Consider the following 62,592-nt stretch of genomic DNA (forward strand, 5'->3'; position numbering starts at 1 on the left):
AAATCTCCTTCGGTGTGACGTTTTACACTAATTTATTGTTAATATCTTTTGATTTTTAAACACATATTAAATAAATTTATTATATTCACACAATAATTTACAATATGTACAACAAATAAACACATTAAAAAATTTCGGCATGTTGTTAATTCCCCAAGAGGAAAAGAAACCTGCTAATTCTTATATATTTCACACAAATTTTAAACTAATTCTTATGGATTTTCACACTTCTGGTTCTCGTACATTGCTGGCTTGTTAGTGCTGCACTGCACGTCCTTCGATCCAACACTAGGGAAAAGACGGAAACATTGAACAAAGGGTTTTTAACGTTAATTTATGCTAAGAATCGGACAGAGGCCAGGTTAGCCAATCCATGAACTCACTAATTAAAAACTCTTTTCACTTCTTTTTAGGATCGTATGCCAAGGACAGGTAGTTTAGACTTTAGATGTACAATCCTTTTGCCCCAAAAAAATGAGAAAAAAGAAAAAGAATACAACCCTCGATGCGTGTCATATGTTATGTTAGTTTGATGCAGACGAGGTTTCAAAGGCATGGTATATGTTGTCGGCAGATTGTTGCTTTGGAATTTTACCATTTTTCATAAATTGTTAATCTTAACATTTTACCATTTAATTTAATATGGTTGAAAAGGAGGAGAAAACATTCCTCGAGATAGGTATAAAAAAATATTATCTTGAAAGTCTGAAGTTTTGATAATTACTGCTTATTTTTAGGGCCACCACTATTCACAATTACAGCTTATTTTTCAGCCCAGCCCAGCCTAGCCCAGCCCAATCACCAGAATAGGGAATGAGCCCATAGAATACAGAATTACTATTACTATTACTATTAAAATGAAAAAAAGGAAAAAGAAAAGGCTGAAACGGGAAATTGGATTTTTTTTTTCAGGGTAATGATATTTAATTTGAATTATCAATAATGGTTGGGTTAAGAAATTCAATCCAATTTAAGTTTGATTTTGAATTAATTTTTTTTTTAATTTTCATTGTACCTTCACTCTCATTTCAGCCGGAAGTTTCGATCCCCTGTCGGTACAGAAAGGAAAAAAGGTATTGAAAACGTTTGGACCGTCAAAAGAACCGGGTCTGGTTTTGGAAACCACTTGAACCGGATGGTATCGACCCAGTTGCCGGTTCCAACACTGTCGTCGTGAACCGATCTTTCTTCCCCTATCTATATAACACAGGGAACAATTCATTCTGTGAAAGGGAATCGTCTGCTCTTTCACAATCGCACCTGATCGCAAGTCCAAAAGAATCAATTTGTCCAATTCCTCCACGATTGCCCACCCTCCACCAGGTTTCATCCCTTCTCTTTCCGTAATACACACATGCATACATACAGATGGCTATATTTGCTGTGGTTCCATGCAATTGCACTGTATCGATAAGTTCAATGTAGTCCCAGATTCTTGTTTCATCGTGATGTATTAGCGTCTCTTTCGCTTTATCTCTTCAATTCGGTACGTAATGGTTTTGGGTTTGTTATGAAATTTGTTATGGCGTAAGAAGTAGCTGTCTTGCTTTTGTGGTGATTTATAGGTTTTAGAAATACGGAAGATGAAAGTGCATTTGTGGCTTAGTGCGCTGGGTTTCTAGTATTTTAGAATTGTGGGTATCGCGTCTTTTGTGCATTTTTATTCTTTTCAATATCCTGGGTATTGTATATTACAATTGGTTTCACGAACTTTCTTTTTCTCTTCCAGTTAATTCTAGTAACGTAGCAATAAGTATGAATAACGTAAGAACTTTAGTTGGGAACGCAATGGTAGTTTAATGCACGAAGTTCAGCAGAAGAAGGGAAAAAGGGGGGAAAAACCTCTTGGTCATGTTTGGTACTTTGGTTTTATTCTGTTCTCACTGGTTGAATTTTATTATGTTCACAATATTTCGTGTTTTTGACATCAGGAATGGTAGTTTGATGCAAAATGTTCAACGGAAGGAGAGAGAGAGGGGGGGGGGGGGGGGGGGGGTGTTTGTGAACCTCTTGGTCATGTTTGGTTGTATTCTGTTCTCATTGGTATATTGCTTAGGAGTGTTTACTATTAGTTTATATATGTGAGAAAATAATTATGAGAGAAAAATCTAAGAGATTAGTCTCTCTTAGCTTGTTATTTATAATAGGCATAACGGGTCTTAAACACTTACGGGCTTAACCTATGGGCTTAATCTAATTATAAATAATTACAAATAAAACACACACATACAATAATTACAATATTTACAATTATACTAATAATTCTAACACTTCCTCTCAAGCTGAAGCATGGATATTATATGCACCAAGTTTGTTACAAATATATTTCACTCAAGGACCCTTTAGAGACTTGGTGAAGACATCTACAAGTTGATCATTGGAGTTAACACACTCTGTAACAATAACACATTCAACCAGCTTTTCTCTAATAAAGTGACGGTCGATTTCAATATGCTTAGTCTGTTCATAGAACACTAGATTGAAAGCAATGTGTAAGACAGCCTGATTATCACAAACAAGCTTCATAGGGGACACTTCACAAAACTTGAGTTCCTGCAAAAGTTGTTTCTGCCAGATGAGCTCACAAATTGCATTAGCCATAGCTCGATATTCTGTCTCTGCACTAGATCTAGCTACTACATTCTGTTTCTTACTTTTTCCAGAAATCAGATTTCCCCCCACAAGAACACAATACCCAGAGATTAACCGACGATCAGAAGGAGATCCGGCCCAATCTTCATCTGCATAATAACAAATATCCGTGTGTCCTTTATCCTCATAGAGTAGCTCTTTACCTGATGCTCTTTTGATATACCTCAGAATCTGGATAACAACATCCTAGTAAGAATCACATGGAGAACTGAGGAACTAACTACACTCACAGCAAAAACAATGTCGGGACGAGTGACTGTGAGATAATTTAACTTGCCTACCAGTTTCCTATACCTTCCAGGATCTGAATAAAGCTCCCCCTGTCCCGGCAAGAGTCAGACATTCGGATCCATTGGGGTGTCAACTAGTTTGTAGTTCACCATACTAGTTTCTTCTAAGATGTCAAGGGCATACTTCCTCTGAGAAATTGAGATACCATCTCCTGATTGAGCAATTTTAATGCTCAAGAAATATTGAAGTCCGCCTAGGTCTTTGATCTGAAAGTGTTGATATAGATGTTCCTTCAACTTCTGTATTTCAACCTAATCACTCCTTGTGATAACAATGTCATCTACATAGACAACAAGATAGATACAAAAGGAAGAAGAATGACGATAGAAAATTGAATGATCAACTTCACTTCGAGTGAGACCAAAACCTTGAACCACAGTGTTGAACCTGCCAAACCATGCCCATGGAGATTGTTTCAGACCATAGAGAGACTTTTTAAGTTTGCAGACTACACTGAACTCCCCCTGAGCAACAAAACCAGGTGATTTCTCTCTATATATACCTCTTCCTGCAAATCACCATGAAGAAAGGCATTTTTAATATCGAGCTGATAGAGTGGCCAATGACGCGTGGCAGCCAGAGAGAGAAAAAGGCGAACATAGGCTATTTTCATAACATGAGAGAAGATATCACTGTAATCTAGCCCATAGATCTGTGTAAAGCCTTTGGCAACCAAGCGGGCCTTGAGATGTTCCACCTATCCATGAGGACCCATTTTGGGAGTGAATACCCACTGGCAACCAATGGGGGTCTTTCCTAGTGGTAAAGGCACCAAATCCCAAGTATCATTCGAATGTAAGGCATCAATCTCATCCAATATAGCCTGACGCCAACTAGGATGGGATAGGGCTTCACCTGTGGTTTTAGGAATAGAAACATAGGAAAGACTCGAAACAAAGACACTATAAGAAGGAGACAAACGGTCATAGTATAAAAAGCTATAAATAGGATGGGGATTATGAGTAGATCGTATATCCTTGCGAAGAGCAACAGAGAGATTGTTGGGCTTAGGATCCGGGGCAGAAGGGACCACAGACGGAGAGTCCTGGGCTGGAGGAATGCTGGCGCCGGTAGTGGGATGAGGACGACGGTGATATGTAAGAAGTGGAGTCGTGGAAGGTGAACCAGAAAATGGTAGGGTAGGCGCCATAAAGGAGGAGGCAGACGGACCCGATGAGGACAACGAAAGAAAAGAAAAAGGAACAGGAAAAACCTGGTGAAGACTCTATGAATCAGTTTGAGCAATCGAAAAGAAAGACTATTGTTCAAAGAATGCGACATGAGTAGACATAAGATAGTGATTTAGCTTAGGAGAGTAACACTTATAGCCTTTCTGTAACCGGGAATAGTCAAGGAAGATATGCTCGAGAGATTTTGTAGCAAGTTTATCCTGTCCAGGTGAAAAAGAATGCACAAAACAGATACATTCAAAAACACGAAGAGGAATAGAATAAAGCGACTGTGTAGGGAACAAAAGGGAATGAGGAATTTGATCCTGTAACGTTGAAGATGGCATGCGATTGATTAGATAATATGCAATTAAAACAATATCTCCTCAAAATTTGGTGGGAAGATTAGCATGTAAAAGGAGCGTTCGTGTAGTTTCAATAAGATGTCGATTTTTATGCTTAACAACGCCATTTTGTTGAGGTGTGTAAGAACAAGAGAATTGATGCATGATGCCATTAGCAATCATAAAGGTAGTAAATTGAGAAGAAAAATACTTAGGGGCATTATCACTACGTAAGGCATGTATAGAAACTCCAAACTATGTTTTTATTTTAGCAGTAAATGTCTGAAATATAGAAAACAACTCGGATTGACTCTTCATAAGAAACAACTAGGTGCAACGAGAAAAGTCATCAATAAAAGTAACGAAATATGAAAGACCAAAAGTAGAATTGATGCGACTGGGCCCCCAAACATCAGAGTGCACAAGGGAAAAGGGAGCCTCAGCCCTATTATTGACCTGACAAGAAAAAGAATTATGACAACAATTTCTCCAGTTTGGACAACAAACTAGGAACTAATTTCTCCAGTTTGGAGAGGTTGGGATGACTGAGATGATAGTGGAGAAGATCTAGGGAAGCGGCACTAGTGTAAGTTACAGGTGAACTAGGCACAACAAGATGATAGTGACCTTGTGACTCACACCCGACGCCAATCGTTTGCCCCGTACCCTAGTCCTGAACACAAACAGAGGTAGGAGTAAAGATAATAGAACAATTAAGGGTTTTGGTGAATTGGCTAACTGAAATCAAATTAAAAGGACTATCAGGAACATATAAAACATAATTTAATGAGAAAGATGAGGTAGGTGTGATTTGGCCGATCCCATTAACTACAGTTTTGGTACCATCAGCTAGGGTGACAGTAGGCAAGGTATCAAAATAGGTAAGTGAGGAGAAAAGAAGTTCATTGCCACACATATGGTCAATGGTGCCAGAATCTATAATCCAAGGGCCAACAGATGAGTCTTGAACAACACAAGCAACGAGATTACCAAGAGGAGATTGTTGGGTGGCCTGGAACTTCAGGAAGACATCATACTCAACTACAAACATAGGTACCAATTGCGAACTTGGTGGAGATTGAGTAGGACTAGGATTGCTATGAAATACATGAGCTGCACTGATAGATGATGGATGTGGAGCAGCTGGCCGACCATGTTTCTTCCAACATTTGTCCTCAAGATGATCCAGTTTCTTACAAAAGGCACATTGTGGATGTGAGCGACTATTATTGTGTCCTCTATTTCCTCCTAAGGTGGAAGCTGTGACACAATAGCTAAAAATTCAGTTGGAAGAACAACATGAGAAAAAGATGACATATCATGCGCACCTGTCATATTCAACAACCTTTTAAAAGAGTCCTTCATGGTAGGACTAGCGGAGAAAGTAATAACCATAAAAAACTTTTCTCGTTGAGCAATTTGTTCGGTGCTGGTCATAGTAAGAGGAAGAGTAGGATCAAATTCTTGCATGAGAGCCCGAACCTGTCCTAGATAAGATTCCATGGTCGACTCTTGCTTGAGATTCTTGATATTAGAGACCATAGTGTACAAATGTTAGATGTTGTTTGTAACACTTTTCAACTTCCTTCCACACATCAACACAAGTTTCAAATGGGTGAAAGAGCTGCATGATGGATAGATTAATAGACTGCCATAGGAGGTTTTACATAACTGGCCATGGATTTGTTCCTATCTAGCCCGGCTAGTTTCTGACACACTTTCAACCTTTGTGGTAAGATGATCTGCTTGGCCTTGCCCTTTGAACCACATTTTGACAGAGGTTATCCATGAGAGATAATTGACAGACCCTATCAACTTGACAATGGTAATATTGATTGTCCCAATATTGGAGATAGTAAAGAATTGAGAGGTAGCATGGGCAATAGATGCTGAAGCGGGAGTAGCATCAGCATAAATAACGTCACTGAGATCAGACATAGCGAGGACTTTAACACCGGAAACAGCTTGAGGGGTTGTTGGAGATCAGATTTGGAGAAGCTGGAGAGAAGTGATTGGCGGACGCGTTACACGTGTCGACGCGTGGAGGTGGAGGTAGCACATAGCGGCAAAGCATGGGTGGTCCGTTGGCAGCGGGTCTTCAATGATTGGTCGATCTGATGGCAGTGAACCCTAAGGTGGAGGCGGTGTTAGCAAGTGGTGGCCGGACAATGGTGTTCTGGGATGGGCAGTGACAGCGATGGTTAGGGTTTGAATGTTGTTGGAAAAATATACACAACGACGGCTAGGGTTTTTTTCTCACCGGTGGCTCTATACCATGTGAGAAAATAATTATGAGAGAAAAACCTATGAGATTAGTCCCTCTTAGTTTGTTATTTATAATAGGCATAACGGAACTTAAACATCTACGGGTTTAACCTATGGGCTTAATCTAATTATTACAAATAAAACACACACATACAATAATTACAATATATATAATGATACTAATAATTCTAACAAAACATAATCTTTTGGAATTGTGTAGGAGACTGTTGACATAATTTAGTTTAATAGGAATTCTTGTGCCTAGAAATATTTTTTTACCCTGGTAGTATTTTATCAGTGCATGTACCGAACGGTTGTGAGATTGGTGCCTTGTTGTGGAAGATAAAATATCTAGGAAGAAAATGAAAAGTGAGAGAAGCTATCATTACCGCTGCCAGAGATGAAAAAAACATGTGTGATGATTTGTGGACATAGATCCAAATTGCATATTGTCAGGAATGGTTGGTGCTTTCCTTAATGGACAATGAGTAATCAAAAACCTCTTAACTGAAGAAAAGGAAATAAAGTATGGGTAGTGACTAATGGCATTGTTAGTCGCTTAAGATGCGTAAAGTGCTTTGATCTATAGACAATCACCTTATCCAACATTTATGGTGAGCCATTCCTATAGTGTGTAATGGGCACAAGTATAAGCATTGTGTATTAAGGTGGATTCCTCAAATTAGATGCTTTTGAGGTAAACTTGCAAAATAGATTTAAATGGTTAACTATTCCATAGATCCTCCTCTTCTTGGGTAGGTTTGAGGCTCTTATTTTCTGAAGTGTTTCTTATATTGATTACTCATATGCTCATTTTGTCTTAGCTAGAGAGGTAAGGTTGAGCTTGGTGAGGTTGGAATCATTGTCTTGTACTCTTCCTTTTGTTCCCCCTCAAACTTCAGCTAGGTTCTGTACCTAAGCATCAGCATTAGCTTTTTCCTTTGTGTGGAGAATGTGGATGAAGTAGTGGGTTGAAATTTGGAAGTAGGGGTTAGAGGGTTATATAACCGCAGTTAACTTTTTTGTGTAATTTGTGATTATGAACGTGTGTAGCCAGTATTGGTCTATAGTTATAGCAATGGACACAATTTCAATCAAGGACCTCTTTTTCTCAACTCACTAAATTAATAATATGTAGTTATGTATATATTTAGCTTGCTCACATTAGATGCCCACCCTCACTTGCAATTTTTCCTTACTTATCCCAAGGTAAAGAAGAGCATTTACATTGATTTTGAATGTAAATAAATCATAACAAGTAGAACCATGGCACAATTTATTGTCCATTCCCTTCATTAAAGGAATTACAAATGAGTGTTCTAGCGTTCAGCATGAGAACTCATGAATTCTTAGCACTTGACAAAACCATCTTTATGTACTTTGAACTTACGAAATTGGTTAATTTGAATTGTTATGTCAGTTATACCTATTTGTTTATGCTCAAGTTATGTTTGAATTTAGGAAGAACCATTAATGTTGAGACGTGATTCACATGTTACTTATTGGGTTGGTAAGAGTTGGATGATGTATATTACTTGTTAAAAACTTCTCCGTAAATAAATTTTGCTCTTTTTAGTTGTGGGATGGGATTGAAGCAATCATATCAATTGTCAAACATCCCTAATATTGTCCCATGTGCTAATTTTTACCTGGAGGAATGTATTTAACTTGTGTATCACATTGTTTTCTATTTCCTAAACTTGTCATTTTACCTAGCTATATAACCTAAGAAATGCCAAACTGTTTACCGATTAACCCAAAATTAATTACTTGAATAAGAAATAAAATACCAAGATATGTAGATATGGAGAACTATGTAAGGTCATATGTCAAGCAATTTGTAACTAAGGACAGAGAAGAGGAGAGAAGCAAGGAAAATGCCCACTTAATAGTGGTTTTGCCAATCTTATGCCCACATCTATTTCAGAAGACTCATTTAGATGCTTCACCATTTGTTAGAAAGTATATCAATTCCTAAATTTTGGAAGCCAGTGATCACACCAAATGTTTTATTCCAAAAAAAACACTTAACACACAGAAAGAGAAAAACTCTAATATACACCTGTTTTTGGTCCAAGGAAAGCTCACTTGTATTTGAAGAGATTCACTCAATATCATTTACAACCCCACTATTCTATCAATGCTTGAAGTGCAGCTCACAAGAATTGAATGCAAGAGGCTTTAGGACTTGAAACCTGAAGATCTTTGGATTTTTCTCTGTGAATGCTTGGGTTATATTTATTAGTGATATTTTACTCCTTTTATAGTTCGTTAGGTGGAGAATTTTGTTTGGGGGCATTTAATGCTAATGTAGCCGTTAAGTTCAATATTTTTCTACAGCAAAATTCAAATTCCTGATGGAGTCTGATACCATGGTGCTTTCTATTGACCTGCCTTCCTTTGGTGGGAGTGCTTCACCTCTCAGCATATTTATGTCGAGTCCATAATAACCCAGTCTCATGTTCATATTTTTCAGAAATAACCCACCCTTGCTATTTTAGCATCGCTCTATTCCCACCTTGGTGGGTCAACTCCATTATTCTTAGACAAGTTTGGGGCTCCCTGCACATTTTGCAGACTTCATTTTGAGCTTGTGTTGGTTCCCCCTTTTTTGCTTATGCTGCTGAAGCTGCACTAGTTTTATGTGGATTCCATTGTGATGGCCATGACTACCACTCATAGTTTTGAAAGGCGCGAGGCGCAAAAGGTCCTGGAGCTTGAGGCGCGAGGCGCGCCTTTGCGAAGCGAGGCGCATCTTTTAAGAAAAAAACTCAAAATCTTGTAAAATCATAAACAACTATCAAATTATCAATAATAACACATTCATATCATTCATGATTCATTATCTTCAAATTCTATAAACAAACAACATCAAAGTTAATTCATTCATCATGCAAATTCTAAACTAGAAACATCATCAAAGTTCAAACTTAAAGTCTCAAACTTTACCAAGTACCAATTATAATGCAAAGTTCTAAACAAATACATAAACACTACAAGTTCACAATCAATATAAAGAAGTTTTTTAATCAATCATCATCAAGGAGATCATCAACATCAAGGTCAATATCTTCATCATCCCCTTCAATCACCCCTTCATCTTCTTCTTCATCTCTCAATTCTTCTCCCTCTTCCAAGTCTTCATCATCTTCGGTCTCTGTCTCACTTTCCTCCTCCTCTTCAATCTCTTGAGTTACTCGCCGCTTTGAAGTCGAAGCCGATGTTGATCCCAATTGTGATCGAGTTTGTTTAGTTCTAAATTGATAACTAGGCTCTCCAACTCCTGCAGCCGCAGCAACATTACTCCATGTCAACCCATCCCCAACGTCATCTGGAAAAACAGTTTCATCATCTTTGTCATTCTCCTCATCAAGTTTTCCAGTCAACCATTCATTGCTTTCATCAATGTCGGTCAATATGATAGGGTCAATGGTATCACGCATTTGATACCGACGCCTCAATGCTCTATTGTATTTTACAAACACTAAGTCGTTTAAACGAAGTTGATCAAGCCTGTTTCTCCGTTTAGTATGAAGCTGCAACAATTTATGCAAAAACATACTAAGAATAAGCTGTATGAAACAAACCAACTACTAATAAAAATTGTAAGTGTTATATATATGTACAATGCACTTACATTTTCAAACACACTCCAATTACGTTCACACCCAGATGAACTACAAGTCAAGCTAAGAATTTTAATTACAAATTTTTGCAACGTGGGTGTTGACATTCTATATGAAGCCCACCATTTAGCTGTCCAATAAAATTCATGGGTTAGTAACGTTAGTTATTATCTATTATCTAGAATGATTATATATATAATGTAATATATATATATATGTGTGTACCTGGTGATTTCTCAGCTCTCTTTCTAATAGCCATATAGTTTCCAAAGAACTCATTTGCATTGTTATACATCGAAAGCTTAGCATCAATTTGGTCTTGAACCTTTATATCTGGATTTAACTTTCTAATGCATTCATATAAGCCAGTCATGATCTCTGGATCTATACGTTCAGCCTTGTAGAAATATTCTGGGTTCAAGTACCAACCAGCTGCGAGCAAGGGGCGATTAAGCTGAACATCTCATCAATTATCAATGATCTGAAAAATGGGTGCATACTTCTTTTCATCCCCATTAAAAGAGTTAGCAATCGCTTCTTTGGCCCTATCCATGGCCTCATATATGTATCCCATAGCAAGCTTCTTCTCACCATCCACTAAGCGCAATACACGCACCAATGGACCAGCCACCTTTAAAGCAAATACAACATTGTTCCAAAATGAAGGCATCAAAATCACTTCTACAACCTTTTTAGCCCCCGCTTCTTTTACCCACTTGCTTGTCATCCACTCCTCAGAGGTAAACATCCTTCTAAGGTTGCTTTTCAGACTATGCATCCTGCCCAAAGTGATAAAGGCAGTTGCAAACCGTGTTTTTGCAGGCCTCAACAACTCTTTCTTGTCAGTAAACCTTCTAAGCATGTTTACTAGACCCGAATGAGTATAGATATAGCTATTCACCATAACAGCTCTCTCAAATGTCTTCTTCATATTAGGCAACTTGAAAATATCTTCCAACATTAAATCCAAGCAGTGCGCTGCACATGGTGTCCAAAACAACGTAGGATATTTTGCCTCCAAAAATCTTCCTGTTATTATTTAGAGTGAAATTAACAAGATATTAGTAAATAATAAATATCTAATGAATATTCAAATTGTTCTATTTATAAACATAATACAAATTACAAAAATGAATTTCATACCTGCTAAAACATTGTTTGAAGCACTATCAGTGACCACTTGCACCACATTTCTTACTCCAATCTTTTCCACACATTTACTTAATAATTGAAACATCTTTTCCCCAGTCTTTGAATAACTAGAACCATCAACAGACTCCAAGAACATACTTCCTTTAGGAGAATTGACTAAAAAGTTAATCAATGTCCTTTCTCTCTTGTCTTTCCAGCCATCTGACAAAATGGAACATCCATATTTGGCCCACACCTCTTCATGATCTTTCATCATTTCACGAGTGGTTTCCACCTCTTGTTTGAGAAGGGGAACCCTGACTTCATGGTAACTAGGCGGCTTCACACCCGGACCATACTGACCAACTGCTTCTATAAATACTTCAGAACTGTCATATGTCACTGCATTGAATGGAATGCTTGCATCATACATCCATCGTGCAAAGCTTCTACAAACTCGAGCTCTTAACTCTTTTTTTGCAAAATCATGCTCACCCAACCTTGTTTGCTTTCCTTTGCCCTTGCTTTTCAACACATTAACTTCTGGGTCTTTAAGAAAAACATCAAGTGGACCCTTTTGTGTTGGCCCTTTAACACTACCAACACTACCAGTACCGCTTCCACTTCCGGTAGATACATTGGGTCTTTTTCTACTTTGAGGCAGCGGCTTATCATCATCATACCCTTCACCAAATTGAAGATCATTATCTAACGATGCTATATTTCACTCATCCCTGTTTTTTTTTTTCTTTTACATGTACTCTCCAATCTCTTCTTTTACTGATGGAGGACATTTTGGACAAGCTTTAGTATTCCTAAAACCGCTCACAAGATGTTGTTTCGCCCGAAATATACCACCTTTTGTTACTTTACGACAAAATTTACATGTGGTGGTATTTCTATCATTAGGATCAGCTTCAAAATAATTCCATGCCGGGTCCGTTTTGGAAGTGGTTGACGACATTTATTGGGCTGTTGCAACACAGTTCCAATTTCCACAAAATTCTCCTAATGATAGAAATAAACTATAAAGACTTAAAGAAAATTTCAGCAACTAGCTGCCAGCAAAATAAATTAGGCAAAAATGCAAGAAATAAACAAATAAAATACAAGTAAAGAACTTACAATATAGGAGAAGACGTGGGCAAACTTGGCAGAGGAGAATAGAAGAAGAGGGCGCGGCTGGAGAGTGGAGAGGAAAGGAAGAGGAAGATCAAGGGGTCGCGGCTAGAGAGGAGAGGAAGCTGGAGAGGAGAGGAAGAGAGGAGGCACTGGCAGGCGCGGCTGGAGAGTGGAGAGGAAAGGAAGAGGAAAATCAAGGGGTCGCAGTTGGAGAGGAGAGGAAGCTAGAGAGGAGAGGAAGAGAGGAGGCACTAGCAGGCGCGGTTGGGGCTAGAGAGGAAGAGGAAGAGGAAGATCGAGTGAGCAGCGAGCTGGAGAGGAGAGGAAGAGAGGAGGCAGGAGCGGTTGGGGCTAGAGAGGAAGAGGAAGATCGGGCGAGCTGGAGAGGAGGGGGTCGTGGCTGGAGAGGAGAGGAAGAGAGGAGGCAGGAGCGGCTGGGGCTAGAGAGGAAGAGGAAGATCGGGCGAGCGAGCAGCGAGTTGGAGAGGAGAGGCAAGCGCGGCTGATGCTAGAGTCGGGAGGAGTGAGGAGTGACTGGGCTGCAACATTTAGTTAGAAGACCTAGGTTTCATGAGGCGCACCTAGGCGTGCCTCACGCCCCATCGCCTAGGCGCGTGAGGCGAGAGCCTCGCCAAAACCGCCTCGCCTCGGCCCAAGCGAGGCGCCAAACTGGCGCCTCGCGCCTAGGCGCGCCTTTGATAACTATGCTACCACTTTTATCTTTATGAAAGGAGGACCTCAAACACTTGGAAACTTATTGATTTTAATTTCAACTTGATTACATGATTCTTGAAGTAAGACCATTAATGATGTGAATAACTGAGGAAATTCAAAACTTCTTTAGGGAAGGCCTTAAAGAGTCACACTTCCTTTGAACTAGCTATTTCAAAATCTTAAAAAGAGTTGCGCTTAACTTTTGGATTGGCTTCTTGACTCCTAAAGGAGTACTTATTCCTGATTTTTTTTTCAAATGTTCAACATGAAGCAATATATACTCTTCAGAAGTTTTTCATTTTGGTGCACAAAGGTTAATGCATGCACTGCTAACTTTTTAGTTCAGTCTTAACTGTCAATCAAAATCAATACAATACTTTGCAGGATTCTTGAGTAAAAAGATCAACATAAGTTGGTGACCATTCTATGATTATGGTCATTGTTGGGTGGCTACTTGGCCCTAAGAGATATTGCTTGGGCAGCTTTGACTATCTAACATGTATACAAACATGGGAAATGGATACATTCTCATAGGACACACAAATAACAAAAAATAGGACATGGGATTTTGAATAATAGATAATGTAATCTTACATGCATTCTGGAAATAATATACATTCTGCATGATAAAAAGTGATGCAGGAGCAATAAAAAAAAATTATTACAAGGGTTATTTTTATAATTTTGCATATTTTATTATTTTCGCAGTCTTCTGGTCATGTTATTTTCATTTGTTTTCAAACTATGTTGTTATGGATTTTAGAGTCTTTATTAAAGTGACTACTCCTAGGCCCATGCCTTCCTTATGGGCCTAGGAGTAGTAGAAGGTGCCTAGCCCAACAAAGTTAGGAAACTAAAACGTAATCCTTGTGGGTTAAGTTAGGAGGACTATTTAAACAGTTGTAATGTTTTTCCTAGCGTTAATTTTTGAGTTTATTATTAGAAGAATTGTCTTCCTTGTTCTTGAATGCTTAACGACTCCTATTTGGCTGAGGAACTAGTCACTTTAGACTGTGTTTCAGATCTATTTTACCTTTCTTCTCTTAGGATTCTTTCTTTGCAACTAGGTAAATTTTATTCTAGACTCGTTCTAGATCAGAAAGTAAGGTGTCCAGAATCGGAGGATTAGGAGAGGAATTAGGAGATAAATAGAGCAGTTGTGTGTAGTTGAGTGTTATTTTTACAGTTGTGGAGTAGCTGAATGTTATTTTTTTACAGTTGTTATTTCTTACAGTTATTTACAGCAGTAAATAACTGATGGGATAACAATTATCTAAAGCTATGCCTCTATGTGCCGAGAATTATCAAGAAATTGTTTCAAGTTTTTGTCATTTTCTCTCTATCTATTTTGTTTTCCCTTTGTTCTTCTCCCTACTTTCTCCCTAACTTCTCTCATTTCTCTCTCTATTCTCTATTTTCCTCTGTTCCTCTCTCTGTTTTTTCCCAAAATTTTCTCTTCCTCTCTCTCTTTCTTCCTTCTTTCATGACTATCAACTAGAAATCTTAAATTCAAAACTTAGGTCCTGACAATTAGTATCAGAGCAGTTGGTTCTTGGATTGCTGATCACGACAACTTGCATCTACAAGTTTTGGAACTATGGTGGATGGTATTTGAATAAAACAATTGGAGGCATAGGTCAATCAGATTAACTCCTTGATCAACCAGGTTAACTCCTTGGTGACAAATATGCAAAAACCCGAATAGAGGCCTTGGAAGAAGGATCGAGTAAGCATCACGAAGCAATTCAATCATTGGAGAACAAGTTAGATGCTTCAATAGATGGTCTGGCTAAAAGACTCGATTGGTTTTTGCAGATATTTTCTAAGATTCCACAACTAAGCCTACTAGAGGATTTTTTATCTGAGGAGAATGCTGATCCAATTCTAGAAGGTATTGATGGTGATGCTGCTGACATGACATGTCCTAAGCAATCTACAGATGAACATAGCAAAGTGCCTAGTTCAAGCAACAACAAAGATGTTCATGACTAGGATTTGAATCTATTCAAATCATATGACCTTGTCTTCGTCACAAGCTCAATGAACACAGCCAAAGATCCTCTCCCTTTAAAGCATCTCTCTCTACTTGATCATGGAGAGGCTCAACCACTTGTAGGCATTTTTGATCCAAAGGACATTACAGCTTGAGGTGGTTTTAGGTTTGTTCAGGAAGGTCAAATTGTTCCAACTAAACCAACTCAAGAACTTTCACTTGAGATGGAAGATTTGGATATCCCATGGAGTGATTTGGTTCTGAAAGAGAGATTCAGAGCAGGTTCCTTTTGTGTTGTCCATTGTGGTGATTGGCAGGGCTCAAATGTTGCTATAAAGATTCTTATGGATCAAGATTTCCATCCAGAGCAATTGAAGGAATTTTTGAGGGAGGTCACAATTATGAAACACCTGCAACATTCAAATCTTGTTCTTTTCATGGGTGATTTTAAGTCTCCAAATCATTTGGTTGACAAGAAGTATACAGTAAAGGTTTGTGATTTTGGCCTATCCCGTTTAAAAGCTAGCTCATTTCTTTCTGCAAAATCAACAGTAGGAACTCTTAAATGGATGGCTCCAAAAGTTCCCGGTGAGGAACCATCCAATGAGAAGTCAGATGTACACATCTTTGGTGTGAAATTATGGGAAATTGCATGGAATTCCACACTCTATTGGTCTGATAGAAAACCATTGGCTCTGCTGATACTTCCAGTTCTACTTTACGTCCACTAATACTTGGGCATAATTGCCCGATTTGCTCAATCAAATTTCCCGTGCTGCTTAGTTTCTTTGATTTTCTTGAGAACAAGAAAATTTTGAAGGAAAGGGAAATGTTGAGAATCAGAGGATTAGGGGATGAATAGAGCAACTATGTGTAGTGGAGTGTTATTTTTACAGTTGTGGAATATTATTTTTTGCAGTTGTTATTTCTTACAGTTATTTACTGTTGTAAATAACTGATGGGATAGCAATTATATAAGGCTATGCCTCTATGTGCCAAGTTTCTATCATTCTCTCTCTATCTATTCTGTTTTTCCTCTGTTCTTCTCCCTACTTTCTCCCTAACTTTTCTCATTTCTCTCTCTATTCGCTATTTCCCTCTGTTCCTTTCTTTGTTTTCTCCCTAAATTCTCTCTTTCTCCCTCTCTTTCTTCCTTCTTTCATGACTGTCAATTAGAAATCCTAGATTCAAAAGGAAGATTAAAAAATTGTAAAACTTTATTTATAAAAAGTTTTAAGGAATAAGGTCTAGTAAATATAGATCTATATTGTTTTTAGTTTTGTGATTGATTTTCAACTTATTCTCTTTGAACTCATGGTGAAATTCTAGTTTGTTTAAGGGATTGACATGCAATACATGTGTGCCCCTCAAGTGTCTACAAAGTCTCCTATAGCAAAAAATTAAAAATAATTGCATATGTTTCCAACATGCATTTAGAAGTCTTTTGATGAGTATCATTATCCGACACTATCTCGCTTTTATATAAATGTTTGCTGAGAGATGATAATGTGTATGATCGATCATATAGATGCCTGCACAAATCTAGCGAGCATTTTGGTCTACACACTATCTTTTAGTGTTCATGTTATATCATTTTTCTTTTTAAAAAAAAAAAAAACTATTTCCTTCTCTATTGATGAATGTTTTTCAAATAGACTCTTAGGTCATGCAAATGTTACGCATTCTTATATTATGTTGGTCTTGATTTTGAATGGTATCAATTTTGTTTATTAATTTATTTCTTGCAATAAATAGTATCTTGTGATGATATGCTTTTGATGAGTATTAACATGATACAACTTGATACGTGTGATATTTGTTACTTCCCCCTTTATATTTGAGTTAATCTAAAAAAAAGTGTCCCCAATGCACAAGATGACTTTATTTGTACTAATGGCAAAGCATGACAAATTAGGTGAAGTGAAAAACCTATATTATAACTTTTGCATTATCTTACCTGCTTTTGAAATGCAGTTATGTCTCATGATTTCTGGATCATGAGAAGTGATAGGAATCCCTAAATTCACCACAAGGGATGATAGAATCCCCATCAAAAGCAAGGTTGAGTATTTTGACAAATGAAATTTTTCTGTAGATAGAGATGGTCACTTATGGCATGTGTTTCCTATTTGCACATCAAACACAAACTTGGAAGCCTTTGAAGTGTGACCTCATCTAATTAAGTTATTGGCCATCAAAGTTGTTATGATTAGGAGCTCTTTTGACAACTCAAACAATGTTTACAAGTGCCAATTCTCTCAACTCCTCTCTCGAAATCAATCCAAAACAATAGAAAATTAAATGCAACCAAATCAGAACAGAAATAAGAAACAAGAAAGAGAAATGCAACCCATAAGGTGCCAATTTTATCCTGATTCGAACTGGTTTACACCAGTTCTACATCCAACAGTCAAACACCCCCTCGAGCAGCTTTCTTTATTCAAAAAATGATCAGAATACAACAGAGATCCTTTCCTTCTATTTCCCGAGTACAACAGGACTTTGCCCCCCAAGATTACAAAGCTATCTCTCTAGCCTTTCTCTTTAGCAAACAATACTTGTTACAAACAGAAAATGAGAACTCTCTCTCTCTCTCTTTGCTACCCTTTGCTCTTTATTTATAACAGTGGGCAGATATCCCAATGAAGACTATTATATATTTACAGTTTTACCCCCCAACTCTAACTAATTACAAATTTGGGAAATAAACTTCTATTTAATACTTCATTGGCTCTTAAAATGCACTGTTGCTACCTTAACTAATCTTCAAGTATAACTCGAGACAAAATTTTAACGAAAGTATTTTATAAAATGTAAGACCAATAAAAGAAGTTTAGAGCATAAACTCCTAGTAAAAAAAATAATTATCATAAACCAAATTTATATAAAATGTGGGAGTTTCTCATCTTTCAGTCATGCTACATCTATTGAAATCAAACAAGTTAGATAGGTTGGAAGCCTATAACAGGGGTTGTTGGGCCATTGATAATTAAGAAACCTTTTTGGACAATAGGATAGTATTTGTGGTAGTGTTTAGAGTTGCTACTTTTGTTAACCCAAAGTGAGTCTCTAGCTGCTTCTATTGTGTTTTCTTTTTGGTTTAGAATCAGCAGACATTTAGAAATACCCAATTTTGTGAACATGGACTATATATTGCATAAGTTGATCTTGTTATGGGCCAAATGTTTGCTATTAGGTCATTTGACATTTATCTGTTTGTTTTAAAATTGTTTCGATGTCAAATCTATCTTCTTTGATGTCTTAGTTCTAGTTGGTATGAACTATGAAGTTGTCTTAAATTTTATACTAAAGGGGTGGCTCATGTTATGCACTTGCAAATAAAAAATTAGAAGATTTCATATAAATGCTCATTTGGTGGTGTTTGACAATTACATTTCAATTTTTAGTTTCTTTTAGGTAAAATTTAAACATGAATAGGTCTTGGCGTTGCGGTGATGGTATTTACAAATTTATTGTTATTGAGTTCAAATCTTGTTGGCAACTTGATATAGCTTTTTTTTTTATTCTAAACAAAATAAATAAAGGATATTTTGGGAATTCAATTTATTGACAAAGCTTCATAACACCAAAAGATAGTGTTTGCTTATATTATATAATATATATATCTACCCACTTTCTCTTTTAGTATACCGTTGAGTTTTCAAGAACTTGAGGTACTGTGTTTAAGATGTTGCTTAACTCCTGGGTTGTTTCTCTTCTTTCTAGTTATAAAAGCATTATTCCTTCTCACTGGTCACCAAATAGGAAGCCCTATAGTACCTAGTTAAATGCTACTACATCTAGTCTAGTTTGCAAGTCTGTTATGTGCCTTGAATTCCACTACTCCCTCAAAAACTTTGCTTCCCAGATATCGTGCAGCCCATTCTCGTTAAATCTAGCAACCAAGACAGAGAAATGATTCATCTCTCATCCCTTTCTTTGTGATGTTCCACATCTGGAAAGAAAGGAATAGAAGGGCCTTCAAGGATGAGGAGCATTCATTCCTTTTTATTAGGCCCTGTATTTTAGTTTTTCCTTTGCTGTGGCATTGTACTTCTGTTCACTTCTCTTACTGTTCTGTTTCTGTTGCTCCTTTTATTGGTGAGCTTCTTCTGAAGCCTTTGCTCTTTGTTTGCTGCTGGAAGTTGTACAGGGTTTTGACATTATTTCTTTTTTATATGTCAAAGCATGTAACAACCAAGACCTTCGATAAGTACAATGCTTAAACTTAACCATTATTGGAACTCGAGAAGTTATCTTTCTTATTTTTTTGCAAGTCAATAAGTTTTCTTTCTTGGAATCTGTATTCAGATAGAGTTGCTTTCCCTAGACCTGTGGCATTGTACTTCTGTTCACTTCTCTTACTGTTCTGTTTCTGTTGCTCCTTTTATTGGTGAGCTTCTTCTGAAGCCTTTGCTCTTTGTTTGCTGCTGGAAGTTGTACAGGGTTTTGACATTATTTCTTTTTTATATGTCAAAGCATGTAACAACCAAGACCTTCGATAAGTACAATGCTTAAACTTAACCATTATTGGAACTCGAGAAGTTATCTTTCTTATTTTTTTGCAAGTCAATAAGTTTTCTTTCTTGGAATCTGTATTCAGATAGAGTTGCTTTCCCTAGACCTGTGCTAGAGTCATATGGAGAGTTAGAATTTGTATATTGTGTTTATAAGTTAGAAAAAGCTTATGATAAGAGTCCCTAGAGATGTATTGTGAAGAGTTTTAGAGAAAAGAGTTAGTATTGCTTATACATAATCAAGTAGAAACATGAAGTAGGACTTATGGAGGAGATTCCAAGCTTTTTCAATTACAATTGGATTACATCAAGAATTTGCATTAAGACCTTACATCTTTGCTCTTGTGATGATGAACTCACAAAGTACTCCAAGGAGAAGTGCCTTAATGTAATGATCCACTTTAATTTGCACCAATCTAGGCCATTAAGGAGGACTAATGATGATGTGTCATTATAACTAATTGTTAACTATCATCTCATCTAAAATCTTAAGTTGTTAGATAGAGTATTAACTTTATTTTTTATACTATTATTTTACTCTCAACACACCCCCTCATGTGTTCAGGCTTCATAATAACTAGTCTGACCATGTGCAACAATTTAAATATTGGATTCGTAATGAGGTTTGAGCTCAGGACCTATGCCTACTCTAATACCATGTTGAATTGTTAAACACCATCTCATTTAAAAGTTTAAGATGTTAGATAGGGGATTGTCATGTCCCTAGAAGGATTAGAAAGATAATATTGGATAGGGATATAATAAAAGGGGTAGTATTGTAATAGGCTCATATTAGTTTGTTAGGAGATATTTGGTTGTTTGTTAGAAGCACATGGGTGTTGTTAGAAATTAGTTAAGGAGCTACCTATGCCTATAAAAAGGCCCATTGTAGGAGGAGAGGAAAGATGCTTGAATGGATAATTGAAATCTGATTCTCTCTCTACAATTTCTCTACAATCTCCCTCTCATTTTTCTATTTTGCTCTCCCTCATTTTCTCTCTAATTTCTCCCCCATTCTTCTTCAATTTTCCCTCTAATACATTCTGCTCTTAACCTTAATTCAATCGGATCTTTCCGATTGTCCATTTCAGTCCGTCATGAACCCTAGGTTCATGACAAATTGGTATCAGAGCAGTCGTCCTCGGCTGTGAGTTCGGAAATTCAATAATGTCCGATCGATTTGGAGGTAATCCAACTAGAGTCGAAGCAGAGCAACGGTTCTTGGCTGTGGTTTCGATTCATTTTGAAGGCTGCTGAAATCAATTTCAGTGATTAAACGGAATAGGCGAGTTCAAGTATTCCAGTGCGCTTGGAGGGTATCTCAGAGGAGGATTAATTCTCGGCCCTCGTGATTGTAGTAGATTTGAGTTGAAATATTGAAGACGAGTCTGTCATGACTCTCGGTTGTGAATTCAGGAAGCGTGAGTTGCGCTAGAGTCGATTAACGTTTTAGAGTGGCGCCGATTAAGTAACAGAACCGATTAAGGAAGGCGAGCAACCCAGCCGTTCGTGAATAGGCAGAAGTTCCGAGGTGATAGCGAGTCCGTTGGTGTTGATGCAAACGGCCAGGAGGTCGCGATTTGGACTTGGGAGTGTGGCGACTGTCCAAGGCAAGTGTGAGTCCGTTGAAGGTGAAGCAGACCGCCTAGGTGTGTGTGACTGAAGTAGAATACAGGTTGCAGGAGCTCCGTTGGAGTTGACGACAGGGGTGAGGAAGGCTGTCGCAACCAGTTCAAACGGATTCGGTGAATAGCCCTTGTCAAACGAGGAAGGATTGAGGAATTTAGAAGACAGATTCAAGTGATCAGGATCCTAGCAATCACGATTGAATCGGCTCGGAACGGAAAACAAACTTGACAGTGAGTGCGGATTCTGCTGGGCGATTCTGAATTGGTCGGTGATTGGGTGAGAAGGAATCGGCCATAGAAGATTGTTGAATCCGTAGCAATCGCAAGCAGAACCGATTCTGGCCAGCGACAGCAGAGACGCTGGTGTTAGTCGTTGATTGGGCGGTAGTTGGCGCTGGGAGGTGTTAATCTCCAAGCAAGCAAGCACCCTCAGTTCGGAATTGGAAGGCGCAGCAGGTGAGTGATCCTCGGCCAATAATTTCGGTAATTATTATACGAAGAGGAAGCAGGTGGGGGTAGTCGTTGAATCACAGCAGTTGCATAGAGAGTCTGGGCGATCTTGATTTGCTGTGATCGAGTGCTGGAAATGATTGCACCAGGCGATTCCGACGAAGCTTCCAGTGACTCCTAGAGCAGTTTAGGTTGATCGGAAATTGCAGTCGAAGCAGATTTGGAGTGTTGGATGGTGATTGGGTGAAGCGGATGATGATTAGTGTTGGTTCTCGGCTGAGATTTCGACGAAAACAGTTCATTCGATCACTGTAAATTGATCACGGGAAACTAATTCCAACAGTGTTTCTTGGCTGTTGAGAGGTTGTTCCAATCCGATTCAGAGCTGACATTTCAGTGAATAAGAAATTAGTCTAGAAGCGATTGTTGCATCTTGACAATCGTTGTTAGAACTTGGAGCAATTTTTAGAGTTGCAACTGTCCAGCGATTATCGGAAGGGATTTTCTGGAAGCAAGGCGATTCTAGGCGGGAAGTGTGAGGAATGATGATGGAAAGGGCTGCGTTTTCTTGGCCTTTTGCTTTTCCAGCCAGTGAGATTCCAGCCAAGACGAGTAGTGCACGCACGAGGACAGTCTCAGTCGCAACAGAAGGGTGCTGTATTTTCAGGGGGACGACCTGATCATAAGGCCATTGATAGCAGTGCATTCATGGAGCAGATGGGCCCTAAATTGCAGCAAAATAATGCTTCATTTTCAGCTGGAATGGAGTTTCAATGGCAGCCAAAGAATGCTGCATTTTCAGTTGACCAGAAGCATCAAATTTGGGAAAAGAAGTTTGAGAATGAGACTAGCCGAAGGGACAAAGGAACCAACAGAGGGTTTGATGAAGAGTGCAAGGAATTCGGTCGAATGTTTCGCGAGAAGTTGTAAGAGTTTGTGATGATACTTATTAGGAAGTATCGTTACAACTTTCCGGTGGAATATTTTGATGATTATCATGGAAGTTTTAACAAGGAGGAATTCCTTGGAGTGGAATAGTCGAAGGAGGAAAATGGGGAAGCAATTGATGAAGTGACCGAGGAAGCCAAGGCCAATTCATTACCTCTGTTGACTAGTGCAGGGACTGAAGGATTGGAGGGTGTCCAAGATCAAAATTCTATAAGAAAGGGAATGGGTGGTGGAGTTCCTAATGATAAGGTTCCACTGTCTATGATGTTGGATAATGCTGAGGATTCCTTAGCTAATGATAAGGCGAAGACAACACCAGCAAGAGGAAGTCTCGCTGATCCTAAATGGTGTCACCATGTTGCTGTCGAGAGTTTGGTTGGAAAGAACAAGTCTCATTCCATTATGTTCGTTATTGCTACAGTTGGCCGATTGGAATTTTTGTCACCCTTGTTGAAGGGAGGATTGAAGACCGGAATTGATGTTGCAGCCCAGCAGATTGTAAGTGGTGCCATGCAAGGAATTAATGGTACAATGTTTGCTTATGGTGTTACTAGCAGTGGGAAGACTCATACCATGCATGGAGAGCAAAAGTCACCTGAGATCCTTCCATTGGCAGTGAAAGATATCTTCAAAATTTCTCCAGCTAAGCTGTGGAAGAAAAGGAAAAAGGGAGCATAATGGAAGCTGTGAAGGTTTGGCATGTCTTGGGGACAAGACATGTTTCAAGGCGAGGAAATTGTCATGTCCCTAGAAGGATTAGAAAGATAATATTGGATAGGATATAATAAAAGGGGTAGTATTGTAATAGGCTCATATTAGTTTGTTAGGAGATATTTGGTTGTTTGTTAGAAGCACATGGGTGCTGTTAGAAATTAGTTAAGGAGCTACCTATGCCTATAAAAAGGCCCATTGTAGGAGGAGAGGAAAGATGCTTGAATTGATAATTGAAATCTGATTCTCTCTCTACAATTTCTCTACAATCTCCCTCTCATTTTTCTATTCTGCTCTCCCTCATTTTCTCTCTAATTTCTCTCCCATTCTTCTTCAATTTTCCCTCTAATACATTTTGCTCTTAACCTTAATTCAATCGGATCTTTCCGATTGTCCATTTCAGTCCGTCATGAACCCTAGGTTCATGACAGGGATTCACTTTATCTTTTATACTATTATTTTACTCTCACATAATCAAACAAAGAAATTAATTTCTAGGGGCCTACAATGTGAAATTTTCACAAGTACAAAAGGTGGCTAAAAACAGTCAACAGATTGGTGGGAACTGTCAACAGCTTTCATGACTTGGCCGACATTTAGGTTGGACAGATCAGCATATACCAAGGGTTTAAACCCTGTCAACAGCCTCATTGACAGTTTTAGAACTTTATGATACTGTCAATAGTTTTGAAGGAACTATTGACAGTTTGTGCTTGTAACAAGCAGAGTATTTTGATGATTTTCATGTGAAACTCGAGGCCTTAATGAATGGGGAATTGGTATATTATAGCCTGAGATTTGGTGAACCAGAAGTAATGATCAGGCTTCATTTTATTTGACCCATGAGGACTTATTGATGTTGAAGATAGACTTCTGTTGGAGAAGATAGAGTAGAAGATAAAGATAGAGTAGCAGCCAGAATTATCCACAACTAACTTACTGATTTATGTTGTATTTTTCTGTAAATTAATTGTTGTAATCTAGTCCTAGAAAGTAGGAAATATCTAGTCCTATATTCTAGAAATTATCTAGTCCTAAAACTTAGGAGATTTCTTAGGAGTTGTTCTGTATTTATACTTGTACATTCATTCCTTGAAAATGTGAGAAAGTATTCTTTCTTTTTCCCAATTATTTAACAACTTCTGATCATCTGTTCACTCCTTGGTGATTGCAAGAAATGTAAGTGCTGGGAGTCTGTAGGCTACTTATAAAAGGCATTTGGTACATTTACATCTTTCTCTCTTGTGTATGGACACTCTTTGGTCTTTAGTATGTATATATGTGAGCAGAAGTGGTAAAGTAATTTTAAATTGATAAAGTGCAATGGAAGATAGGGACGAGAAGAAAAAGGTGAAAATGGTTTTTGAAGGAAAAGCTGAACCTCTGGGCACAAAATTGGAGGCTGCAGGTATTGTGTTATTGAAGCCCATTGGCTGAGGAAAAGTGGAGGAGGAAAAAGGGTATATGTGTATAGAAGTCTCAAGTGTGGCTGTACCTTAAAGCAATTTCAAGACTGCAAGGGGTGTATGTATGTGTGTGTATATGTGTTTGTGTGTAAACTTTAGAGAGCTGTGCTGAAATGGGAGATTTTGGTTGGCTGAAGAATGCTGTAAAGGTAGGGAGAAGTTTAAAGGTAAATAGGTCAAGTGATGGCCTAGGTGTAGCTTATTGGCGCTGTGGAATAATCACAAATTTTTCAGCTGGTTGGCTAGGGACAAGAAGGGAGAGAGTGATATGTTACAGCTGCAGTGGGCTTTGTGTGGCTGTATAAGAAGATCTGATATCTGAGATATGCAAAACTGAATAATTCTCAAAGGCTGAGAGAGGATTGTTAGTGGTTGCATAAAGGCAGGGCTGTCAGAGACCCAGAGGCAGAGCCTCATGCATCCCCCTACCTTTCAAGATTTTTTCATATACACTGGCTTTTCATGTGACATTTAAAATATATTATAATTTTTGTAAGGAAAAAAGTAAGTGTAATACTTTTGTAAAAGTAAAGAGAGAAACATATATATTTTTGTTCTATTTTAGCTTAAGCGTTATATTTTGATTGAACCAGTCCTAATATATATGAATGCATATATTTATGTTTTATAATTAACTCTTTGGCCCTGTGACAATATTTGTCATGCTCCCCTCTGGAGTGGGACCTCCAGCTGCAAATAGATTGGAAGTGGGGGACAAATCTTGCAAAAGCCTGAAAGGCTGTATGAGATCTGCATAAAGCTGCGCTAGAAAGGAGCTACCAATGGAAAAAATCCACTTTTACCACATCCCCAACTTTCCTTTGTCTTTATAAACCACAATGGGGGAGAAATGAGAATGAGTAGTTTTGTCCTCCTTATGGGTGAGAGCAATGTTGGATGAACAATTGTATTTCTCTGTGTTGCGGTAGTGCAGTTATTGAGCAATTACATGGTGTTGTGTATAAACAGTGAGCTACGTGGATTTGTGTGCTCACCGAAAGTGCTGAGAGCTGTGTGTGATAGTATAATGTTGTGTTTAACAGTGAGTGTGTAAGAGACCATTAGGGCTTGTGAGAAAGTTGCTGAGATTGCTGAAATGCTGAGCTGTCTGAGTGAATTACAGAGACTATTGCAAAAGCCTGGTATGGAGCTCTCTGTGGGAGATTTTTTGCTGTATTAACAACATTCCAGTTCTTTTGCATCTTTTGTAAAATCACTCTCTCATTTATACTTTGTGCATAGTATGAGCATTAGGCTGGTCTGTATGTAGTATGATGTATTGCTGTGTGTGGTTCACTGTTCTATTGGAAATGTATGTTGTGGGTTGAGCATACGAACTAATTTGGCTATGTACCCGGGAATGCCTGTGTGAGACACATCCCTTGCGGGTTGGGCTTAAAACCATTGGTTTCCTAGGAAGTTGTTTGTCAACTGTGGGGATAGAGTGAGTAGGTGTTGCCTTGTGCCCATAGGAGTACCCAGTTATTGTTGAACATTTTTTTGGGTGTATTTTCATGGCTTGTGCACATGTGGTTGTTGTCTTACTGAGCTATTTGTCATGACCTAAGAGGAATTAAAGGGGCAATGTTGTCATTAGTTACAATTGTTTGTTAGGAGATGCTATTAATTCTGTTAAAGTGCACATGAGTGTTGTTCTACAATATACTATCAGTTGAATAGCCTATAAATGGGCCATAGCATGTAGAGAAGTGCATGTTGAAATGATATAGTGAATTCATATTTCCCCCTTGCTTTTTCTCTCTCGTTCTTCCTTGTTTTCTCTTGATTTTTGCTCTGTCTCTCCCTCCAATTCTTCTCTGTTTGTCTCATGAATTCTTCCAATTTCCTTTCTAGACCCTAGCTAAACCCTAGGGTTTTGACATTTGGTATCAAAGCCGACGATTTTCGGCTGTGATCCGGAAGTTGTTAGCAATTGATTCCGACGACTCTTGGTAGAAACGATGAGTAGAGAATTCAGGTGAATTCCAACTTAGTGGTCGGTGATTAGGTGGTGACAGTGACTCCAAGAAGATTGCAGCAAAGCTAGTGGTTCTCCAGGCCTTGGACGGTGATCAAGTGAGAGAAGAAGGCATCGAATCTGGCGACAAGGAAGTCGTGATGAGAAGCAAAACCTTGGGCAATTGAGATTGAAAACCGTCCAGAAGCAGATTTTTGCTAGCGGCGATTCTCATACTGTCAATTTTGGAGAAATCGACTCGAAGGTAGAAGAGATGAACTGAAATTGTGCGGGCCAGGCAATCCAACCCAACAACCAGTTGCAAGGAGGAATTGAACTTGAATTTGAAGGCGTAGTCGAGCAAAGCAAATTCGGATTTGAAAAGCGAAGCCGAGCAAAGCAACTTCGGGTTGGAATTGAAGTCAATGTAGTCTAGGAGAGTTCTGCAGTGATACCAAGTTGAATTGGAAGGCAAATCAGAGTGGCACAATAGTAGTCTTGTGGCAGGGAATTTCGCTAATCTCGAACAAGATTTGAAGACGTGTGAATGGGAAGCATACCTAGGCAAATTCAGTGGTGAATTCCGACGATCTGGCGGAATTTCGGCGAGTGCAATGATACTTATCTGTTATTAATTTCCAATGGTGATTTTCTTTTGAGATCTGGAGGCGACTTTGAAGTACTGTAACGGAGCCGATCTTTCCTCGGCTATGAGTTAGGTAGCTCCCAAAGCGATCTTAGCAGTGATTTGTCGAAGTTGAGGTGAGGCAATCTTAGTAGTGATAAGTTGAAGTCTAGGCGAAGCAGATCTAGATGATTTCGACAGTAACTATTGTGATTAGAGTGCCAATTTGATAGGTGACTCCTAGAAGCGATTACAAGGCAGACTTAGGTTTTCTAAATTGAGTACTGGAAGGCTGTCCTTGGAAGCTGTTGTACGTGATTCTCAAAAAACTCAACAGAGCCGATTAAGTCACGGAAAATTTGTGGATTCAAGTGATTCAGGGGTGACACTTGTAGGTTGTTTCTTGGCTGAACTTGAAGCAGTGAATTGAGGTTGGCTAAATTGTCGGAGTAAATTTCTGAAGAGATCCTTAGAAGTTGAGCAAGAGGTTGTTACAACAGTGAATTTTCAAGGAAGTGAATGGAGGAGATGGCTGAAAGATTAGTTGTTGCAACAAGAAAAGGTATCAAGGACCTCAATAGATAGCTGGACGACTTTTTGATCCTACTTTCATATAAATTTCAAGTTAGTATTCCAACTGAACGTCTCTCTAAGGAATATTTTGTTTCCTTAATTCAGATTGGATATGAGAGTTGCAATGAAAAGCATGGCCTACAGTCTAAAGGTTATACTAAAAGCTGTCAGCAGATGAGAGGTATTTCTAAGGTTGTTGTGTCCCTAATATTAGGAATGGATGATGCAGAGGAGGGAAACTTGGGACGAGGAGTTGGGGGAACTCACTCCACACCCCCGGGCTCACGAATGTACATTCCTGCATTTGAAAGAGAGAAGCCTAAATGGTGGATTGGGCGGTGTGAACGGGTATTCTACCAATACTGATAGCTGAAATGGAGAAAGTGAACATGGCTTGGTTCCAGAATTGGAGCCGAGGAAGGGTGTATTGTAGCTGGCCAGAGTTTGTAAGCGACTTGTGTACCCGGTTTAGGGAAAGGACCAAAACTGATGTTATCAAAGGAGCTTCCAAGGTTGCTCATCAAGTAGTGCAGGAAGCTGATGAAGTAGCAGTGGAAGAGGAAGATGGTGTTCATGTAACTGATGAGAAGTATGAGGCTGATGAGGTCCTAATAATGGGAATGGTAGCTGCAAAGAATGAGGAACAATCTAAATTGAATCAGGTAATTCAAAATGACAAGAAAGAAAAGATAATTGTTGCAAAAGAGATTAAGGAAGAGGAGTTGGAGGGTGGCATTCAATTAGTTGATAGCCTCTCAAGCACTCCTACTGGTGTTGAGACTCCTAATGTTATTGATCTTCAGAAGTAGCAGAGGAAGGAGCCTGAAAAGCCTCTTAACCAAGTACTTGAGGAGAAGGAGGAAAGGATTGTATCGGGCACCTTGTTTGGGACATCTCATATGTATGTCATTGGCACGGGCACACAAAATAGGACAACAACTGCCAAAAGGGTTGATTTGCTTAAAGAGAAGTTTGAATTTCTTCCTATGACTGAAAATGAGATGGTTACAAGAATGACAGCTCCATTGGAACCATTTTCAATGGCAATAAGGAAGAGTTGGATGACTGGACTTGGGGTTGCAGCTAGTTGTAGTACTGTTAAGGAAGAAGGAAAGAGAAAGCAAGAGAAAAGGGTAATACAAGAGGAGACCAAGAAAAGGCGAAGAAGAAACTAGTTGGTGAAGATGGGCATTGGATGAATAACAATGGCTCAATAGTAATAAGTTTCTTGGGAACAAGAAACCTTTCAAGGAGAGGGGATTGTCATGACCCACGAGGAATTAGAAGGGCAATGCTGTCATTAGTTACAATTGTTTGTTAGGAGATGCTAATCATGCTATTAATTCTGTTAAAGTGCACATGGGTGCTGTTCTACAATATACTATCAGTTGAATAGCCTATAAATAGGCCATAGCATGTAGAAAAATGTATGTTTAAATGATATAGTGAATTCATATTTCCCCCCTTACTTTCTCTCTCTCGTTCTCCCGTATTTTTCCTCTTTTCTCTTGATTTCTGCTGTCTCTCCCTCCAATTCTTCTTTGTTTCTCTCCCAAATTCTTCCAATTTCCTTCCTAGACCGTAGTTAAACCCTAGGGTCATGACACTATTATAGCTCACTGCATGTTTTATCATATTCTACAGTTGAGGATTCAGGAAATTGAGCCCGTAGTGTAGGATACAGTCTTGGACAATACAAGCGGATAGCCATGTAGGGCATACCTTGTTTGGGTAAAGCATTTGATTATTTTTGATGTATCGAGTATGCTGTAAAAGATGATATAGTGGTTGTAATTGGGACTGTATAGTAACATTTGATCTGTGTATAGCCTCAGATGTGTGGCCTATGATGTTGGTTTATGCCACTTGTATTCTGATTGTGCAGGTTTGAAGTACATTACGTTATGTTGTTCTGTTGCAAGAGAGTTGTTGTTGGATTTATTAACACCATGGTTGCCGATATGTTTGTATTTGGGGAATGAATAAAAGCAATATGGGGTGTAATGAGACCTATTGAGAATACCTATACTGTGCCTAAATGAAGAATAAGGACCTATATAATTGGAAGGCAAGCAAAACAGAGAGGTGCTTGATTCAGGGACAACCAAACTGCCGATAGATCAAGGAGGGTTGTTGGCAGTCCTCAAGGAATGGTTGACAACCTCCTTAAGACCTTCTGTCAAAATCTTCTGAATGTTTCAAGTTCAGCAAGTCAAAAAACCAAATATACGGGATGCAAGTTTTGAAAATTGGAACTGTGGATGATGTCCTACTGGAGATTCTAAGACTACGTTACTCCTAAATAAGATTAGGTTAGGCATGTTAAATTAATTGTTCAAAAAGAAGGGGAGATTTTGAATGTCAATTCATAGAATTAATATTGGGTGGTTGAAGTGGACTAGTGCATCTAACATTTCTATAAGTCCCTCTAAAGCTAAAGAAAAGTTATATCAGATGGCTATAAAACCATATTTGTTTTATGGTGGAAAATATTGGACAGTTAAAGTGGCATATGTGCAAAATATAAATGTAACTAAAATGAGGATATTATCATGTAGTGTCCAGTTGCAGCTATATAAGAAAGATAAAATTAAAAAGGAAATTATTTGTAATAAGGTTGGAGTGGCATCTATTGAAGAAAATATGCACAAGAGAAGACACAATTAAAGATAGTTTGAGCATGTGAGAAGAAAATCAATGGACAGACCTACGAGGAGCATGAATAATACTAGCAAGAGATATAAAGGAAGAGCCCAAAAAGATGATGGAAAAACTCTTGGACTTGACATGGGATATAATAAAGACATGGCCATAAATTGAGATGATTGGAGCACTACAAACCATGTAGCTGACCTCACCTAATGGGATTTGGGCTTGTGATTAGTGTTATTAAAGGCGTGCTTAGGCATAGGCCACATAGCTTTGGCGCCTAGAAGGGTCCTAGGCGAGCAAATGCTAGCAAGGCGTGCAAAGGCGAGTATAAGCCTTTAGGCGCACTTGGCTGTTTTTTAATAGAATTTTGATTGTTTTATCTTTTAAATGTTTATTATTGTAATTTTTAATGGAATCCTAATAAGAAAATGAAACTTTTCAGATTCTAAGTAAATACTAATTGGAATTGATATTTTATTTATTGTTGTGTTTCTTAATAGAATCCGATCCTAAAAGGAGAAGAGAACTTCTCAAATTCTAATTCCAATTATAACTAAACACTAAGTGAAGATGAAGAGGGAAAGGGATATGATGAAGAGGAAGAGGAAGAGGAAGAGGAAGAGGGATTTGCTGTGGAAGAAGAGGATATTGGAGATGATGCTTTTGATGATAGGAATATGGAAATGTTAGATCTTGATGATGAGGATGACTTTTATATTATTTAAAAATTCATAATTAGTTAATTTTAATTAAGATTTAAGAACAAATTGTTTAAGATCTAATCTAAGTTTAGTTAAAGGCTTTTCTTACAAACTCTTTTAACTTTTGTGATGCTTATATGTCGGTTTCTGAAATATGATTGGATGTGCTTTGCTAGAATTTACAGATATATAACTTGTTTTAATATTTTTCTTAGTTAGTATATGTTAAATTTTTTAATTTTTTTTATAACATGCTTGTGAATATATTATTAGGAGTTAGGACTTATTTTATACCGTAGTCTTCAACTAGGACATATATTTTTCTTTTTCTTTTTGTTAGCATGCGTCTAGTTCAACTAGGCACGCGAGGCGCCTTGCTCCTCAGGCTCCAAGACCCTATGCGCCTTGAGCCTTTAATAACACTGCTTGTGGTGATGATTTGTTTGATCAAATTTTTAATTTCTCGTGTACTTATCATGCGCGCCATTGAGTTGGTTGAATATAGAACCTATGAGATTCTTTTACCCGATGTGTTATCAAATTGATATTCCCCATATTGGAATAATTTCCACAAAATTAGATAATGAAAAGGTTGTGATAAATATTTTTACATTCTTTTTCGCTTTATGAGGATCTATAAATTACTAACTCAATTGACATTGCCTTCATCTCCTTGGTGAAAAAAAACCCAAAATGCCTATAAGGGTATTTTCATAGAATTTTCTAAAGTTGGAGATATGCTAGATTGCTAACCTTTAAGTTCTTTATGCTTGGTCTCACTATAGCCAATGCCATTTTTGCATTTTTGTGCTTTCTAAGTGTTAGAAAGCTTGATATATGTTGTTGACTTTGCCTGCTAGCTTGAGTTTTTAGGGTTACTGATAACTTTACATGGTATTAGAGTGCAGTTCATAAAGCCTTGGGTTCAACTCATGTTTTATACATGTTCATACCCTTGTTGATGTGTGTTTCACACTTTTATTTGGTGGGTTGTACCGCCACTTAATTAATTTTGTCCATACTTGCCGACCCCACATGGTGAGATCAAATATTAAGGCTTAATATGTTGTTGTTGCTGCAACATGTGATTTCTCATGAGAGGGAGTGCAAGAAAGCTTGATATACAGTGTTGGATCCTGTGCCTCTTAAGCTTATGCTTTTAGGAGAAATGGTAACTTAATATGAAGAAATCTTTTTATGGCTCTTGTCTGACCTGCTTTTAATAGCCTCTCGTGCAATGGGGGAGAGGTAATGAGAGTAGATGGCGCTTATTTTTAATGGAGAAATATCCAGTGTACCAGCTTTTTCTCCACAGTTGTCCACTTCCTGTTTCCAAGTTGATTTCTACTTCTGGTGATTACTTTTGTTTTTCTGCTTTGCTTAATGGATGAATAATTTGCTACAGGTAATGTTGAGTTCCTTCAAGCTATTACATCAAACTTGTGATTGATGCTTTACTATTGACAGTAAAATAAAATGATGAATAAAAGAAATCTCTTACATATTGTATGTTGTATCATGCATTATATTACTTCAGTAGGCATTGTTGAAGATTCTCGAAGACTATGAGGAGATTGGAGGAAAGGATCTTGAGCTAACTTTCCTAAAATCAAGACAGATATCATCATCGAGATTAGGAAGTAATCCTGATTTAAGAAGTTTCCTATTTCTGTAATCGTATCTTTTAGTTTCCTCGTATAGTGTACAGCTTTTCTATAACTTTCCTATATTGTAATCTCCTTCCCTATTAATAGGGAATGTATTTGGTGTCCATATACAATACAATAGAACGATTTCTCTGTTCTTCCTGTTCAATCTATATCAATTTCTACATGGTATTAGAGCCTACCTAAGGAAGACTCATTTTTCTTTATCAGCCTTATTGCACTCGTTCTTTTCTGGCCTTCATTGCCACGATAGTTTCTTGTTCCTCTCTTCGCTATTCTAGCAGTTGTCCCATATAATGTCTGAGATTTCAGAAACAGCTTCTCCTATGTAAATGAAAGAAGCAATATCAATTGAGCCATCAATCAGAGGTGCTTCTTCTGGTAAGCTGCCCGATATGCACCATTCATACCGATTAGATGGTGGTAACTACCTCCAATGGTCTCCACTGGTGAGGACCTTTTTGAAGGGAAGGGGGAAGATTTCCCATCTCACTGTACCAGCCCTTAAGGCCTCGAATCCCATGATTGCTGCTTGGGGCATAGAGGATTCTATGTTGATGTTATGGCTGTGGAGTTCCATGCAACCCAAGGTGAGTAAAAAATGCATATTTTTATCTACAGCTAAAGACATTTGGGAGATAGGGAAGAGAATTTACTCAAAGGTGCAAGATGCATTGGTTGTTTATGAGATTAAGACTAAAATCAGTAGCACAAAACAATGATCCTTGTTTGTGACTGATTATTATAATCAGATGAATGGTTTTTGGTTTGAGTTAGACCACTATCAAGATATTAAGATGGTATGTAATGAAGATGCTATTATTCTAACCTCTATGCTAGAAAGAGATAGAATAGCAGAGTTTTTGCCCGGGTTCAATCCTAAGTTTGATTAGGTAAGAGCACAGATTCTTAGCCATGAGAAAATGCCATCTTTGAATGAGGTCTACTTCATAGTTTGAAGTGAGGAACATAGAAGGAAAACCATGTTTAATGACCATCATGTGGAAGGATCTGCTATGGTTCTTTTAAGGTGCATGGGACATGGCCAAAAGCATTACAAGGAAGGGATCAGTCTTCCCCGAAACAGAACAAGGAAGGAGGGTGGTGTTCCTACTATAAGAAGCCAAGACACATACAAGAAACATACTTCAAATTGCATGGTAAAGAAGTTGTCCTGAGCAAAATGGGAGGATTCAAGAACCTGCATGCTAAAAATCCCACAAGAGCCTATCTGTCAACTAAAGAAGGAGAAGAGACTGCTGAAAAGGGTGAATCTACTGCCATCCTTGATCTGAGAGAGTTGAATGCAGAGGAGATCAGTAAGTTGAAACCCTTCCTTAAAACTTTTCAAGGGGAATCATGCTCCCTAACTCAAGCAGGTATGTGTTTTAATTCTGAGCTCTTTATTGCCTCTCAAATTACTAGGAATGAATTATGGATATTAGATTCTAGAGCTACCGATCATATGACTCCTAACCTAAGATCCTTACCTATGAACCTATAATTAGCTCCAGAAAAATTACAGTGGCCAATGGTCAGTTGGTCCCTATAATTGGGCAAGGAAAAATGTGCTTAAATCCTGTTTTTCAAATCCAGCATGTTCTCTATGTGCCTAGCCTTTCTACCAACCTTCTTTCAGGGCATAAACTTACTCAAGAAAAATTACAGTGGCCAATGGTCAGTTTGTCCCTATAATTGGGCAAGGAAAAATGTGCTTAAATCCTGTTTTTCAAATCCAGCATGTTCTCTATGTGCCTAGCCTTTCTACCAACCTTCTTTCAGGGCATAAACTTACTCAAGACCTTAATTGTCGTGTGATTTTTTCACCTTGTAACTGTGTGTTTTAGGATCTAGCCATGGGAAGGATGATTGGTGTTGGTAAAGCACACAAGGGGTTGTACTACTTATAGAAGACCTATGAATCATCTGCAGGAGATCAGCCCATTCTAGCATGTTCTTCCTAACCAGCTTCTACCAAAAAGGATGTATGGCTTCAGCACCTTAGACTAGGACATCCTCTTTTCCTTTTGTTGAAAACTATGTTTCCAAATCTCTTTCATGGTCTGAATGTTAGTGAGTTCCACTGTCATGTGTTGTGAGTTGTCAAAACATCATCGAGTTCCTTATGCTATTAGTAATAAACTATCTTTATTTCCCTGGTCTTTGGTGCACTCTGATGTATTGGGGCCTTCTAAAGTTCCCAACTGTTCTAGGGCTAAATGGTTTGTCTCTTTTGTTAATGATTGCACTAGAATGACCTGGGTTTACCTATTAAAAGATAAAGCCCTTAGCAACATCTTACATCCATTCCATAGGATGATTCTCACCCAATTTGGGGTGTCCATTAAGAAATTCAAAACTGATAATGTAAGAGACTACTTTAATCACAATCTAAATCAGTTTTTTCAACAAAAGGGGATTCTCCATGAATCCTCTTGTGTTGATACCTCCCAGCAAAATGGAGTTGCTGAGAGGAAGATGAGGCATCTCCTAAATGTGATTAGAGCTCTCTCGCCTCAGAATTCTATATCTAAATCTTTTTGGGGTGAGGCTATGTTAATTGCCACCTATTTAATCAATAGGGTTCCTTCACGGGTGCTAGGTTATCTCAATCTTTTTCAGTGTTTCACAACTCACTTCCCAGAATTCAATCTTCATTCTCTTTTTACTCTTAAGGTGTTTGGGTGTGTGGTCTTTGTGCATGTGTCTAAGCAACACAAGGACAAGTTTGATCCTAGGGCTCTTCGATGTGTCTTCCTTGGCTATTCACCTACTCAAAAGAGATATAAATGTTACCATTCTCCTACTCAAAAATTTGTTGTCTCTAAGGATGTCACTTTTGTGGAAAGTCAGTCTTTTTTTCACTCTTGTGCTTCTGGTCCCCAGGGGGAGAGTATAGGTGGTGACTAGCAACCTTTGCCAAGTTTGGACTCACTAGTGTTTCAGCCATCTCCTGATCTATCCTATGAACCCCAGTCCCAAACTCCACTTGATCCTGCTAGTTCTTCTTCTCCTATCTCTCCTATTCTAGCTTCCACAAAGGTAACATTCCAAGAGTCCCCTAATCCTATGCCAGATTCAGCGATGTCTCCTGCAAGATTCAAAGGATCACCCTAAGTATACAAGAGGAGGAGTCAACCTATCCCATGTGCTAAGCAAGGACCAGCTTCCCCCTCAAGGTCAGGTTTGGAATCCTCTCAGTCTCATGACCCTTTACACACTGATTTGGACTTTTCCATTGCTATTAGAAAGGGCGTTAGGAGCTACACTTAGCATCGCATAGCCAATTTCATTTCTTACCATCGTTTGTCACCTAAGCACAAATGTTTTCTTTTTTCCTTTGATTCTATAGTCATTCCTAAGTCTGTGGAAGAGGCATTACAGAATTAGAATTGGGTACATGCTATGCAAGAGGAAATGAGGGCTTTAGAGAAAAATTAGACCTGAGAAATGGTGCCTATACCAAAAGGTGTTTAGCCTATGGGTTGTAGATGGGTATTCAGTGTGAAGTACAATGCAAATGGTACTCTGGAGAGGTATAAAGCTCGGTTGGTTGCCAAAAGATATACACAAACCTATGTCATTGATTACTTGGAAACTTTTGCACCCGTGGAAAAAATGGCGACCGTAAGAATTCTCCTATCCTTAGCTATTATGGTTGGCAATTGATACAATTAGATGTTAAAAATACTTTCTTACATGGTGATCTAGAGGAGGAGGTCTTCATGGAACCACCTCCGGGTTTTAATAACGGAGTTACAGGGCAGGTTTGCAAGCAAATAAAAGCTCTTTATGGATTGAAACAATCCCAAAGGAGTTGGTTTGATAGATTTTCAAAGGCAATGAAGACCATGGGATATTGACAGAGTAAGGGAGACCATACCCTATTTATTAAACATTCAAAGAAGGGTAATCTAACTGCATTGCTGGTATATGTAGATGATATCATTGTTACTAGGGATGATATGGATGAGCAACAACAGCTAAAGAAAGACCTGACTCGGGAATTTGATATCAAGGATTTTGGTAAGCTTAGGTACTTCTTGGGAATAGAAGTGGCCTACACTAAAGATGGTATTTTTCTCTCTCAAAGAAAATATACCATGGAATTGTTGGAGGAAACATGGATGCTAGGTGGCAGGACTGTTGGCACTCCTTTAGAGCCTAACCTAAAGCTGGGAAATTCTAACAGTCTGGTTGTGGAAAAAGGAAGGTATCAAAGATTGGTGGGCCGTTTGATTTACCTATCTCACACCAGACCTGGTATTATATGTGTTGTTAGCCTGGTGAGTCAGTTTATGCATAATCCAACTGAGGAACATATGCAATCAGTGAGGAGAATTCTATGCTACCTAAAGACAACTCCCGGGAAAGGCTTGCTATTCAGATTAGGGAAAGAAATAGAGGTTGCAGGGTACATGGATGCTAACTATGGGGGCTCACTATTGGATAGAAGGTCGACTATAGGGTATTGTGTCTTTCTTGGAGGGAACTTGGTGTTTTGAAAATACAAAAACAGAATGTAGTTGCTCGGTCTAGTGTAGAGGCTAAGTTTAAAGCAATGGCCCTTGGTTTATATGAGTTATTGTGGATGAGAATAGTGTTGGAAGACCTAAAAATCCCTAGCAATGGACCAATAAAGTTATTTTGTGACAATTAGTCGATCATCAGCATTGCACATAATCTTGCACAACATGATCAGACCAAACATGTTGAGATTGATTGTCACTTTATTAAAGAAAAGTTGGAGGCTAAGGAGGTTTGTGTGCCCTTTGTTACTTTAGAAAAACAGATTGTTGATGTATTAAAAAAATGGCTTACCTATCAAGAGATTTGAAGAACTTGTAAGCAAGTTGAGAATGATAGATATTCATTCATCGGGTTGAGGGGAAGTGTTGGAGATTCTCAAAGACTATGAGGAGATTGGAGGAAAGGATCTTGAGCTAACTTTCCTAAAATCAAGACAGATGTCATCATCAAGATTAGGAAGTAATCCTGATTTAAGAAGTTTTCTATTTCTGTAATTGTATCTTTTAGTTTCCTTGTATAGTGTACAGCTTATTTGCTTCCTTTTCTATAACTTTCCTATATTGTAATCTCCTTCCCTATTAATAGGGAATGTATTCGGTGTCCATATACAATACAATAGAACGATTTCTCTGTTCTTCCTGTTCAATCTATACCAATTTCTTTAGGCATTGATAGAGGTATCCAAATGAGTGTGCGCATAGTGGGTTTTTGTCTTAAATATTTTCTGGTTTCAATCATCTTTTGTATGGTTAATTCTAGACAATTTAGAATGCTCATTAGTTCAATTAATCTCGTCAATTACCTGAATTAGGCTTCCTAATCGGGCACTTGATAAATTGGGTTCTTAGTGGGGCAGTGTTTCATCTGTGATGGAAATTCAATTTTTTCCCTTTTCTTTTTTCTATGTCCATCCTACTCTTTCTGTCTGACCCCTATCTCTGTCCTATCCTCTCTCTTTGGGGGGGTGAGAGTTAACAAATTACAGTGTAGTGATGAATTTTAAAAAATGTAAGTATGAATATACTGAATTGAGTTGTAGGAACTACAAGATTGGAACATTTACGGGATATTTATCTTTTTCTTTTAAGCATTTTTTTACTGAGGAAGGAAGGAGTTGACACTTACCAGAGTACAAAACACAGGCTCAAAACGGAGAGAAGGCAAAAACAAACCCTACTCAGCCAGCTTCTTCTTCTCCTCTCATTTCAACTTCACAAACCAGCCCTACTCTCTCCTAAGAAATCCCCAGGAACCCAGCAAAAGAAAAGATCCCCAGGAACTAGAGTGACTGATTTGTTTAGCTTCCTTGTGCCTATTACAGTGATGACTTGCCACACAATAGACCTTGATTCTGCCAAGGATACCCCGTCTATTAAGGTCTGTAACTGTGCCTCCTTGTGAACCAGAGTGACTGGACACGTACAGAAACAACCCTCACCCGATCCATGCAAAGTTGGGAGCCTCAGGTTTTGGGGGTTCCCTTTTAATAGTTTCAGTTGCTATTGGCATTGCAAACTTAGGTTGTTCTCATTATTAAACTAGGCTTACGAAATTGGATATTTGGATTGGAGAAAATTTGGAATTGAGGGTAATTAGCTATCTACCCTGTCAACTTGATGCATTAGGTATGACAAAATTATGTTTCTGTTACCTGCTGCAAGCTGCAGTTTGTTTCATGTTTCCAGTATGATGCATCCTGTTACACAAATTGCAAAAAGATGCCATGTTATCACTCAGTGGAGCTTTTTCAAGTAGGACTTCTGTATTTGACTAGAACTTGTAATTGTATTAGTTTGGCGTTGATGAAATTTTGTGCAGTTTTATTGAACTATTTTTTACTTTTCCAGACATTCTGTATTTTTTTGGTTACTTTATATAATTATTTCTGGTGCGACCATCTCTGCACATACTTACAGAAAAAGGGCTTCATATTTTCATGCTGATCAAATAAAGGACTCCATTGGTGCATGATCTTTTATTGGTAGACAGTTGGGTTGCCTCTTCAAAATGAACCCATGTGGTGATGATCAAGTAAAGCCTAAAACCTTGTTCGCTTTTCTAACTACCTTATACCGAGGTGGGCTCTAAACATTTTAACTGTTGGATAGGATGAAGCAACTGTAGTGGGATTCGAAGTTCCAAACTCGCCAGAATCCAGCTACAATAACGTGTACCTGGGAAATGAAGACGAGGCACGTGACCCGCCTGTGGTCCCTCCACAACTGCCACACACATTGCTAAACCATCCGACAAGCAGAGACCATTCTGGATCTCTTCCATTGCCGCAAAATGTGATCCTCAATCATCTTTACATCGAGAACAGCAGGGAACCCACGCGACCTGTTGTGGCACTTGGGATCACCCATCGCTTCCGTTCAAAGTTTGTCACTGTGGTGCTCTACAAACCTGTTCAAAGAAGGGGAAGTACCAGCAATTGATGTTCATAGTGTACAACATTACAGGCCTTTATTCGTGTTTGTTTGTTTGTCCTCTATATCTGTACTCCACATTATCGGCGGCATCATATAAAACCTGAATGGGAAATAGCAGCATATATATCTCGTGTTTATGCTGATGGAGCTTCGGGTGAACCTAGGTTGTTTCCTTGATAATTGTCTGGACATGAATCGTCATCATCATCATCATCATCATCCATTAAGTGTGGTCAGAATAGATATCGTTCTATAATTAAGTTTTGTTTGTTATTCCTAACATCTCTTTAACTTGCTTAATTAGTTTGAGCCGAGTGTTTGTCCCTTCTATTCTAGTACAGTGCTTGTTGGAACTGGGTCAATGCAACGCAATCTTCGCTCTCCTTATCTCTCTGGGCTCCTTGGAGATAAAAGTTGACTTAGCTTCATTATTATGTGTTTTTTTGGTGGCTTTGTGTTCGTGCTTAATTGGATGTTTATTCCCATGATTAAGTCAATGCCATTAGATTTGCATGCTCTATTATTTGGCGTTGAATGATGAAATTGTTCAGCCCCGGGGCAATAAAATATACTGGGATAATCACAAAAATTACTTATTTGTCACTTAAAAGCTAAAAACTTACCTGAACCGTGCTTGATCTAAAAGAAGGCTTATTTAAGGAGTAAGTTTTTATTCGTTTTCACTATAAAACATTATTAGTGACATTTTAAAATGACATTCAAGACTTGTACGTCACTTTATTAAAAAAAAATTCACAGATTTTTCCTATGCCTCCAAGGGTACTTTTAGTTTTATGATACTCTCTAAAAGCAAGGAGGTAAATAATTTACGCTCACCTAACTGCTACTGTGCTGTTTCTTTCGTCTCTTTTAAAAGAGAAGTTCTTGCTTGGGAGTAAATATAACCTAATTATTCTTCATATGCCAGCCAACCACAACCATAAACATAGTCGTAGTCTGTTGACTATGTGCCGTAAATAATTATACAGAGCCGAAAAGCTCGCAAGGGTTCTGAAAGGTTAAGGCAGGCTAATTGTAATTATAATAATGTTTGTGTGTCCATCATATATATCAGCAAAGCAAGCAACGTCGACAGCCAGTGTGCATCTCTCATTGCACAGCAGTTTAATAATGTTTCTTAAACAGTAGCAGCTTATATAATACAATTTTTGAAGATTCTAAAATATTCTTCAAGAGGAGAGAGAGTTGGAAAGGACTAATTGTTAGCTAACTAATGCTAATTAATTGATTGACTTGCAAGTTGGCAATGGATGGAGTGGCAAAGAACACTTGCAGGATGTGAAGATGAACCTGTGCTTTTCCTTATTATAGATAAGGCTCAATAATTGTTCTTTGCTTAACACTTCTATAATGTCACAACTAATTGGGTTTAGTTCCTCCTACCGTTAATCCTTCTCAACTCTAAACTCGTTATATATATATATGTGGATATATACGTGTATATGCGCTGATGTTACTGATCTAGTATTGTCTAAAAATTAGGATTAATTACAATACATAGATTAAAATATTATATCAATTGATCGAACAGTGGGCCCTTAAAACACACACACGCAATAGCTGATCTTTGGGATATACGATGAGGCCAACACGAACCCAGTTGATAGTCAGATGCGGCGAACAGGGGATTCCTTGGTCAGAAGTCCTTATTTTTATGGAAAAAATCTCCTAAAGGACATACAGATGGCCGTTGGAATCTCCAGCGGCTCCTCAAGGGCCCGTGCGATGTCAACTCTGAAACCCCTATATAAACCCACCACAACAAATCAATAGTAGTGCTCCTACTAGCTACTGCGTTCTTTTTGCCTTTTGGATTAGTAATATTACTGCAGTTGGATCTTCAATTAAGCAATTAATGGCTGAAGTTGAAGGGTCCCCAGGAAGCTCCATGCACGGGGTGACGGGGAGAGAGCCGGCGTTCGCCTTCGAGGTGGCCTCACCGATGGTGCCGACCGACCCCACAGCCAAGTTCGCGCTGCCGGTGGACTCGGAGCACAAGGCCAAGGTGTTCAAGATCTTCTCCTTGGCCAAACCCCACATGAGGACCTTCCACCTCTCCTGGTTCTCCTTCTGCATCTGCTTCGTCTCCACTTTCGCGGCGGCGCCCCTCGTCCCCATCATCCGCGACAACCTCAACCTCACCAAGGCCGACGTCGGCAACGCCGGCGTCGCTTCCGTCTCGGGAAGCATCTTCTCGAGGCTCGTCATGGGGGCCGTCTGCGACCTGCTGGGGCCCCGATACGGCTGCGCGTTTCTCCTGATGCTGTCGGCTCCAACCGTGTTTTGCATGGCGCTGGTGTCGGACGCGGCGGGGTACTTAGCGGTGAGGTTCATGATCGGGTTCTGCCTGGCCACTTTCGTCTCGTGCCAGTACTGGATGAGCACCATGTTCAACAGCAAGATCATTGGGCTCGTCAATGGAACCGCAGCCGGGTGGGGGAACATGGGCGGAGGGGCCACTCAGCTCATAATGCCGCTGCTTTTCGACATAATCAGGCAATGTGGGGCCACTCAGTTCACTGCCTGGAGGATCGCCTTCTACATTCCTGGATGGTTACATATCATCAGCGGAATAATGGTTTTGACTCTCGGCCAGGACTTGCCTGATGGCAACCTCGGCGCCCTGCAGAAGAAGGGTGATGTTGCCAAGGATAAATTCTCAAAGGTGATCTGTTGTTAATGGTTTGTTAATTAATTTTGCATATATATATGTATTCTCCATAGAGATGGGATATCTAATAATACATATGTTTTTTTTTTTGTTTTTTCTTTCTTTTCGTATATTCAGGTGTTGTGGTACGCTATTACAAATTACCGGACATGGATTTTTGTCCTCCTCTATGGCTATTCCATGGGAGTGGAGCTGTCAACTGACAATGTGATCGCAGAGTACTTCTTTGACAGGTTCTAATTAAGTTATTATATATCCTCACTGACGATCGGCTGATTTAATTATATGATGTGATTAGTCCTCTCTCTCTATATATAATTAATTAGTTAAACAACATCTATATGTGAATGAATTTGATGGATTGATTGTAGGTTCGATCTGAAGCTTCACACAGCCGGAATCATCGCGGCAACCTTTGGCATGGCTAACCTCGTGGCTCGGCCCTTTGGAGGATTTGCGTCGGACTACGCAGCCCGGTTGTTCGGCATGAGAGGCCGGCTATGGGTCCTGTGGATCCTCCAAACACTGGGAGGACTCTTCTGCATCCTCCTCGGCCGTGCCAATAAACTTCCCACCGCCATAACCATGATGATCTTCTTCTCCATCGGAGCTCAGGCGGCCTGCGGGGCGACCTTCGGCATCATCCCCTTCATTTCTCGAAGATCGCTGGGAGTGATATCGGGGCTCGCGGGGGCGGGAGGGAACTTCGGCTCCGGCTTGACCCAATTGATCTTCTTCACGAGCTCGAGGTACTCCACGGCGACGGGCCTGTCTTACATGGGGATCATGATCGTAGCCTGCACGCTGCCGGTGATGCTGGTGCACTTCCCGCAGTGGGGAGGCATGTTCCTTCCGCCGTCCAAAGACGTGGTGAAGGGCAGCGAAGAGCACTATTACGGGTCGGAGTGGACGGAGGAGGAGAAGCAGAAGGGCATGCACCAGGGCAGCCTCAAGTTCGCCGAGAACAGCCGGTCGGAGCGCGGCAAGCGGGTGGGTTCGGCGCCTACGCCGTCCAACTCCACGCCCAACCATGCTTAGTTTCCAAATGAAGGGACATCAAACAGGCTATATATATGCCCCTCCATTTCTAAATTTCTATGGCTTTATGTCAATCAAAACCCACAAAGTATCTGATCTTATGTAGTAATATAGAGAATTCTGTGTTCTCTTGATAAGGAAGAACAGGTACGTACAAATCCAAGTTTACGAGTGTGCTGTAGGTTGATTTGATTTTGTTTTATCAAGAGATCTTCAAACTTCTGTTCAGTTAACTCCTTTGTTGTTTATTGTTCTTTCTTTTGTTTATTTTGCTAAGTAAATCTATGGTTTATTAATTCATGTGTACCTAATATAATAATTCATATATTTATATATAAGATTAATTATATTAAAGTACGTACCTTATATTTATCTTAATTAAAATTAATAAGAAAACATCAATTTTTTTAAAATGGGATCACCTTTTCTTGGTCGTTTATTTTAAAGTGATGAAATCTTAGATATATTGCCATATATTATTAATTATTCTAGTGAAAATTTCTCTCTATATAGCATTATTTTTTATTTTTTAGAATTAAGGTTTCCTTGTTTTACAACTTTTATTAAATTTACTCCAATCTTACAATTTCCACCCAATAATAAAAATAAAAATTAAAGAGCATTAAATCAATTTATCATTGAGGAGCATTAACTTCCCTTCTCTCTCTCTCTTGCTAATAAAATAACACGTATTAAATAAATTTATTTACATTAATAAAAACTTAAAAGTTGTATTAAAATTATTTAACCTTACAATTTCTAACAAGAACAACAATAAGGAATGAATTTTGATTTCGTGCATATATAGCACCAACTCTTCCAAAATAAAGTGCAATTTACGTCATTAATTTCTTATATGTAAACAATTCATGTTATTTATATCAATAATTAATTACTCTTTAATAAAAAATTAATTTAAAATTATTAAAGCAAAACTAAAATTAATTATGTTCCTTTATATTAATATCTACCAACTCAATAGATATAGAATTTGAACAGTGAGTAAATGAATTTATTTGAGTTAATAAAATTTTACAAATTAGGTTGAATTTATTTAACCTTTATAATTTTATTTTAATAGAAAAAATAAAAGATGAAAAGACACTCAAAAATTGAATTTATTTGGAAGCATAAAATTTTACATATTCTATTAATTTAGTTCAGTCCAATATATAAATGAGAAATAAAATGACACCCAATATGATTTTATTTACATTAATAATTTTTAAATTTTATTAAATTTATTTAATAAATAACTTCAAATATATGAAGTTGAGTAGGCGAGTTAGCTCAAGTGAAAAGAAACAAAAAAAATGATCTTAAAATATTTTTTGGAAAATCTTATAATTTTCTTTTAATAACAAAAGTAAAAAAAAAAAAAAAACACTCAATAAATGGATTTATATACAATAAAATGTAGCTTAGAAATGACCGATGAAGTTGGGGTATGCACGAATTTGTGTGGAGATGCATGTATCTTCTTTTTCTCCAAAATATATTGAATTGGATCTAGATGAATTCTCGGGCAATCCAGTTGCATGTTTGTTGGTATAGAATATCAATGGATGCCTTTTGTGTATATCCATTGTTAGCATGAGAAGCAAAGCTCAGATGGATAAGCCTACTCATGATAATAATAGTAAAAACTATATATCTCATGTGTCTCTAATTGAGATTACTGAAAATACATCTAAAGCTATATCTATTAAACCAAATGAGGTAGGATCATTGATGGAGAATATATAGATTTTGTTCTCTTATGGAGGAGGATATGGATATTACATCTCATGGAATTGAATCTTCCAAAGGGAATGAGGCTATCTTGAGGAGACAAAAATAGATATAGAGAATAAGGGTAAAAGATGTCATATTGAGGAGGAGGACTTTGTATCTGACAGGAGAGATGGTAAGTATGTTCTTATTAAATGTAAGCTCCAATTGAAGAAAAAGAGAAAGAAGAAGAATGCAATTGAGAAAGTCAAAAAGGGTTCCAAAGATTTAGGTATGGTGATTATATATGGATCCAGCTTGATAATGTTAGTTTTCTGCATATTTTATGTGAATATGATACAAGGTTAGTTTTGTGTTAGTATGTTTTTGTGATTTTTTTATGATTTGTTTAGTTGTCTTTGTGGTTGCTTGGTGTATGCCCCAATACAAACTATAGACGTTTTGCAGTGTTTTCTGTTAATATATGTTTATACACAAAAAAAAAAAAAAAAAAAATGAATTTATTTGGATCTTACTATTTTCTGTCATTTCTAAAAATAAAAGTACACCTACTAGATAAATTTTTGACATGCAAAAAATTTTACAAATTAAAGAAAATTTATTTAAACCCTATAAATTCATTTTAATAATGAAAATGAGAAAATAAGACGATACTCATTAAATAAATTCCTTTATATTGATAACATTAAATTAAAAAAAATTATAAAACACCGACCCCACGAGCACCCAACAAGCAATATGTATGTGTGTGTGCACGCTGACTTAATTTTATTTTAGAAAATGCTATTGGTACACTTTTGTATACACCTTGAGTTACATAAAGGTGTACAAATGACAAAAAAATCACTCATGAGGCGCATAGAGGCGTATGTGAGGCGAGAGATATTTTTGTCATAATACCCCATTATGTAACCTAATATGTACAAAAAAATTGTACATCTAGCATGACTCTTTTATTTTATATACATGATGATAATCACACGTATTTGAAAGTGTGGCTCCAATTATTGAGATCATTCCATATTAATTAATTAATAGAGAGAGAGAGAGAATTGCATTATAAATTGATTCATAGTAATGAATCAATATCTAATCTGAAACTGCATTAATATTCACTTCTTTGTTCTTAAACTTAAACTCAGATCTAGAGAGTGTACAATATATAAGCACCCAATCAATCAACCTTTTCATTATAAGAAAAAGGGTAAAAGATAGATATAGAGAATAAGGGTAAAAGAGGTCATATTGAGGAGGAGGACCTTGTATCTAATATGACATGTTCTAAGTATATTTTTATTAAATCCAAGTTCCAATTGAAGAGAAAAAGAAAAAAGAAGAATGCAATTGAGAAAGCCAAAAAAAGGTTTCAAAGATTTAGGTCTGATGATTATGGATCCAGCTTGATAATGCTAATTCTCTACTTATATTTATGTGAATATGATATAAGATTAGTTTTGTGTTAATGTGCATGTGTTATAGATATTTTCTAGACCACACTATATGGCCCGGAAATAGTTCAGTGGATCGGCCCAATCCTTAGAAGCCCAATAAGTCCTGGGTTGAGGGTACATCAAGGCGAGGTTGTAGGTCATTTCGACTGAGTTTAGACAGTGGAACGTCTTAAGCTACGAGACATGTTGTCAGGCTATTCAGCTCGCATTGCGAAGAGATAGCGAATTTACCAAAAATGGTTATAGAAGAAGTCAACCTTCCTAATCTAAGGCAATTCAGATCCCTACAAATGCGGAATCATTTCTTAATTAGGTGAAGCTAATAAGAAAATATTATCTTCATGATATTATCCTTCCATTTTAGATTTTATTCAAATTATAAACACTCTATATTATAAATAGGGGTCGAAAACCATTATATGCGGGAGAAGGAATAATATACTGTTACTCTGCCGAAATAACCAGAGGAACAGTCATAGACTAGACACCGTTAAGGCCGAATCACATAAAAAACTTCCTTGTGTATTTCCCATTTCTTTCTTTTTTTTTCTTAAAATCGTGTTTACTTTCTCTGTGCGGGCAAACGAATCATGGTCGACTGACTTCCAACGTTGCCAATATGTTTTTGTAATTTTTTTATGATTTGTTTAGTTGTCTATGTGGTTGTTTGGTGTATGCCCTAACACAAACTATAGATGGTTTACAGTGTTTTCTATTAATATATGCTTACCCACAAAAAAAAAATGAATTTATTCGAATTTTTCTATTTTCTTTCATTTCCAAAAATAAAAAAAAAAGTACACCTACTAGATAAATTTTTGACATGCAAAAAATGTTTACAAATTAAAGAAAATGTATTTAAACCCTATAAATTCATTTTAATGGTGAAAATGAGAAAATAAGACGATACTCATTAAATAAATTCCTTTATATTAATAACATTAAATTAAAAAAACTATAAAACACCGACGTCGACCCACGAGCACCCAACAAGCAATGTGTGTGTGTGTGCGCGCGTCCGCCGACTAAATTTCATTTTATATACATGATGATGGTCACACACGTATTTGAAAGTGTGGCTCCAATTATTGAGATCATTCCATATTAATTAATTAATAGAGAGAGGGGGAGAGAGAGAGAGAATTGAATTATAAATTGATTCATAGTAATGAATCAATATCTAATCTGAAACAGCATTAATTAATATTCACTTCTTTTTGTTCTTAAACTCAAACTCAGATCTAGAGAACGTACAATATATAAGCATGCACCACCCAATCAATCAACCTTTTCATTATAAAATATATATGAATTAAGAGTGAAATTAATGGAGTTTAATTGTTGAAAGGCCTCAATAAATTAATTAATTAGGAGCTAGAAGAAGAATTAATACAAGGAATATATATATATATTCTATATTCTATATTCTATTCAAGAACAATATCCTTCACTACTCCATCCACTTTAATTTGCAACAGATGATTATAATTAATTTTGGATATTTAATTTATAATAGATCACCTATACATCAATTTGTGACAACTTAAACATGCATGCCACAAATACTAGGTAGCTAGTGCCAACTACTCTTTTCACATATCCAACAATAATGCTCCTCATTTTTATATCTAATTAATACTCCTCACACTTTTATCTAATCTTGGATATTTAAATTTATTCTTTCAACTGGAGCATATATATATATATATATATATATTAGTATTTTGGGCTTTAATTGCCATGGCCATCTATCTTGTGCTTAATAAATTCTTTCCAATTCATGAGAAACAAAATAAATCAAACCAGGTTGCTTCCTGAATTGTCCAAATTATAACAAACTTTTAAATAATTTATCAACTTACAGGTACTCTTGTCTTGTCTTGTCTACAGCAGCAGATACTTAGCAAAAATAAAAAAAAAGTAAGCTAGTGATGGAAGCCTATTGAATTTTCATTTGATTCTGTGGAGGATTCTATAATTAAGCTCTTAGCTCCGGTGCGGAATGAACCCATACTCCACTAGCAGGTGGATACCTTAACATTCTTCTTCGTATATATATGAAAATCACAAACCAAACGAAAGTCAGCTCATTCTTGGATTTGCGTGTCGTAGCTACTAAACTTGGTTGGGCGTGGAGTTGGGCGGCGTAGGCGCCGAACCCACCCGCTTGCCGCGCTCCGACCGGCTGTTCTCGGCGAACTTGAGGCTGCCCTGGTGCATGCCCTTCTGCTTCTCCTCCTCCGTCCACTCCGACCCGTAATAGTGCTCTTCGCTGCCCTTCACCACGTCTTTGGACGGTGGAAGGAACATGCCTCCCCACTGCGGGAAGTGCACCAGCATCACCGGCAGCGTGCAGGCTACGATCATGATCCCCATGTAAGACAGGCCCGTCGCCGTGGAGTACTTCGAGCTCGTGAAGAAGATCAATTGGGTCAAGCCGGAGCCGAAGTTCCCTCCCGCCCCCGCAAGCCCCGATATCACTCCCAGAGATCTTCGAGAAATGAAGGGGATGATGCCGAAGGTCGCGCCGCAGGCCGCCTGAGCTCCGATGGAGAAGAAGATCATCATGGTTACGGCGATGGGAAGTTTATTTGCACGGCCGAGGAGGATGCAGAAGAGTCCTCCCAGTGTTTGGAGGATCCACAGGACCCATAGCCGGCCTCTCATTCCGAACAACCGGGCTGCGTAGTCCGACGCAAATCCTCCAAAGGGCCGAGCCACGAGGTTAGCCATGCCAAAGGTTGCCGCGATGATTCCGGCTGTGTGAAGCTTCAGATCGAACCTACAATCAATCCATCAAATTCATTCACATATAGATGTTGCTTAACTAATTAATTATATATAGAGAGAGGACTAATCACATCATATAATTAAATATTCAGCCAATCGTCAGTGAGGATATATAATAACTTAATTAGAACCTGTCAAAGAAGTACTCTGCGATCACATTGTCCGTTGACAGCTCCACTCCCATGGAATAGCCATAGAGGAGGACAAAAATCCATGTCCGGTAATTTGTAATAGCGTACCACAACACCTGAATATATGAAAAGAAAGAAAAAACAAAAAAAAAACATATGTATTATTAGATATCCCATCTCTATGGAGAATACATATATATATATATATGCAAAATTAATTAACAAACCATTAACAACAGATCACCTTTGAGAATTTATCCTTGGCAACATCACCCTTCTTCTGCAGGGCGCCGAGGTTGCCATCAGGCAAGTCCTGGCCGAGAGTCAAAACCATTATTCCGCTGATGATATGTAACCATCCAGGAATGTAGAAGGCGATCCTCCAGGCAGTGAATTGAGTGGACCCACATCGCCTGATTATGTCGAAAAGCAGCGGCATTATGAGCTGAGTGGCTCCTCCGCCCATGTTCCCCCACCCGGCTGCGGTTCCATTGACGAGCCCAATGATCTTGCTGTTGAACATGGTGCTCATCCAGTACTGACATGAGACGAAAGTGGCCAGGCAGAACCCGATCATGAACCTCACCGCTATGTACCCTGCCGCGTCCGACACCAGCGCCATGCAAAACACGGTTGGAGCCGACAGCATCAGGAGAAACGCGCAGCCGTATCGGGGGCCCAGCAGGTCGCAGACGGCCCCCATGACGAGCCTCGAGAAGATGCTTCCCGAGACGGAAGCGACGCCGGCGTTGCCGACGTCGGCCTTGGTGAGGTTGAGGTTGTCGCGGATGATGGGGACGAGGGGCGCCGCCGCGAAAGTGGAGACGAAGCAGATGGAGAAGGAGAACCAGGAGAGGTGGAAGGTCCTCATGTGGGGTTTGGCCAAGGAGAAGATCTTGAACACCTTGGCCTTGTGCTCCGAGTCCACCGGCAACGCGAACTTGGCGGTGGGGTCGGTCGGCACCATCGGTGAGGCCACCGCGAAGGCGAACGCCGGCTCTCTCCCCGTCACCCCGTGCATGGAGCTTCCTGGGGACCCTTCAACTTCAGCCATTAATTGATTGATTGAAGATCCAACTGCAGTAATATTACTAATCCAAAAGGCAAAAAGTACACAGTAGCTAGTAGGAGCACTACTATTGACTTGTCGTGGTCTGGGGGATCGAGTTAATGAAGCAAATGGGTTTATATAGGGGTTTCAGAGTTGACATCGCACGGGCCCTTGAGGAGCCGCTGGAGATTCCAACGGCCATCTGTACGCCCCTTGGGAGATCTTTTTCCATAAAAATAAGGACTCCTGACCAAGGAATCCCCAGTCCGCCGCATCTGACCATCAATTGGGCGGTTCGACTCATCGTATATCCCAAGGGATCAGCTACCCTGTGTTAATTTGTGCGCGCGCGCGTGTGTTTTAGGGCCCACTGGCTAATGTTAATCAACTACAAATTAACCCGAAATTAAATCTGGTGAGGCTAGACATCAGCTTAATTATATATATATATATATATATACTGTACTATTTAAAGCAAGAAGGAAGGAAAAAGGTGGCTTGTTTTTGGTAAGTGCTTGAAGTCGCCAACCTAGTTGGTTTACAACATTGTCATAATAGGTCATCAATTTCTGGCATTACTCTTGGTGCGAATAAAAAATATTTATTTTTTACAATCAAACATATATATGTATGTATATATATATATATAATAAAGTAAATTGGAGTTGATACCCAGCAAGTTTTCTTGGCTAGCTATCTCATTGCCAACCTGAATAATTTGGCCAAAACTTTCAGTTCCTGTTGGCACCTTGCCAGTCAATGAATCGGTCGATAATATATTATTCCCCTCTAACCCTCTGTCTTGTCTCTTTGAAATCAATAGCCAGTTTCGAATATTCAAAAGTTAATTAGCACCTGCTACATGATTAATTAAAACAGCTAACTCATAATTGTCAAATTCTTTCCACAATCTCCTAATTCCCAAGTTATATATATATATGTGTGTGTGTGTGTGTGTGTGTGGCATATACAGATTGATAATTCGACCGTCTCTTTACTTGTTGCTCGCCGGAATGACGACGGCAGGAACTATATCATATTATTGTCTCCCTAACCTTTCATAAGCTCTAAGAGTTGTATTGTTTACTGCAACCTTCAGAGATCATAATTACTAAAGGATGGAGGAGAATGTTTTCTGAAACAATTATTTTTGACGATAGCATCTATTAATGATATCATGGACTACTCACATATACTATGACGGGGATCCAAGTTAGCATGAAAAAAGTTGGTTTTAATCAGTATATAATTTCTTAAAAATAATAGTTAGGTGAGCCTACAGATCTTATTTACTTACTTGAGTTTCTATTCAATTTTGCTTATATCATATGTGTTCCCTTTTTCCTATTTTGCGAAAAAAGAAATTGGTTTTAGGTCTATATATATATATATGAGGGTTCTATATAAGTATAGGCTTTTTTTCGCTTTAAAAATCATTTTAAAGTATTTCAAATCATTTTTTACAGGTTATTTTGTTTAGGGGATGATGGTTATTCTTAGATTGTATGTCACTTTGGGGATAATGTACATTTTGAGTAAGCAAGAGGGCTAAAAATTATAGAAATATATAATAGCAAGGTCCAAGTTTAATTTCAGAAACCATAGGGAAATATTTAAGAAAGGCTAAAGGCATATCTGTAATACCCGAGAATGATTTGAGGTCATAAATAATATTTGATGAAGGGCATAAATGGACTTTGTGGAAAATAAGACTATAGGGTACACTAACGCAACTTTGGACGATCGAATTAGTCAGAGGGAATACCCTGGACCCTAGATAGCCAAGGAAAATGGTATAGTATCGACAAGTAATACGAGTTATGATTTTAGGCATCAAAAGAAGTTGGATCGGGAACGGTTCCCGGTACAGCTAAAAAAAGGCAATTGTGATTTAGGCTGAAATACCGAATTATCGTACGGGGTATCTGAGAAGTCAATGGAACCCCAAGGAAGTTCATATTTGGTATATAGAGTAACCCTTCAGTAGTTTTTGGAAGAAACAAAAGGGTTTGTAGCTAAAACGAAGATTCGGGCCTAAGTGCAGTTTTTTCGAAATTGACGGAGGGAGATCGAAACGATATTTTTTCGAAATTTTAAAGAGAGTGTTTTGGGATATTTCAAAGGGTTATAAAGGTCTTTAAAGAGAAGTTCAGTTTTTGAGCCGGGGGCAAAATCGTAATTTTTGAGGTTGGGGGTAAAAGTGTAATTTACCGAAAAATTAGGGGCATTAGCGCAATTAGTCCATTTTTCAGGGACTAAAATGCAATTAAAAATTAGCCTGGGACCATGTTGAAAAGGGTCTAAGTGCAATTATCCAAAAGTTCGGGTCAAAGTGTAATTCTTGAAATCTTTTTACTAGGGGCATTTGGGAGATTCAGGAAAAAGCTTCATAAATGACTTTAGAGATAAGGATGAAGTCTCATGATGACGTTAGAGATAAGATGAAGGCTCATGATGACTTTAAGGATAAGATTTGTATAAGATTTGATTGGATAAGAAAAGATTTGATTTAGATAACAATGATTGCAGAAGATTTTAGAAGATTTTGGAATGATTACAAAAGATATTAGAAGATTTGGAATGATTATAGAAGATTTACAATGATTGTAGAGAATCTTAGAAGATTTTGGAATGATTTGCAAAAGATATCAAAAGATTTGGAATGATTATAGAAAATATTAGAAGATTTGGAATGATTGGAAAAGATTTTGAAAGATTTGAAATGATTGCAGAATATATATTTCTTGGTGGCTAAGTTTCCTAAACATATAAATAGGGGCTCAAGGCTAAGGATTCTCTCATTCGAAGTTGTGATACATTTGTGCTAGACGAGAGTGCTTCGGGTTTAGTGGATAGAGGGTTTTTAAAAGCATACGCGAGGCATCACACGCGTAAAGCACTTAGGCAGCGCGTGAGGACCTGTAAGGAGGTGGTTTGGTTAAAAGACTTGAGGAGTTGCACGAAAATTGAGGTTGGGCACAAGATTCGAGGTGTTCTGAGTTTCGTTCAAGGTGAGTTGTTCGCTACCAAAATTTGGCTTTCTTGTGAGTGGTTCTCCTCCAAAACTTGATTTATTGTGCTTGTTCTATCTGAACATATGGTGATTTCATGCAAAATGGTTTTGTGCATTAAAATGGTAACCAGTGACGGTTGGATTTATGAGGGAGGTTTGTCCCTAAACGTTTTGAACTGTGCATTGCATTTTATAAATGTTGTTTATACGATGTATTGAATTGTGAATTGTGGCATTGTCTTGAGTTTTATGTGTACGTATGGAATGTCAGCCTCGGATGTTGTCTGGATAGTGTAGCCATAATTCTCCAAGGGCGTGACGGAATAATAGGGGTATCTGATGCTAGTGTGCATGTCAGGATAGCCGCCTTGGTTTCCGTGCCAGACCGTTTGGTCAGGGAAGTTGCACTAGGACGACTAGGTGATCCATACTGTGTTGTTCATGTGGGATGTCAGCCTAGGATGTTGTCTGGATAGTGTAGCCGTAATTCTCCAAGGGCGTGACGGAATAATAGGGGTATCTGATGCTGGGTGTGCATGTCAGGATAGCCGCCTTGATTTTCGTGCCAGGCCGTTTGGCCAGGGAAGTTGCACTAGGACGACTAGGTGGTCCATGTGAAATTTTGGAGTTGGGATTGTATGGTGGTTCCTGGATGCTTAAGGTGGGAACGTATTCTGGTGAGATGCGTTGGCAGCCCCATTTAAGCTAGAATCGCGTCGCGTCGTCGTGTCATCGAGTCGGTGTGGTGGCATAGCTTTTAGAGAGATTGCTCTTTCCCCATGGTAGGGTTAAGCGCGTGGGAATTCTCTTGAGCTAGGGCTTACCGGGTATATTGGTTTATTTCATGTCTTGCATTATTCATGAAAAATGTGTTTTGAACTCTCACTTAGATGATTCATCATCTAATTTGGACTTTGTCCCTGGAATATTCAAACGTTCCAGGTGAAGGCAGCGGTGCAAAAGGGAAAGGAATCGTCGAGGAGTGACGGCGATTAGCGGATAGTTTACATTATGTCTTTTCAGTTATGTTATTTACTTTTGAAAACGTCATGTAAACGTTGGTGCAACTTTATATATAAATAAAGTGGTTTTGGTTATGACCTGTTGAGGTTTCGATCTAGCTTCCGCATTTGTGTTGGTGAACCTGTCTTGGTTTATTAATGGTTCATAGTTGATATACTGAGAAGGTGTAACGGGATCTTCGGGGAATGGTTTTTGTGTTGGATTTTTGTTTGAAAAAAATTTATCCCCGGAATCTTACGTTACGTTAACGCTCCCGAGAATTGGGGTGTTACAATTGGTATCAGAGCGAAGGTTTGGAATTTAAGAGACTCTGATTAGGGTTTGAAATGTAAGGGATTCTGATTAGAGCGATGGTTATTTAAAGATTATAGATTTCGTTGGAAATTTAGAAACTATCGATTCGAGGGCAATAGTTGAAATTTCATGTGGAGTAATGAGATAACTGGTAGTTATCGGGAATGATCGAGTTAGAAATAATTCGATTCGGATCAAGGATCCTAGGGATATTAAACTCAGGATGATTTGATAAGTGTTTTGGAGAATCGAGTTTAAGGATTTTGAGGATTGATTTTGATGATAGGGATCTCAAAATAAATGTTGTGAGGATCGAGGTAAGGTACCTCAAGGAAACAACTCATAGGAACGAGTCAAGAGTGTTTAGTTCAAATGTTGATCTAAAAAAATGAAGTGGTCGGGTTGTAGGATTGAGTCCCGTAAAGATGATTGGAGATTAGAAATTGTCACTATTCATGATTTGAGATTTGGACAGGTTATCCTTAATGGTTGTGGGACTTGAAAGATCTTTTAGCAAGATAGAGATTATCTTTACGTGAGATTTGCACTGATTAAGGAAGTGTTTTTCTTTTTCAGATGGTGAAAACTCGGAGAGTCATGGATCTTAGCGAGCGAGATGAAAGTGACAGTAGTAGCAGTCATCATAGCCGTTCTGCGAATCGTGTCACAAACGATGGACGACAAGAGGAGCGATCAGGTCCTAGTGAGAATAGATTTGATCGAATGGAAAGAATCTTAGAAGGCATGCTGACACATGTAACGAGGAATGAGCCATCGAGGCATACAACTCATGTGTTGGATCAGTATCGCCGACAGAGACCCCCGGTGTTCAGGGGAAAAGCAGAAGACGACCCCTGCATGGCGGAATACTGGATGGAGCAAACCGAGAAGCTGCTCCAACATTTACAGTGCAGTGACGAAGATAAGGTCAATTGTGCTACATTCATGCTTGAGGAAGACGCTGCACGATGGTGGCAATCAGCCCAGCGAGCTTTACAAAGGACACCTAGGCAAGTGGAACAAGATCCAAGGCCAAGGCAAGCTCAACCTGTGACTTGGGCTAGATTCAAGGAAGCGTTTGACACAAAATATTTTCCTCGAAGCTGGAGAGAAGAAAAGACTTGGGAGTTCATGAAATTAAAACAGACTGACGAGATGTCGGTGACCCAATATGACGTAAAGTTTACTCAACTGATCCGGTATGTACCTATGTACGAAGCCGATGAGTGGCAGAAAGCCCAGAAATTTGTGGGTGGATTGAAAGTAGGACTGCAGCAAGCTCTTAGCTCGTGGACTTTGGACACCTACAATGAGGCATTGCATAGAGCCTTATCCACTGAGACTAATCTACTGCGAGTTAGTTTGATTCGATCGGATGAGAAGAAGAAAGATCCGAAAGGTGGGGAGCATAAATCAGATGGAAGGAACTCCAAAAGCAATGAGCCATGTTCTCGATGTGGCAAGGTACACTCCGGGAAACAATGTTTCCAAGGACATATTCGATGTTTTTCGTGTGGTGAAGAAGGACACAAGAAAAATGATTGTCCTAAGAATAAAGAGGCACCACCAACCGGGAATCGAATGAGGATTACATGTTTTTCGTGTCAACAACCTGGTCACTACTTGAGCGAATGTCCAAAGAGGCAGAAGGTGGAACAAATGGGAAAAGCAAACGAGGCTCAAAAACCTCGCCCTGGACGAGTTTTCTACCTGTCAAAGGATGACGACGATATCTACTGGACAAAAGAGAAAGGTACGCCGAGTTAAGTTCAATGTTGTCAATTTCTGTGTGATTTTATCATATGCATTAGCAATAAAGTCGGCTGGGAGTCAATGAAATGTATTTTGAGGACACGATTTGAAATAATATTAAGTATTATGAATTATTTTGGATATGTGTAACCGCCTGTTTTAAGCTACAACAAGATATTCTGGAAGATAAGAGACATGTTTGGTAAGCTCGAATCATATAGAGATGTAGGTTATGAGTAAATTCTAAGGATTAGGAATGGTAATTAAGACATTTCAATTGGGAGACATTAACAATAGCAGTGATTCAATTATCACGGACCAAATTTCGAGGACGAAATTTATTTAGGGGGGGAGAATGTAATACCCGAGAATGATTTGAGGTCATAAATAATATTTGATGAAGGGCATAAATGGACTTTGTGGAAAATAAGACTATAGGGTACACTAACGCAACTTTGGACGATCGAATTAGTCAGAGGGAATACCCTGGACCCTAGATAGCCAAGGAAAATGGTATAGTATCGACAAGTAATACGAGTTATGATTTTAGGCATCAAAAGAAGTTGGATCGGGAACGGTTCCCGGTACAGCTAAAAAAAGGCAATTGTGATTTAGGCTGAAATACCGAATTATCGTACGGGGTATCTGGGAAGTCAATGGAACCCCAAGGAAGTTCATATTTGGTATATAGAGTAACCCTTCAGTAGTTTTTGGAAGAAACAAAAGGGTTTGTAGCTAAAACGAAGATTCGGGCCTAAGTGCAGTTTTTTCGAAATTGACGGAGGGAGATCGAAACGATATTTTTTCGAAATTTTAAAGAGAGTGTTTTGGGATATTTCAAAGGGTTATAAAGGTCTTTAAAGAGAAGTTCAGTTTTTGAGCCGGGGGCAAAATCGTAATTTTTGAGGTTGGGGGTAAAAGTGTAATTTACCGAAAAATTAGGGGCATTAGCGCAATTAGTCCATTTTTCAGGGACTAAAATGCAATTAAAAATTAGCCTGGGACCATGTTGAAAAGGGTCTAAGTGCAATTATCCAAAAGTTCGGGTCAAAGTGTAATTCTTGAAATCTTTTTACTAGGGGCATTTGGGAGATTCAGGAAAAAGCTTCATAAATGACTTTAGAGATAAGGATGAAGTCTCATGATGACGTTAGAGATAAGATGAAGGCTCATGATGACTTTAAGGATAAGATTTGTATAAGATTTGATTGGATAAGAAAAGATTTGATTTAGATAACAATGATTGCAGAAGATTTTAGAAGATTTTGGAATGATTACAAAAGATATTAGAAGATTTGGAATGATTATAGAAGATTTACAATGATTGTAGAGAATCTTAGAAGATTTTGGAATGATTTGCAAAAGATATCAAAAGATTTGGAATGATTATAGAAAATATTAGAAGATTTGGAATGATTGGAAAAGATTTTGAAAGATTTGAAATGATTGCAGAATATATATTTCTTGGTGGCTAAGTTTCCTAAACATATAAATAGGGGCTCAAGGCTAAGGATTCTCTCATTCGAAGTTGTGATACATTTGTGCTAGACGAGAGTGCTTCGGGTTTAGTGGATAGAGGGTTTTTAAAAGCATACGCGAGGCATCACACGCGTAAAGCACTTAGGCAGCGCGTGAGGACCTGTAAGGAGGTGGTTTGGTTAAAAGACTTGAGGAGTTGCACGAAAATTGAGGTTGGGCACAAGATTCGAGGTGTTCTGAGTTTCGTTCAAGGTGAGTTGTTCGCTACCAAAATTTGGCTTTCTTGTGAGTGGTTCTCCTCCAAAACTTGATTTATTGTGCTTGTTCTATCTGAACATATGGTGATTTCATGCAAAATGGTTTTGTGCATTAAAATGGTAACCAGTGACGGTTGGATTTATGAGGGAGGTTTGTCCCTAAACGTTTTGAACTGTGCATTGCATTTTATAAATGTTGTTTATACGATGTATTGAATTGTGAATTGTGGCATTGTCTTGAGTTTTATGTGTACGTATGGAATGTCAGCCTCGGATGTTGTCTGGATAGTGTAGCCATAATTCTCCAAGGGCGTGACGGAATAATAGGGGTATCTGATGCTAGTGTGCATGTCAGGATAGCCGCCTTGGTTTCCGTGCCAGACCGTTTGGTCAGGGAAGTTGCACTAGGACGACTAGGTGATCCATACTGTGTTGTTCATGTGGGATGTCAGCCTAGGATGTTGTCTGGATAGTGTAGCCGTAATTCTCCAAGGGCGTGACGGAATAATAGGGGTATCTGATGCTGGGTGTGCATGTCAGGATAGCCGCCTTGATTTTCGTGCCAGGCCGTTTGGCCAGGGAAGTTGCACTAGGACGACTAGGTGGTCCATGTGAAATTTTGGAGTTGGGATTGTATGGTGGTTCCTGGATGCTTAAGGTGGGAACGTATTCTGGTGAGATGCGTTGGCAGCCCCATTTAAGCTAGAATCGCGTCGCGTCGTCGTGTCATCGAGTCGGTGTGGTGGCATAGCTTTTAGAGAGATTGCTCTTTCCCCATGGTAGGGTTAAGCGCGTGGGAATTCTCTTGAGCTAGGGCTTACCGGGTATATTGGTTTATTTCATGTCTTGCATTATTCATGAAAAATGTGTTTTGAACTCTCACTTAGATGATTCATCATCTAATTTGGACTTTGTCCCTGGAATATTCAAACGTTCCAGGTGAAGGCAGCGGTGCAAAAGGGAAAGGAATCGTCGAGGAGTGACGGCGATTAGCGGATAGTTTACATTATGTCTTTTCAGTTATGTTATTTACTTTTGAAAACGTCATGTAAACGTTGGTGCAACTTTATATATAAATAAAGTGGTTTTGGTTATGACCTGTTGAGGTTTCGATCTAGCTTCCGCATTTGTGTTGGTGAACCTGTCTTGGTTTATTAATGGTTCATAGTTGATATACTGAGAAGGTGTAACGGGATCTTCGGGGAATGGTTTTTGTGTTGGATTTTTGTTTGAAAAAAATTTATCCCCGGAATCTTACGTTACGTTAACGCTCCCGAGAATTGGGGTGTTACAATTGGTATCAGAGCGAAGGTTTGGAATTTAAGAGACTCTGATTAGGGTTTGAAATGTAAGGGATTCTGATTAGAGCGATGGTTATTTAAAGATTATAGATTTCGTTGGAAATTTAGAAACTATCGATTCGAGGGCAATAGTTGAAATTTCATGTGGAGTAATGAGATAACTGGTAGTTATCGGGAATGATCGAGTTAGAAATAATTCGATTCGGATCAAGGATCCTAGGGATATTAAACTCAGGATGATTTGATAAGTGTTTTGGAGAATCGAGTTTAAGGATTTTGAGGATTGATTTTGATGATAGGGATCTCAAAATAAATGTTGTGAGGATCGAGGTAAGGTACCTCAAGGAAACAACTCATAGGAACGAGTCAAGAGTGTTTAGTTCAAATGTTGATCTAAAAAAATGAAGTGGTCGGGTTGTAGGATTGAGTCCCGTAAAGATGATTGGAGATTAGAAATTGTCACTATTCATGATTTGAGATTTGGACAGGTTATCCTTAATGGTTGTGGGACTTGAAAGATCTTTTAGCAAGATAGAGATTATCTTTACGTGAGATTTGCACTGATTAAGGAAGTGTTTTTCTTTTTCAGATGGTGAAAACTCGGAGAGTCATGGATCTTAGCGAGCGAGATGAAAGTGACAGTAGTAGCAGTCATCATAGCCGTTCTGCGAATCGTGTCACAAACGATGGACGACAAGAGGAGCGATCAGGTCCTAGTGAGAATAGATTTGATCGAATGGAAAGAATCTTAGAAGGCATGCTGACACATGTAACGAGGAATGAGCCATCGAGGCATACAACTCATGTGTTGGATCAGTATCGCCGACAGAGACCCCCGGTGTTCAGGGGAAAAGCAGAAGACGACCCCTGCATGGCGGAATACTGGATGGAGCAAACCGAGAAGCTGCTCCAACATTTACAGTGCAGTGACGAAGATAAGGTCAATTGTGCTACATTCATGCTTGAGGAAGACGCTGCACGATGGTGGCAATCAGCCCAGCGAGCTTTACAAAGGACACCTAGGCAAGTGGAACAAGATCCAAGGCCAAGGCAAGCTCAACCTGTGACTTGGGCTAGATTCAAGGAAGCGTTTGACACAAAATATTTTCCTCGAAGCTGGAGAGAAGAAAAGACTTGGGAGTTCATGAAATTAAAACAGACTGACGAGATGTCGGTGACCCAATATGACGTAAAGTTTACTCAACTGATCCGGTATGTACCTATGTACGAAGCCGATGAGTGGCAGAAAGCCCAGAAATTTGTGGGTGGATTGAAAGTAGGACTGCAGCAAGCTCTTAGCTCGTGGACTTTGGACACCTACAATGAGGCATTGCATAGAGCCTTATCCACTGAGACTAATCTACTGCGAGTTAGTTTGATTCGATCGGATGAGAAGAAGAAAGATCCGAAAGGTGGGGAGCATAAATCAGATGGAAGGAACTCCAAAAGCAATGAGCCATGTTCTCGATGTGGCAAGGTACACTCCGGGAAACAATGTTTCCAAGGACATATTCGATGTTTTTCGTGTGGTGAAGAAGGACACAAGAAAAATGATTGTCCTAAGAATAAAGAGGCACCACCAACCGGGAATCGAATGAGGATTACATGTTTTTCGTGTCAACAACCTGGTCACTACTTGAGCGAATGTCCAAAGAGGCAGAAGGTGGAACAAATGGGAAAAGCAAACGAGGCTCAAAAACCTCGCCCTGGACGAGTTTTCTACCTGTCAAAGGATGACGACGATATCTACTGGACAAAAGAGAAAGGTACGCCGAGTTAAGTTCAATGTTGTCAATTTCTGTGTGATTTTATCATATGCATTAGCAATAAAGTCGGCTGGGAGTCAATGAAATGTATTTTGAGGACACGATTTGAAATAATATTAAGTATTATGAATTATTTTGGATATGTGTAACCGCCTGTTTTAAGCTACAACAAGATATTCTGGAAGATAAGAGACATGTTTGGTAAGCTCGAATCATATAGAGATGTAGGTTATGAGTAAATTCTAAGGATTAGGAATGGTAATTAAGACATTTCAATTGGGAGACATTAACAATAGCAGTGATTCAATTATCACGGACCAAATTTCGAGGACGAAATTTATTTAGGGGGGGAGAATGTAATACCCGAGAATGATTTGAGGTCATAAATAATATTTGATGAAGGGCATAAATGGACTTTGTGGAAAATAAGACTATAGGGTACACTAACGCAACTTTGGACGATCGAATTAGTCAGAGGGAATACCCTGGACCCTAGATAGCCAAGGAAAATGGTATAGTATCGACAAGTAATACGAGTTATGATTTTAGGCATCAAAAGAAGTTGGATCGGGAACGGTTCCCGGTACAGCTAAAAAAAGGCAATTGTGATTTAGGCTGAAATACCGAATTATCGTACGGGGTATCTGGGAAGTCAATGG

The 62,592-nt window shown here is 38.6% G+C and overlaps 4 protein-coding genes across 5 annotated transcripts; 2 read left to right on the forward strand and 2 right to left on the reverse strand.

Annotated features, from left to right (window-relative positions):
- The first annotated feature begins 1,190 nt into the window (after window positions 1-1,190).
- Window positions 1,191-40,464, forward strand: LOC127796267 (SNF1-related protein kinase regulatory subunit beta-3). Of its 2 annotated transcripts, none has more exons than XM_052328333.1 (3): window positions 1,191-1,323; window positions 39,649-39,763; window positions 39,841-40,464. In XM_052328333.1, exons 2-3 carry the CDS (start codon window positions 39,740-39,742, stop codon window positions 40,168-40,170), a joined length of 354 nt encoding a protein of 117 aa, XP_052184293.1. In that variant the 5' UTR covers window positions 1,191-1,323; window positions 39,649-39,739; the 3' UTR covers window positions 40,171-40,464. The 2 variants fall into 2 exon arrangements, with proteins under 2 accessions (XP_052184293.1, XP_052184301.1); XM_052328341.1 differs by having other exon boundaries at window positions 1,232-1,323; window positions 39,686-39,763.
- Window positions 10,673-12,512, reverse strand: LOC127796246 (uncharacterized). The gene is made up of 2 exons (XM_052328300.1): window positions 11,491-12,512; window positions 10,673-11,376 (listed from the first exon to the last, which is right to left on the reverse strand). The coding sequence occupies exons 1-2, from the start codon at window positions 11,909-11,911 to the stop codon at window positions 10,814-10,816; spliced, it is 984 nt and encodes a 327-aa protein (XP_052184260.1). The 5' UTR covers window positions 11,912-12,512; the 3' UTR covers window positions 10,673-10,813.
- Window positions 40,465-41,946: 1,482 nt separating the features above from the next.
- Window positions 41,947-44,127, forward strand: LOC127796238 (high-affinity nitrate transporter 2.1-like). The gene is made up of 3 exons (XM_052328287.1): window positions 41,947-42,850; window positions 42,974-43,089; window positions 43,228-44,127. Exons 1-3 carry the CDS (start codon window positions 42,041-42,043, stop codon window positions 43,892-43,894), a joined length of 1,593 nt encoding a protein of 530 aa, XP_052184247.1. The 5' UTR covers window positions 41,947-42,040; the 3' UTR covers window positions 43,895-44,127.
- A 4,768-nt stretch (window positions 44,128-48,895) lies between these two features.
- Window positions 48,896-51,175, reverse strand: LOC127796232 (high-affinity nitrate transporter 2.1-like). Its single transcript, XM_052328275.1, has 3 exons — window positions 50,242-51,175; window positions 49,998-50,113; window positions 48,896-49,858 (listed from the first exon to the last, which is right to left on the reverse strand). Exons 1-3 carry the CDS (start codon window positions 51,049-51,051, stop codon window positions 49,192-49,194), a joined length of 1,593 nt encoding a protein of 530 aa, XP_052184235.1. The 5' UTR covers window positions 51,052-51,175; the 3' UTR covers window positions 48,896-49,191.
- Between the last annotated feature and the right edge of the window lie 11,417 nt (window positions 51,176-62,592).

This window comes from Diospyros lotus, chromosome 1 (assembly GCF_014633365.1).
Source record: "Diospyros lotus cultivar Yz01 chromosome 1, ASM1463336v1, whole genome shotgun sequence".
Lineage (NCBI taxonomy): Eukaryota > Viridiplantae > Streptophyta > Magnoliopsida > Ericales > Ebenaceae > Diospyros > Diospyros lotus.

Coding starts and splice junctions, on each gene's coding strand:
- LOC127796246 (XM_052328300.1), bottom strand. CDS start 11,911: ATGTATGATGCAAGCATTCCATTCAATGCAGTGACATATGACAGTTCT. Junction 11,377..11,490: donor TTCAAACAATGTTTTAGCAG/GTATGAAATTCA, acceptor AAATAATAACAG/GAAGATTTTTGGAGGCAAAA.
- LOC127796267 (XM_052328333.1), top strand. CDS start 39,740: ATGAACCCATGTGGTGATGATCAA. Junction 39,764..39,840: donor ACCCATGTGGTGATGATCAA/GTAAAGCCTAAA, acceptor ACTGTTGGATAG/GATGAAGCAACTGTAGTGGG.
- LOC127796238 (XM_052328287.1), top strand. CDS start 42,041: ATGGCTGAAGTTGAAGGGTCCCCAGGAAGCTCCATGCACGGGGTGACG. Junction 42,851..42,973: donor CCAAGGATAAATTCTCAAAG/GTGATCTGTTGT, acceptor TCGTATATTCAG/GTGTTGTGGTACGCTATTAC. Junction 43,090..43,227: donor GCAGAGTACTTCTTTGACAG/GTTCTAATTAAG, acceptor GATTGATTGTAG/GTTCGATCTGAAGCTTCACA.
- LOC127796232 (XM_052328275.1), bottom strand. CDS start 51,051: ATGGCTGAAGTTGAAGGGTCCCCAGGAAGCTCCATGCACGGGGTGACG. Junction 50,114..50,241: donor CCAAGGATAAATTCTCAAAG/GTGATCTGTTGT, acceptor TCATATATTCAG/GTGTTGTGGTACGCTATTAC. Junction 49,859..49,997: donor GCAGAGTACTTCTTTGACAG/GTTCTAATTAAG, acceptor GATTGATTGTAG/GTTCGATCTGAAGCTTCACA.